This window comes from Pelobates fuscus, chromosome 5 (assembly GCF_036172605.1).
Source record: "Pelobates fuscus isolate aPelFus1 chromosome 5, aPelFus1.pri, whole genome shotgun sequence".
Classification (NCBI taxonomy): Eukaryota; Metazoa; Chordata; class Amphibia; order Anura; family Pelobatidae; genus Pelobates; species Pelobates fuscus.
Genome location: NC_086321.1, coordinates 85,092,862 through 85,164,950, shown reverse-complemented (window position 1 = coordinate 85,164,950; position 72,089 = coordinate 85,092,862). Strand labels below are relative to the sequence as shown.

Below are 72,089 nucleotides of genomic sequence, written 5' to 3'. Positions count from 1 at the left end.
GGCATGCCACAGTCCAGGTGCCACAGTCCAGTCCCCTTGAAACAACTTTTCCATCACTTTTGTGGCCAGAAAGAGTCCCTGTGGGTTTTAAAATTCGCCTGCCCATTGAAGTCAATGGCGGTTCGCCCGGTTCGCCGGTTCGCGAACGTTTGCGGAAGTTCCCGTTCGCGAACCGAAAATTTCGTGTTCGCGACATCACTACTTATCAAGTATTATAAATTCAACATGTACTTTCTTACATAAATGTTGTTTGAGCTATCTGGAGACAGTCAACAAATGAAGATCTGAAATTTCGAAGCATTTTATTTGCATTATTACAGTACACTTTGCCGACTAATTGTTCGATTAATGTAGTAAAACCCTGCCTGTAATCCAGTCTGCTGGGGCTGGCTCTGCTCCTGATCTGCCTCCTTGGCTGACATCATCAGAAGTGATGATCTCAGCCAATCACAATGCTTTCCAAAGTTGTTCTGGTGACTATAGTGTCCTTTTAACTTTTGAACAGATGGCTTCACATTTGACTCTAGAATACTTTGGTATACAGAGTAGGGATCGACCGATATTGATTTTTTTTAGAGCCCATACCGATACTGATACTCTGTAAACTTTCAGGCCCATAGCCGATAACTTACAGATATTCTGTACAGAGAGTATTTGTGAGAGTATTTGATTGGTGAATGCAGTGTTTGTGTAGTGTGTGTGTGTAGTGGATGCAGTGAGTGTGTGTTTGTGTAGTGTGTGTGTGTAGTGGATGCAGTTTGTGTTTGTGTAGTGTGTATATAATGAATGTGTGTTTGTGTAGTGTGTGTATATAATGAATGCACATATTTTGTGCTGAAAAACCCCAACTCGGCTTATACTCGAGTCAATGTCTGTATTATGTCAATTTACATTGCCATAATACAGACTGGGGGCTGGCAGCGAGCGCTTACCTCTCCTGCAGCTCCTGTCAGCTCCCTCCTCCTCCGCGCCGGTCCGTTCAGCACCTCTGTCAGCTCCCAGTGTAAGTCTCGTGAGAGCCGCGGGGTCATAGTGCGGCTCTCGCGAGACTTACAGTGTGAGCTGGCAGAGGGAGCTGACCGGACCGGCGCGGAGGAGAAGGGAGCTGCAGGAGAGGTAAGAGCTTCTTGCCAGCCCCCCTCCTACACAGTGCCCATCCACTGGACCACCAGGGAGTGAGAGCCCCCCTCCCTGCCATGTATCAAGCAGGGAGGGGGGATGCATTTTTTTTAATAATAATAAAATAAAATAAAAAATAATAATAATTAAATAAAATAAAAAAAATAATAAAAAATAATAAAAAAATTATTAAAATAATTAAAAAAAATAATAATAAAATTGCCCACCCCCCACCAAGGCTCTGCAACACACACACACACACACTGCATTCATACACACACTGCATTCATACACACACTGCATTCATACACACACACACTGCATTCATACACACGCACACACTGCATTCATACACACACACTGCATTCATTATATACACACACTGCACTCATACACACACTGCATTCATTATATACACACACTGTAAATAAATATTCAATTAATATAATTTTTTTAGGATCTAATTTTATTTAGAAATTTACCAGTAGCTGCTGCATTTCCCACCCTAGTCTTATACTCGAGTCAATAAGTTTTCCCAGTTTTTTGGGGTAAAATTAGGGGCCTCGGCTTATATTCGGGTCGGCTTATACTCGAGTATATACGGTACTTGTCTAGCTTTTGCATTGTTTGCTGGTTATTGCTCTCACTAGCAGTCAAGAACAATTAATCCAAACATATTTAGCTCCACTACGACTAATGGGGAGAGAACAACAAGCTATAAAAGTACTAAAAGCTTCTAGAACATGTTACTTGACACTTCAGAGCTATATCTATGCTTGAGATATATCCTTGTTATTACAATTGTATAGTTTGTGTGTTTTGCTTCTGTCACATTTGTTATTTTTAGATGCACATTATTTGTATGTTATTTTAAAATTTGAGATAAAAAACCAAGTGTGAACTAAATTTTTAACACTAAAACTAACACATTTTAAGATTTTGTCTTCCCCTAAAAAACTTTTTTTAGATAAAATTATCTGCAAAATCAAGTAAAATGTCTTTAGCACTTCTCTACTTGAAGTTGTTCTGCAATATGTAAAACCTCATAAATCTATGAGACTTTGACTGAAAAAGATAGAGATGCAAAATAAATAAATATAGTGCCGTAAATTTAATAATCATATGCAGTAAAAAAATATATAAAAAAACACTCACAAACAGGCAACACAAAATTTGCATAGAACAAAATGCCAGAAACCTCCAGCAAAAGTCCATCCTCAGTTTGTACACCTGGCTCACAAAGCTCTATTGAGAACTGGGGGTCCTGAAAACAGAAGCAACAAGGTCTTTTAGCTGGAATTCAAGTGAATGGATAGACCCACTCACAGTGGATACATCATTATATCTCCAGTGCTCTAATGCTGAACCTGTGAGAATGCTCCTTTTTGTGTTTGCAATACAATTGCTTGATTGAGACTGAAAAATACGTGTGTCAGATAAAATGGTGGAAACATGCCATGGAAGAGAAAAGAAGACGTAGTCTTGGTAGCATCACAACAGATGGAGATGATTCTTAATTTCTTAATTTCAGCCATATGACGGTTTGACGTGGACACATTTTGTCAATGAATACGATTCAGGAAAATTAGTCTGACACAAATCGGCCAATCATTCTACTTCAAAATAGATACGTAATGTGAATATTATGTATATTTTTTACAATACACTGGCCCATCTTTTCATCCTTTTGCTCCCTTTGAATTGTTTTCCTTGAGACGATTGCATGGATGAAACTAACCAAAACACAAGACAACCAATCAGAGCGCTCTCATGAGATTTCAAAGCATTGGAAAATACATTAAAAAAAATCACAATATTGGAAAATGTAAATATTTTTCATAATATTAAATCACTTTAACAATGTATCCAAAAAGGTTTGATTATTTGAAAAGCTTATCCAACGGTATTAAATCGAGGCCTAAATCAGGGATCTTAAACTCTGCCCCCATTTGTTGATGGCCTACAAGTCACAGAATTCTTTGAATGCAATAAAGGAACAGACAATCATGGGCGTTTTTGATACATCAACACCTGGGGGAGGGACAGAGTTTTACGTATCTGCACTAAATAGTGATGAACTCCTTTTTATGAGTGAATTTTTAATGCATTATGTATATTATGCATTTAAAGATAGGGTTGGTTTCTAACCCATAGCTTCCCTTTTACTAATGATTCTCAGTTCCTAGGACAGTACCCAAATCTCAGTCCCCATGTTTATTTCAGTGTATCCCCATTAATTGGGACTTGAAAACCATATTCTTCAATTTCTTACTGGAACAGGAAAGGCATTGATTTCATATTTTTGGATAAGCATTTTGAATGATTTTATATGTTTGGATAAACTTTTTAAATTATTTACAATTTTTTTTAATAATATGTATATATTTATTATATATTTTAATATTTAGAAAAAAAACATTATAAAAGCTTGTCTAAAAATATGAAAACATTTGAAAATTGTATCCAAAAATATTAAAATTGAGGTTTCATTCCTCTTAGAGTAATGGATCGGCAAGCTATGTCAGTGTATAAACACAACTAATTTTATTTAATCATGATTTCAACATTCTATGTTGGCCTTGCTTTAATAACTGACTGTTAATATGCTGGGTTTTATGCTTTCATTAATTCCATATGCAGTACTTATTCTTGGGATATGGGGACTTTAAGATTCTTATATACCATAGTTGTTTTAATTTAACCATCCATCTATAGAAATGAGAGGATATTCACAATCAGTGCTAGCTCTGTTTTATAGACAGATGGATAGCCAAATAGATACATGATATACGACTAATGAATGATCAATGATAATCATGTAGAGGTGAACGACAATCATGAACTAAAAAGTACACATTAGGAGATAAGGGGAATTATTATGTTTGTGATTGTCAAACAGAGCAACACACTTTTATATTACCAAACACAGCTCTTTATGTAGTATGACACCTTTATTTCGTGTAGAGCATGGAAATGGAGATCTCAGGTTAGTCTAACTGAATTCACACATGTTGATGTACAGAAGCATAATGTTAGAAAATGTGGTAGAAGAAACAGTTGCACACATTATGAACAATGCACTATCTGATGTATCCTGATCAATTGTTTACAGTCATAATGAAACTAAAATCCACACATTCACTTATCCGTAGCTATCAACAAATCCATGTTTTGGTGTGATACTTCTGTGTGTCTATTCTATTCATATTACAATGCCAGCAATGAACAACATGAGAAAGAGAAAACGATCCCATAGATATTTAAATAATTATATGGGATAGGTATCATGGGCACCATTGATTTACCACTGTAGTAGACCAATTTGAGACTATCTGGTGAAAACATTTGTACTCACATTGAGCTTTTGAATTATAATTAAATTTTGTATTCATAGTTTCATTTGAAGAAAGAGCTTCACAAAATATATAAAAACATAGTCTACCAGGAGGTGTGGTGAAGATTTACTGAGAGAGACCAGTATTCATTCTGCACGTTGGCATCCATTTATTTTTTTAATTAATTGCATAGCATTTGCGAAGCATTGTGTAATATTTGCATTACATAAGACGTACATTGAATAACTCAGACGAGTAAAACACATATTGCTTAGAAGCTGAAACTAACATAATGAATGACTAATAAGAGATTTGAACAATATATTAGGCAATTAATACAGTTTAATCAGCACAATGAATAATGTAATGTATACACTTGATATAATTTGTCAGCCTTGTGTACACTCCTGGAATATTAGGGTTACCACATCCAATACCAAAAGACACAATTCCTCTCAGTTTACCATCACAAATGAGAGGTCCTCCAGAATCACCCTAAAATAAAATATAAAATTAAAATCATGATGCATTTTTGTATAGAAGTCCTTTTTAGAATCAATATAAATCTACAGAAAGACAGACAAATAAGCAGACATTAATTTACATCAAACTCCTCTTTATATATAATTACAGGCATGGCCCCAATCAGGGCTTACAATCGGTACTCCTGAACCGTGGGTTCCACTAATGCAATGTGCTCCACTTGGGGAAATATAAAAATGTTCCCTTGTTGCCACTAGTGCTCCCCTGGCCCCCATTTATAAATGGGTGCTGTCCTAATATTATTAATAAAGGGGTGCTAATTGGTTATAAAACAACTGTCCCCTTCACACTAATAACAGTGGGTGACGAAATACACCTAAAACCAGCAAATAAATATTATACTTAACATACAAAGGTGGACAGTCAAGTATTGAGAGAAGTGACGAAACAGTAGTATACCCACTAACCACAAGCAATAAGTCTGCTAAATTGAAAATGGTCAAATAATCAAAGTGATGAAACAGTAGTATACCCACTAACCACAAGCAATAAGTCTGCTAAATTGAAAATGGTCAAATAATCAAAGTGATGAAACAGTAGTATACCCACTAACCACAAGCAATAAGTCTGCTAAATTGAAAATGGAAGTATTGAGAGAAGTCTCACTTTCTTTTTAACCTTTTCTTAAAAAAAAAACTTTTTCAATGTGATGGCTTGCTAGCAAGTGCTGGCCAAGTGCCACATTACCAAACCTTGGTATTTACCCAGTTGGCAAAAACATTTTTAAATTATCATTTTTGCAAAAAGCAGGTGCATAAAAATTTGAACACTTGCATCCTGCCAGATTAATTTGGTTTATCATCACCTGCCATGGGCTCGTTGGTAAATCTGATTCCTGTACATTAAATTGGTTCAGATTTGCATATTAGTCATCTTCCGAATGCTTCCAAAGAGTTTTAAAGAAGTGGTGGTCCAATTGAAACCTGACTGCATTTGGCCTTAGTAAGTCTGTGAATTGCCACTATGGCCATCATTTTGTTTATTCATTGGATTTTGTTTCGTGAATAACCCTCAAATGATGGCCCCATTTCTGTCACTCTACAGCAACCTTTGAAATGTTAAATTCACGTTTTTATTCTATCAGTCAGAATGAGAGATGAAGGGAGGAGATGAGTGTACACGCTTAGTACTGTATATGTTATCTTTGCAGGCTGTAACAATGCTTGGCTATTTCCTGTATTGTATAGATGCTTAGTGTTACTGTATTTACTATATGTGTGGATACATACTTCTTAAAAAAAAGAGAGAAATTATATAATTTAAAAATAAAATACTCGTTAGAAGGATACATTTCCATTTTTAAAAAATATTTGTCACATGTATACAGTTGCAAGAAAAAGTATGTGAACCCTTTGGAATGATATGGATTTCTGCACAAATTGGTCATAAAATGTGATCTGATCATCATCGAAGCCACAACAATACACAATCACAGTCTGCTTAAACTAATAACACACAAAGAATGAAATGTTGCCATGTTTTTATTGAACACACCATGTAAACATTCACAGTGCAGGTGGAAAAAGTATGTGAACCCTTGGATTTAATAACTGGTTGAACCTCCTTTGGCAGCAATAACTTCAACCAAACATTTCCTGTAGTTGCAGATCAGACATGCACAACAGTCAGGAGTAATTCTTGACCATTCCTCTTTACAGAACTGTTTTAGTTCAGCAATATTCTTGGGATATCTGGTATGAATCGCTTTCTTGAGGTCATGCCACAGCATCTCAATCGGGTTGAGGTCAGGCTCTGACTGGGCCACTTCAAAAGGCGTATTTTCTTCTGTTTAAGCCATTCTGTTGTTGATTTACTTCTATGCTTTGTGTCATTTTCCTGCAAAATGTCCTGATAAACTTGGGAATTAATTTTTCCTTCGATTATAGCAATCCGTCCAGGCCCTGACGCAGCAAAGCAGCCCCAAACCATCATGCCCCCACCACCATACTTCACAGTTGGGATGAGGTTTTGATGTTGGTGTGCTGTGCCTCTTTTTCGCCACACATAGTGTTGTGTGCTTCTTCTAAACAACTCAACTTTGGTTTCATCTGTCCACATAATATTTTGCCAGTACTGCTGTGGAACATCCAGGTGCTCTTGTGCAAACTGTAAATGTGCTGCAATGTTTTGTTTGGACAGCAGTTGCTTCCTCTGTGGTATCCTCCCATGAAATCCATTCTTGTTTAGTGTTTTTACGTATTGTAGATTCGCTAACAGGGATGTTAGCATTTGCCAGTGACTTTTGTAAGTCTTTAGCTGACACTCTAGGATTCTTCTTCACCTCATTGAGCAGTCTGCGCTGTGCTCTTGCAGTCATCTTTACAGGACGGCCACTCTTAGGGAGAGTAGCAGCAGTGCTGAACTTTCTCCATTTATAGACAATCTGTCTTACCGTAGACTGATGAACAGCAAGGATTTTGGAGATACTTTTATAACCCTTTCCAGCTTTATGCAAGTCAACAATTCTTAATTGTAGGTCTTCTGAGAGCTCTTTTGTGAGAGGCCTCATTTACATCAGGCAATGCTGCTTGTGAAAAGCAAACCCAGAACTGGTGTGTGTTTTTTATAGGGCAGGGCAGCTGTAACCAACACCTCCAATCTCATCTCATTGATTGGACTCCAGTTGGCTGACATCTCACTCCAATTAGCTCTTGGAGATGTCATTAGTCTAGGGGTTCACATACTTTTTCCACCTACACTGTGAATGTTTCATGGTGTGTTCAATAAAAACATGGCAACATTTTATTATTTGTGTGTTATTAGTTTAAGCAGACTGTGATTGTCTATTGTTGTGACTTAGATGATGATCAGATCACATTTTATGACCAATTTGTGCAAAAATCCATATAATTCCAAAGGGTTCACATACTTTTTCTTGCAACTGTAGTTAGGTCCAAAAATATTTGGATACTGACACAATTTGCATAATTTTGGCTCTGTATGCCACCACAATGAAGTTGAATTGAAACATCCAAGACACAATTGAAGTGAAGACTTTCAGCTTTAATTCAAGGGGCTGAACAAAAATATTGTATGAAATGTTTAGGAATTGCAACCATTTTTATACACAGTCCCCTTATTGTAGAGGCTCAAATTGGACAAATGAACACAATCATAAATAAAATGTAAATTTTTTATACTTTGTCGAGAATCCTTTGCAGGCAATGACTGCATGAAGTCTGTGACGCATGTACATGACCAAATGCTGTGTTTCCTCCTATATGATGCTTTGACAGGCCTTTACTGCAGCTGACTTCAGCTGTTGCTTGTTCATGGGTCTTTCTGCATTACGTTTTGTCTTTAGCAAGTTAAATGCATGTTTGATAGGGTTGAGATCAGCATATTAACTTGGCCATTGCAGCATTTTCCGCTTCTTTGCCTTAAAAAAACTCATGCCCATCTGTAAATTATAGTGCTGTCTAATCAACTTCGCTGCATTTGGCTGAATCTGAGCAGCAGTGGCGGATCCAGTGGTGGCAATTCTCCCCCCCCCGAGATTCTCCCCTGCCGGCTAATGCAGGGCTGGCATTGCCCAAGTGCCAGCCCTGCAATGTGCCGGCAGATGACAGGGGAGAGAGTGAGGACCCGGGAGCTCAGCCTTCAGCTCCTCCGGGTCCTCCTCTCACGAGATTGGCAGCGTTGCCGTGGTTACCACGGCAACGCTCCAAATCTCGCGAGAGTGAACTCTAGCCCTGGCGCGCGGACTAGAGTTCACTCCTACCACTGGAACCACCAATGAATCCCACTGGGACCACCAGGGAACAAAAGATGTCCCCCCTCCTCCCAGTAAAGGTAAGAAGGGAGAGGGGACATAAATATATTTATTTTAATTAAATTAAAAAAAAAACACACACATATTATAAAAAAGCCCCTATCCTTCTTATCATACACACACATTGCCCCTACCCCCCATACACACTGCCCCCATATACACACACATTGCTCCTGCCCCCCATATACACACACATTGCCCCTGCCCCCCATACACACACTGCCCCATATACACACACATTGCCCCTGCTGCCATACACGCACTGCCCCATATACACACACATTGCCCCTGCCCCCATACACACTCTGCCCCCATATACACACACATTGCCCCTGCCCCCATATACACACACATTGCCCCTGCCCCATATACACACACATTGCCCCTGCCCCCATATACACACACATTTCCCCTGCCCCCACACACACACACTGCCCCTGCCCCCATATACACACACATTTCCCCTGCCCCAACACACACACACTGCCCCATATACACACACATTTCCCCCATATACATACTGCCCCCATATACATACTGCCCCCATATACACAGCCCCCATATACACACACATTGTTACCCACACACACATACACTGCCCCCCATACACACACTGCCCCCACACACACATACACTGCCCCCCACACACATATACTGCCCCCCACACACACTGGCCCCCATACACATATTGCCCCCACACACATACACTGCCCCCCATACACACACACTGCCCCCCATACACACACATTGCCCCCACATACACACACTGCCCCCCATAAACACATTGCCCCCACACACATACACTGCCCCCCATACACATACATTGTCCCACACATACACTGCCCCCCCATACACACATACACTGCAATACACACACACACACTGTAACTGTCACACACACATACTAACCCCCACACACACTGCACCCCTGACATATACTGCCGCCCTCACTTACACACTGCAACCTTCACACACACTGCACCCCTGACATATACTGCCGCCCTCACTTACACACTGCAACCTTCACACACACACTGTTCTTAAACGGTTTGACTACTTACTCTGGGAATGGGACCGGGCATTATTGGCACAATAACCACTACACTGAGCTGTAGTGGTTATTTTGTCTGCATTATTTATTTAAATAATCTACAAGTGCCCCTCCCGAGATCTGGATCCGCCACTGCTGAGCAGACAATATACTCCTATACACTTTAGAATTCATCAGGATGCTTCCGTCTTCTGTCACCTCATCAATAATTACTAGTGACACAGTGGCATTGGAAGCCATACACGCCCATGGCTTCCAATGTGTTTTACAGTTGAATTGGTATGCTTCTGATCATGAGCCATTCAAAGCTTTATTTATAAATTTTTCTTCCGATCATTCTGATACAGGTTGATCTTATTTTCATGTGTCGAAAGAAATGGACTGGCTTTTTTAGAGTTTTTTTGGCACGGTCTAATCTGCCATTTCACAGACACACACATGCTCACTATAAACTCACTGACACGCACACTTGCTCACTTACAGACAAGCTCACTGTCACACACATGCTCCCTATAGACAAGCTCACTAACAGCCTTACAGTTGAATAGCCTTACAGTTGAAGTGGTAGAGGTTAACACAGTGAGGGGGTTTAAGCATTTAGAAAATTAGGCAGACTAGATGGGCCAAACGGTTCTTATCTGCCATCATATTCTATGTTTCTATATATGTTTCTATGTAAACGTGCCGTGGCATTCACCCTCTGGATACTTAACATGCTTTAGATCAATAGGAGAGGAAAGGTTGCCATCACACTGCTTCCACCATGTTTTACGGATAATGTGCTATGCTTCGGATCATCACCCGTTTCAAGCCTTCTCTGTACTTTTTCTTCCCATAATTCTGGTACAGGTTGATCTTTTATCTGCCCAAAGAATGCTGTTCCAGAACTGTGCTTGCTTTTTTGTATTTTTGCTTTTTGGCAAAGTCTTATGTGGCCTTATGAATAGTTTGCAGCTTGTGGTGAGACTTCTCTATTTGCTCTTGTGAAGTTTTGTCTATATGGTAGACTTGGATAATGATATATCTACCTCCTGTAGAGTGTTCTTAGCTTGGCTGGATGTTGTGAAGGGGTTTTTCTTCACCATGGAAAGGATCCTACAATCATCCTCAAAAGCTGCTTTCCGTGGATGTCCAGGCCTTTTTGTGTTGCAGAGCGTTCCTTTTTTTTTTTTAGAATGTACGAAACTGTTGATTTGGCCACTCTTTTTCCTGCTCTCTCATTGATGGATTTTTTGCAGGTTAAGTATGGCCTGTTTCACTTGCATCCTTTAACCGCATGTTGAGGGTTCACAGCAACAGCTTCCAAATTCCTATGCATATTTAAATGACTGGAGATTTTTTGTATTACTCCAATAGCCACTAGGTGTAAGTCCACCTGCCACGTCAAGGCAAACCTCTTGGGTGGGTCCTACACTAACAACACTGTTAGTTCAGTAAATTTGAAGGGAGAGGTGAGTGGCCAATTGCATTGCAGTTAGCTGATGATGACGCCTCACATATTAAATTGAAGAGCTGGATATCCAGAGTGTTGCAAATAGGAAAAATAAGCCCTCACTTGGAAGTCTTTTCTTACTAACTTGATGAACTAGTAATTTGAATAATTCCGCGATAGTTGCATCAATGGAAATAGAATATAAAACTAAATATTTAAAGCCAAAAAAAAAAGTATATTAGAGTGTTACTCACAATAATATCTCTATCAAATGTATGTTATATTTTCTACAGTCTACAGAAAGGTCCCTTTCCTATGCTTTATTATGGGATTGTCTCTATATGGAAACTCCTTATAAATCACTAAACATGACATTATTAACCTTTGAGTTGCCAATGAGTAACAGCCACTTCACTTTTAAGGGGCCCAGGCCACCTGAGGGCCCCATGAGACCGAGCCCCTTACAAACACACAGACCCAGTCATGGAGATCTTTTGATCTCCCTCCCCGGGTCTTTGCAGAGTTTGCGCAGGAGGAAGTGAAGGAGGCTCCCTGCCTCCACCTTCACGTGGAGTCTCGGCTTTCCAAGCATTGCCATGGTAACCACGGCAACGCTCAATTACATTTGGTGCCGGGACTCTCACACAAGAGCCTTCAGCCGGCAGAGGTGAAGGCAGAGAGCACCATCGGACCACCAGGGAATATGCTGCCCTCTCCCTGGATACTGGTAGGACACAGGGAGGGGGAGAGATATTAAATATAAATATATATTTTTAAATGATATCACAAAATAAGAATAAAAAAATGCCCCTATTCTACCCAGCAAATACGCTCTCTCACACACAAGCACACACTGCATCCCTACACACACACACACACACTGCATCCCTACACACACACTGCATACTTCACACAAACACTTCACACAAACACACACACACAATGCATCCCTACATACACACACACACCGAGTATCCCTACATACACACACATAGAAACATAGAATGTGACGGCAGTGGTTAAGAACCATTTGGTCTAGTCTGCCCAATTTTCGAAATACTTTTATGGTGATTAGACACAATTTTCGCCCTGGGGGCACAGTACTGCATACTGAATCTCTACACACACACACACACACACACACTGCATCCCTTCACACACACACACTGCATCCCTACACACACTGCATACTTTATCCCTACACTCACACAAACACACACACACAATGCATCCCTACACACAAACACAAACACACACAATGCATCCCTACATACACACACACACAGTGTAGCGGAGAGCTGATTTCTCACAGCTATTCTCCACTTTAGATCCAAGGAAGGCTCAGGAACAAGTCATTAGTAAATCCACAGCAGAGTTTCCAGCAGGTAAACAGGTACAGCAATATCCCCACAGCACTCCCAATAACTGGACGACACACAGTTTCAGGAGTAGAACTGACAATCGTTTATTCCAAGGTTTCTTATAAAGCCTGCTCCCATGCAAGGGAGGGAACTACAGTAATTATGACAGTAACCAATACAGTGCTTGTTACCTCCCACACATCTCCTCCCCTCAGAGTGAGTCATAATCCCCTTAACTGGTACAGTACTTTACCCCAAACTTGGATGTACCCCTAAACCATCACATATCCTTAATATTAGGGGACCGCTAGGTAGCCCTGATCTGGGTGAATATAATATCCAAAATTCACCCAGATCGGACCAGTGGTTCGGTAGTTACAGGAAGGTGAAGTTTGACCGACCGCACACGAGTTGGTATCCGAAAAGGGTTCCATGAAAATGGGCCCTGCGGTCGGTCTCCGTTCGGCAGTTAAAACAGACATTTATAATTGCCATCCATACTTTAATTCACCTAGATCGTGATTCCCTCATTCGGTACTTTGTTACTACCGAATGGGGATTCGTTAGGTCTCTCCGTTTGGCAGTTACGGAGCTCTGGAGGTCTCAGCGGTGTTTGGTTGTTTGAGTGTCCGATTTGAGTTCCAGACACTCGACGACCAAACACCGCTGAGATTTTCATGCGTAAGATGGCCGCCGCCACGTGTACGCAAGCCGAATGGCGGCCACCCAGATACAATGTTAATGAGCCGGTTAACTTGCGGTTTGGAAAGAATGTGAACCTTAATTGCTGGCACACTTCTCTCCGGGGTGGTCCCTCCATTCGGTAGTTTCCATAAGCATATAGTACGGATGGAAACTACCGAATAACATACAATTCACACTTTAAATAGACGAATAGTAATTCAACACAGGCAAAATTATAACGAATATAGTCACACAGGCATTTTGCAGGACAGGCTTACTGCGTTCCGCTACACTGCTCCCCCTTGCCCACAAGCCGGCATACACAGTCTGATCCCACACGGATCGGCTTGGGGATGACCGGGGTGCTCACGGATCATTTCTCCAGATCAGTTTGTCGTGACAATCCGTCGGCGTTTCCATTTTGCTTACCCGGGCGGTATTGAATGTTAAAGTCAAAGGGCTGCAGCGCCAAACTCCAGCGCAGCAGCCTGGCATTGTCCCCAGCCACCCGGTTCAGCCAGACTAACGGGTTGTGATCCGTGAGCAGAGAAAAAGCCTGTCCATACAAATAGGGTTGCAATTTCTTCAAGGCCCACACCACAGCCAGGCATTCCTTCTCGATGGCGGCGTAGCTTACTTCCCGGGGTAAAAGTTTGCGACTGATGTAAGCCACTGGATGTTCTCCGCCATCGGCCCCGACTTGGCTCAGTACTGCCCCCAATCCAAACATAGAAGCGTCTGGACCTCCGGCAGTGCGTTGTTGTGTTGGGTGCGGGCCTGTTGCCTGGTGACTACTGGGTGTGCTTCCTCAGTAGTTTGTGGTTCAAATGCGGAGGTGAGTTTGCCCAGATCATTCCCCAGGACCACCTCAGCAGGTAATTGCGGCATTAGTCCCACTTCCACATTCCCGAACCCCGCACCCCAATGCAAGTGTACCCTGGCTGTGTCTAGCCGATACACGGCTCCCCCTGCAACCCTGACAGCCACAGTCTTATTCAGTTTGGCCTTGTCAGAAACCAAATGACTTTGCACCAGGGTGATGGTGGCTCCCGAGTCTCTGAGCCCCTGCATAGGCTTCCCTTCCAGATACACGGTCTGCCTATGGTGCTGTCGATTATCCGCCTGTGCTTGTAAGGGGTTGGCCTCATGTAGCACTTCCCACTGTTCCACAGTCGTGACTGGAACGGCAGAGCTGTAGGGAAGTGGTACCTCGTCCTGGTAGTGATGCGCTGCTGCTCTCGGTGGTGGTGGTGGAGGCCCTGGTCGGATCCAGGTGGTGCGGTCTCTAGACTGCGGACAATCTCGCTGGAAATGTCCCCACTTCTGGCATCGGTGGCATTGCACAGAAGCAGGTGTGCGGTATCTCTGCTGCGCTGCTGCTGGTGCTGGTGGAGGAAGTTGTCTTGGTGGGGGTTGAGGGTTAGGAGAGAAGGAATTTCCCCCTAGTGGCCGCATGGCAGGTTTGGTACTCACTGCCTTGGTTTGTCTGCGAGCATCCATAAAATCATCTGCCTTTTTGGCAGCCTCGGTGAGGGTGGTGGGGTTACGATCCCTCACCCATTCCTGTAGTTCTGAGGATATCCCCTCATAAAACTGCTCCAACAGCAGCATTTGTAACAAGTCCTCCATGGACCGCGCTTTACTCGACTGCATCCACCCAAGAGCTGCCCTTTCTAGTCGGCAAGCCCACTCTGCGTGCAAATCTTTGTCCGCCTTTTTCAATTCCCTGAAGCGCCTCCGGTATGCCTCTGGTGTTATTGCATACTGGGCCAGGATAATCTCTTTTACCCGGCTATAGTTCCTAATTTCAACATCTGGTACAGTGCGGTAGGCTTCAGCTGCCCTTCCTGACAGCCGTCCTGCTAATATGGGTACCCACTCTTCCCTTGGTATGTTATGCAGCGTACACAGTCTCTCAAAGTCTTGGAGGAAGGCATCTATATCCTCCTCTGCTTCCACATACGTTTTAAAAGCTTGATAAGGAATTTTGGGCTTACCCTCTTGTGTCACAGCTCCTGCAGCACTTCTTTCTGGTGTTTGTGGTCTCCTGTTTCTCATCACAAACTCCTGCACCTCTGTCATTGTTTTAGAGATGATCTCTGTTGGTGGGTTTTCCCCATAAAAGGCCAGTCTGAATTGTAAATGCCTTTGGAACTCCTCCTGTTCTGTTTCAGGTCTTTGTTCCGTGGCCTGGACCTCTTCTGCTCTGTACTCTGCCATTACTTCGGTGATAAGCGTTGCTTTGGATTTGCTGCTGGCAGAAACACCTTTCGCTTCCAGAAGGTCTTTCAATGTGGTTCTCTTTAGCGTAGAAAGGTCAATCTCCATTAATCCTTGTTCCTCTGTGAGTCTGGATCCCAGCGCTGCCAACCAATGTAGCGGAGAGCTGATTTCTCACAGCTATTCTCCACTTTAGATCCAAGGAAGGCTCAGGAACAAGTCATTAGTAAATCCACAGCAGAGTTTCCAGCAGGTAAACAGGTACAGCAATATCCCCACAGCACTCCCAATAACTGGACGACACACAGTTTCAGGAGTAGAACTGACAATCGTTTATTCCAAGGTTTCTTATAAAGCCTGCTCCCATGCAAGGGAGGGAACTACAGTAATTATGACAGTAACCAATACAGTGCTTGTTACCTCCCACACATCTCCTCCCCTCAGAGTGAGTCATAATCCCCTTAACTGGTACAGTACTTTACCCCAAACTTGGATGTACCCCTAAACCATCACATATCCTTAATATTAGGGGACCGCTAGGTAGCCCTGATCTGGGTGAATATAATATCCAAAATTCACCCAGATCGGACCAGTGGTTCGGTAGTTACAGGAAGGTGAAGTTTGACCGACCGCACACGAGTTGGTATCCGAAAAGGGTTCCATGAGAATGGGCCCTGCGGTCGGTCTCCGTTCGGCAGTTAAAACAGACATTTATAATTGCCATCCATACTTTAATTCACCTAGATCGTGATTCCCTCATTCGGTACTTTGTTACTACCGAATGGGGATTCGTTAGGTCTCTCCGTTCGGCAGTTACGGAGCTCTGGAGGTCTCAGCGGTGTTTGGTTGTTTGAGGGTCCGATTTGAGTTCGAGACACTCGACGACCAAACACCGCTGAGATTTTCATGCGTAAGATGGCCGCCGCCACGTGTACGCAAGCCGAATGGCGGCCACCCAGATACAATGTTAATGAGCCGGTTAACTTGCGGTTTGGAAAGAATGTGAACCTTAATTGCTGGCACACTTCTCTCCGGGGTGGTCCCTCCATTCGGTAGTTTCCATAAGCATATAGTACGGATGGAAACTACCGAATAACATACAATTCACACTTTAAATAGACGAATTGTAATTCAACACAGGCAAAATTATAACGAATATAGTCACACAGGCATTTTGCAGGACAGGCTTACTGCGTTCCGCTACACACAGTGTATCCCTACATACACACACATAGAAACATAGAATGTGACGGCAGTGTTTAAGAACCATCTGCCTCTGGGTGACAGATAATCTTTTTATTTGCAATAAGCTTCTTATTTTCTTATTTACTAAGTTTACATATTATCTGTCAGAGAAGAACAAATCTCTGAGTGGTGCTCCTCTTCTCATATACAACATTTAATTACTAGACAATAGGTGCAGGTTAACCCAAATCTCCTATGTGGTAATAGCAGATATGTCAAAATACATCAATATCAATAGGGGAGGTAAAAAAAAGCCATTTAATAAATACACCCTAATAGTACTAGATTATGTAGTACAACTTGCTATTATATGTCTCTTGCTGTTCATTTCCAGCCTATTGCGATAGTTCTTAATTCACCTGCAATGCTATAGCAGTGCTAGCTAAACTGGGTCCGATATTACAGAAAATGCAAAGCTCTGTCTAGTGAACATGTCCCTGTATATCTGATCTATATGATCTCAAATGCTAACACTACTCAGAATGTTTAAGAGTCTATCTTGCTGAAACTCTATCTTGATCATCTTTAGCTTATTAGCTTTCCAACCACTATATTGGGATAAAAAGCTACCTATTCCATATCTTAATACAGACCTCTCAGAGAGACACACTAAACAGGAAATGTAAACAGAGAAGGGCTGGTGACATGGTTGGTGTGATAGAAAATGAAGAGATATGAAGTGGTAGCAATAAAGCCACATAAACAAATACAATATTTAGCATTGTGGAGCTCAGTGTTTTATTTTATCACCTGGCTTCACATTTATTAAGAAAAACATTGATGCCTATGATTAGTGGTATAAGTGCAGAAGAAGTGCTTGGCTCTTGCCTCTTGCTCTTCCTTTTCATGCTATGTAAACTTCTAGGGATCTCTGCACACAAGTAAAATGTGCGTGGGAGCTCTGTGGAGTGGGGTCCGCCACTCACCAGGAACAACATAAAAGTTAGGAGTCCACAGGCGTCACAACTTAGCGTGGAAACAAAGCAAATTATATTGTGGATCAAAAAAGGAAAAATGGATACAACGCCTTAGTCATGCAATATTCTTTGTCCTCCAGGGTTTGTACCTTCAGCATCTCTGCAGTACTGCATTACTAAGTGTAACTTTCTTGGTGTGGACAACACAGCTAGCTTCACAGCTTTACTAAGTAACAGACTACATTTCCTGAGTTACATACATTTTTCAATATAATTAACATATAATGCTTCATCCTATGCACAATTAATTATGTATATCCAGTTCTTTTTGACTATTTTCACAAGTGACTTGTGCATATCTATAATTTGTGTAGAGCTGTTTCTATCTCATTAACAAAAATCCTGTTAACCATAAACAATGAGTTCTAAGAAATCAGATACACCAGCATTGTCTTGACCAAAACATTTTATCATCTTTGTATTTTTACAAGGATCTATCAATATTTAAAATAGAAGCACACAAAATATGTCTAATTAATAATGTTATTTACCTGTACAAGTTGAATATCATTGATATCCTTTTGAAAATGATAATCAGGGTGTCGGATTGCTCTTATAATGCTAAAGGTTTTCTGTTCTATTTAATTTTTAAACCTGTTGTGAGCACCCAACCCAACTCTGAGTCCTGGAGTTGAGCACATGTTGTATATTACATTTGTATTCTAATTGTTATTTCTGTAAATACACAAGTTGAAATAATGTACATTTATAAAAATACAACGATATATCATGCAAATATATCAATTAATAAGTGTGTTAATTTTATGAATAAAAAAATAACACCCGATTGGGAATCTCATTAGACAACCCTGTGACGGCCACCAGGTAGAGGGTAGAAGTAGAGGGCTTTCGCCGCCAGAGATGTTCATTCCCCCTATTCAGAGTGATGCTATCATAATCCACAGCACAATAATGCAAGCATGGTATAGCAGTGTAGCTCTTACAAAAGCTGGTGATAATACACATGATTACATTGGCTCTCAGGTCCAGGTCACTCCCACGCAAAATAAGATAAACCCTCCCCTGTGCCTGGGAGATAATTACTTGAGTACACAACATATAATTAAATTATCTCTCAGTACAAGAAACATGCAATACAACAACACCCCAAAAGTACCCCTAAGGCACATGGAAACCACACAAAAGTCATATTCCCTGGTAACCCTGATCTGGGGGACCAACATATCCAAAAATCACCCAGATCGGTTCAGGGGCTCGGGACTTCCATGGAAGTCATAATTTTGACCGACCATGCATATGGTCCCATGCCCAAAACCGTTCCAGGGAATCGGGGCTAACGGTTGGTCTCTCTTTCTGGAGTACACAAGTACATAAATCACATGAGTTTTTAGAGGGCCCAAAGTCTTTTGGCAGGAGGCTGGCAAGCAGGCCCCTCCAAGAACACGTGGCAGAGGCATTTCTGCCACAAACCCTGATTAGTAAATTACATAAGGGTGAGAATAAACATAGAAACATAGAAACATAGAATGTGACGGCAGATAAGAACCATTCGGCCCATCTAGTCTGCCCAGTTTTCTAAATACTTTCATTAGTCCCTGGCCTTATCTTATAGTTAGGATAGCCTTATGCCTATCCCACGCATGCTTAAACTCCTTTACTGTGTTAACCTCTACCACTTCAGCTGGAAGGCTATTCCATGCATCCACTACCCTCTCAGTAAAGTAATACTTCCTGATATTATTTTTAAACCTTTGTCCCTCTAATTTAAGACTATGTCCTCTTGTTGTGGTAGTTTTTCTTCTTTTAAATATAGTCTCCTCCTTTACTGTGTTGATTCCCTTTATGTATTTAAATGTTTCTATCATATCCCCCCTGTCTCGTCTTTCCTCCATGCTATACATGTTAAGATCCTTTAACCTTTCCTGGTAAGTTTTATCCTGCAATCCATGAACCAGTTTAGTAGCCCTTCTTTGAACTCTCTCTAAGGTATCAATATCCTTCTGAAGATAGGGTCTCCAGTACTGTGTACAGTACTCCAAGTGAGGTCTCACCAGTGTTCTGTACAATGGCATGAGCACTTCCCTCTTTCTACTGCTAATACCTCTCCCTATACAACCAAGCATTCTGCTAGCATTTCCTGCTGCTCTATTACATTGTCTGCCTACCTTTAAGTCATCAGAAATAATCACCCCTAAATCCCTTTCCTCAGATGTTGAGGTTAGGACTCTATCAAATATTCTGTACTCTGCCCTTGGGTTTTTACGTCCAAGATGCATTATCTTGCACTTATCCACATTAAATGTCAGTTGCCACAACTCTGACCATTTTTCTAGTCTACCTAAATCATTTTCCATTTGGCTTATCCCTCCTGGAACATCAACCCTGTTACATATCTTAGTATCATCCGCAAAAAGACACACCTTACCATCAAGACCTTCTGCAATATCACTAATAAAAATATTAAAGAGAATGGGTCCAAGTACAGATCCCTGAGGTACCCCACTGGTGACAAGCCCAAGCTTCGAATATACTCCATTGACTACAACCCTCTGTTGCCTGTCACTCAGCCACTGCCTTACCCATTCAACAATATTGGAATCCAAACTCAAAGATTGTAGTTTGTTGATAAGCCTTCTATGTGCAACAGTGTCAAAAGCCTTACTGAAATCGAGGTAAGCAATGTCTACTGCACCACCCTGATCTATAATTTTAGTTACCCAATCAAAAAAATCAATAAGATTAGTTTGGCATGATCTCCCTGAAGTAAACCCATGTTGTCTCTGATCTTGAAATCCATGTGTTTTTAGATGTTCAACAATCCTATCCTTTAACATGGTTTCCATCACTTTCCCCACTACTGAAGTTAGGCTTACTGGCCTATAGTTGCCCGACTCCTCCCTATTACCTTTCTTGTGAATGGGCACAACATTCGCTAACTTCCAATCTTCTGGGACTACTCCTGTTATCAATGATTGGTTAAATAAATCTGTTAATGGTTTTGCTAGTACACCACTAAGCTCTTTTAATAGCTTTGGGTGTATTCCATCAGGTCCCATTGACTTATTTGTCTTTACTTTTGACAGTTGAAATAGAACCTCTTCCTCTGTAAACTCACGTGTAATAAATGACTCATTTATCCTTTTTCTTAACTGAGGTCCCTTTCCTTCATTTTCATCTGTAAATACCGAACAAAAATATTCATTGAGGCAGTCAGCTAGACCTTTATCCTCATCTACATACCTTCCTTCTTTTGTTTTTAATCTAACTAATCCTTGTTTTACTTTTCTTTTCTCATTTATGTATCTAAAAAAGGTTTTGTCCCCCTTTTTTACTGACTGTGCTATTTTCTCTTCTGTGTGTGATTTGGAAGCTCTTATAACTTGCTTAGCCTCTTTCTGCCTAATCTTATAGGTCATTCTGTCTTCCTCACTCTGGGTTTTTTTATAATTACTAAATGCTAACTTTTTGTTTTTTACTATTTTGGCTACATCTGTGGAGTACCACAGTGGTTTCTTGAATTTTTTGCTTTTACTGACAAGCCTAATGCAATTTTCTGTTGCCTTCAGTAGTGCAACTTTTAAATAATCCCATTTCTTTTGGACTCCATTTAAATTGCTCCAGTCTGATAATGACTCCTTTACACATATTCTAATTTTGGAAAAGTCTGTTTTTCTAAAGTCTAAAACTTTTGTTTTTGTGTGGTGTGACTCAGTCACTGTTCTTATATTAAACCACACTGACTGATGATCACTGGATCCTAAACTTTCACCTACAGTAATATCTGATACCAAATCTCCATTTGTTAACACTAAATCTAGTATGGCCTCTTTACGAGTTGGCTCCTCAACGACTTGTTTTAGAGACAATCCCAGTAGGGAGTTTAGAATATGTGTGCTCCTGGCACAAGTAGCTATTTTTGTTTTCCAATTTATATCAGGAAGATTAAAGTCACCCATGATGATAACTTCCCCCTTCATTGTCATTTTAGCTATTTCTTCAACTAGTAGATTATCTAACTCTTCAATTTGTCCTGGGGGCCTATAAATCACACCTACACGAGTTACTGTGTGATTACCAAATTCTAACGTAACCCAAACTGACTCTATGTTCGCCTCACTAACCTTTATTAGGCTAGATTTTATGCTATTCTTTACATACAGGGCCACCCCTCCCCCTTTCTTGCCTTCCCTGTCTTTTCTATATAAAGAGTACCCTGGTATTGCTATGTCCCAGTCATTTTTCTCATTATACCATGTCTCAGTAACAGCGACTAAATCTACACTATCAGTTGCCATTATTGCCACAAGTTCATGGATCTTATTCCCTAAACTGCGAGCATTTGTAGACATGACTCTAAGCTTATCATTTTTTAACACACTTGCTACAGGCACCTTCTGTCCTTGTTTTGGGGGACAATTGGATTGATGTTTTATCACCCTTTTGCCCCCCCCTCCTAGTTTAAATACATCCTAGCAAAACCTCTGAACTGCTCACTGAGAACATTTGTTCCCTTTTGAGAAAGATGCAAACCATCTTTTTTGTACAGTTTATTTCCATTCCAAATAGAGCTACCATGAGCAATAAAGCCAAATCCTTGCTCCCGACACCATTCACCAAGCCACAAGTTAAAGTCCCTAATACGCATCCGCCTGTCATTCTGAGTGTTATGCACAGGCAGAACTTCAGAGAATGACAATGTGGAAGCAACCTGCCGTATATCATTGGCAAAAACACTAAAAACTTCCTTAACCTCTGAAACCTCATTGCAAGCCAAGTCATTTGTCCCTAAATGGACAAGTACATCCAATTCCCCTTCCTGCTTTGCTTGCTTAACAATATTACCGATACGTCTCCTGTCTCTGTGAGCAGTAGCTCCGGGAAGACACCTCACATTGTCCATCTCCACACCTCTTATGATGGAATCCCCCACCAACAACTGCTTTCTATTAGGCCTCACCAAGCCTCTCTGCACAACACCACTAGCCTCAATGTCTCTCTTCACAACACCACTAGCCTCAGTGCCTCTCTTCACAACACCACTAGCCTCAGTGCCTCTCTGCACAACACCACTAGCCTCAGTGCCTCTCTGCACAACACCACTAGCCTCAGTGCCTCTCTGCACAACACCACTAGCCTCAGTGCCTCTCTGCACAACACCACTAGCCTCAGTGCCTCTCTGCACAACACCACTAGCCTCAGTGCCTCTCTGCACAACACCACTAGCCTCAGTGCCTCTCTGCACAACACCACTAGCCTCAGTGCCTCTCTGCACAACACCACTAGCCTCAGTGCCTCTCTGCACAACACCACTAGCCTCAGTGCCTCTCTGCACAACACCACTAGCCTCAGTGCCTCTCTCCACGACACCACTACACTCTGAAAGTGCAGAAAATGAATTATGTAGAGCAACAGACTGTGCAATATGCCTTTTATCCACAACTCCAAGTCTACCAGATCCTACAGTAATCCATCTGCCATTCCTAGTATGTCTCTGCGGCAGTGGCTTTGCAGCAGTTCCAGCCTGAGTTTGTTTACCAGATAATTTACAAATCTCAGACTTCAAAAATACAATCTCCTGCCGCAAAATAGAGAACTGTCTACAGATTAGACAACAACCAAACCTCCAAAAAGTGGAACGTGAAACAAATGCAAAGCAACTATTACACTGAACTAAGTCTGCCATTCCAATGAGGTGAATAATTTAAATCAAACAAACCTTAACTTTTTATTTATCCTCCTGAATACCTCAGATTACCTCCAGCTTATCTCCAGAATATCTCCAACCACACACACACTTAGAAGCAACACTTAGATGAAGCAACCAAGCTCTATTAGCCAAGCTAATGACAACTACCCTTATATACTCCTAAAATCACCTCCCACTAGGAATGTTTAACACCTGGGTAGGCCTCTGCTTATTAGCAAACAATAGCTAATTTAAATAGCAATCAATAGCAAGTAGCTACCTAATCCAATCAAATGCCTTATAATTACCAACAGGAAATCAAACCTTGTGCAGTCAGTAACCTTTTCCTACAGATGAATCTTACCTGTAACAGTAAAAAAGAACTCTTAGCACAGCTCTTAGACAGTTGAAGCTTCTGTAAAACTCTCCAGAATATCTCCAACCACACACACACTTAGAAGCAACACTTAGATGAAGCAACCAAGCTCTATAAAGACACTCTCTACTGACGATTTTTAGTAAGTCAATAATTGACTTTCGTAACCTTATTATATTCATTCTTTAGATTTTTTTTTCATTTGAGATATGTATAGATCTGTAAAGACTAATCAAAACATTTTTCTGTTCCAACATAGTTTGCCACGAGATACTGAGATATTATTGGGTCTCTACTTTCACGTTAGTTGCGAAATAGGGAAATTGTAGATAAAATATGTTGGGGTTTCCTATTAACGTTTATATTTCTGTGGTGGCTCTCTCTCAAATAGTAGGATTGTTTGACCAAAAAAAAAATACAATAATCTATTGCTTTAGGATTTCCCTGCCCTATCTTCTTGTCCTCTGATGTAATGTGATAGGCCTACGCTAAATATAAAAGGGACACGGGCTCAAGTCTTCTAGTTCTAGTTTCTCTGGCCTAATTTCTCACCCAGTTTTCCAAATAATCAGGACCAGAGACTGCTCAGTTTTCAGTCCTAGGTGAATCCTGTTCTCGAATAAGGATTTGATAATCTAGAGCTCTGTCAGATATAGGAATTTGCATGTATGCTAGACTACATTTGTTTTTTAGCGAATTGTGATTCGAGCTAATTTTGGGCGACTATCATTGTTCCAAATTCCCTAACTGTGTGGGTGTATCACAAAACAAATGAAACGGGCAATGGGTGAAACGTTTTGTTTGTTACGGGATTCAGAGTGCCATATGCAGCACCAAAAAAAAAAAAAGAGGTGATTGATGGGAAAAAAAGACAACTCATACTTAGATGACAGCCAGTAAATGTTGATTTTATTTGCACACAAAATGAGAACAACAAAGGGAAAAAGGAGAAACAGTAACAAAAATATATAGTTATAGTATTATTATTATTATTATTATTATTATTAATGTATTTATTTAACCCCTTCAGGACGGAGTCAATAGTGCACGTTCTCATCAAAACAAAACGTAAACAAAAACTGGAATTTGCGCTATATGTCTGTTCAACCGTAATTCACCGCTGTCACATTAAGTGCACCCACACTTATTATATATCATTTTGTTCAGGAGAAACAGGGCTTTAATTTATCATTAACTATTCATATATGGAACATAATTTATTATGAATAAAATAAAAAAAAAGTGAGAAAATAAGATTTTTTTTAAAATTTGTATATCCGTCTGACATTTTAGCTGTGAATGTCATAATACTGTTAAAAATGCACATATTTGTAATCAGCGATGTCTCGCGAGTACAACAGTACCCCCCATTAACAGGTTTTATGGTGTTTTGGAAAGTTACAGGGTCAACTATAGAACGTTCCAATTTCAAATTGAAATTTGCCAGATTAGTAATGTTACCTTTGAGACGGTGTGGTAGCCCAGGAATGAGAATTACCCCCATAATGGCATACCATTTGAAAAAGTAGACAACCCAAGGTATTGAAAGTGGGGTGTGTTTAGTCTTTTTTAGTAGCCACTTAGTCACAAACACTAAACTTTGGACTTTTATAATCCGTGAGTGCAGCTATCTACTTGGATGAATGGATAAAACAGCCGTCTTTTTGCTTGCACCCGGTCATTAAGGGACACTAAAGCGTGAGTGCAGGAGTAACTTTTATTTTTATTTAATATAAATATATTATATATATATAAATATATTTATTTTATTTTACACATGTTTTAATGATTTTTTTTATTACTTCCCACCAGCAGGGGGACTGTCTGATATTTTAGACAGTCCCCCTGCTGGCAGATCCACAGCCAGCTATAGGGGGCCATGTGATTGCTCTTTTCTTTTGCCGTTTGGGTGCTGCCTGGGCTGTGAGGGGTATAGTGACACAAAAGGTAAATATAATATATTATATTATATTTAAGTAGAAACCGTATCGGTTCCAGTGAGTATCCAAAATTCCAGTGAGTATCCAAGCAATGTATTCTAACCCCTTAACCCACACCAACAATAGAAAATGCAAATACAGACAAGGTGGAGTATCTTACATGCAAATCTTGGAGTAAATCTTTAGGAGATACAATCCTAAAATGAAAACAGAAGAAAACAAAAACCAGTGCAATAAACACTAGACAATATTGCGCTAGTGTTTGTTTTCTTCTGTTTTAATTTTAGGATTGTATCTCCCCCCACCCTTGTCAAGAAGGAATTATAAAACATGAAATATTATCTACATTTGAAAACAAAAATCTCATGTCAGGAAAAAGGGGGAGGGAAAAAGGCACATACAACCTGAACAATCAATAAATTCAACATAGCATGCACCAATAATGGGCACAGGGTGACCAAAACACAAGATGAATCTGGTGACCTATATATAATGTCTGTCTTCTGTCTGCAGTGATGGTGACTACCGTCACACTTGCCACTCAAAATGTTTTACTGAGTTAGTGGGTACAAAATTTAGTTCCAGTGGTAATAACTCTTCCATTGTATCTGTAATTTGACAAGTGGACAGCTTAAAAAACAGGGATAATTTCTTTGATATTGGGGGTTTTATTCCAATATCTATCTATGCAGTTTTTTTTTTTTTAAATCAATTTGAATATGATTTTTTTGCTAACCTATTATCAGGGCCGGTGCAAGGATTTTTGCTGCCCTAGGCAAAAGTAAAGTTTGCCGCCCCTCCCCCCCATGTGACATCACAATGCCCCACCCATATGATCTGCCATGTTAACTAACGCCAGTGCTGCAGTGCCGCCGTGTTTACTTTAAAAGGCCTGCAGGGACAGGCTATAGACACCAGAACCATTACATTAAGCTGCAGTGGTTCTGGGGACTATAGTGTTTCTTTAATGTGAGGTAAATTAGAGATTAGTGCCACAAATAATATACTAGATTGCCTACTTACAACCAGATGAGGATGATGATGGGCTCTAGCTGCAGTCTGGCTCCACTGGTCTGGTGTAGAACAGGCTCTCTGGAGGCTGTTTGTAACTGTGGTCACAAAAATCTATGTTCTGGGAGAACGGGAAGCAGCTCCCTTTTTTTGGGGCCCTTTACACAGCTCAGGGTTCACCTTCATGTTCCACCAATGAGTTTGTTCACAGGGGGTGGAGTATGTAGGGGATGTCCTGATATGTGTGTAAGGAATGCATTGTGTGAATCTGTGTTTGTATGTGTAAGGGCTGCAAGGTGTGTTTCTGTGTATGTACGGGGTGCAGTGTGTGCGTCTGTAAGGGGTGCATTGAGTGTGTGTAAGGAATGCATTGTGTGTTTCTGTGTGTGTAAGGGTTGCATGATTGTGTGTGTGATGGATGTCAATCTCTTTCTCCCCCTCCCTCCCTTGTCACTCTTTCTCCCCCTTCCCTCCCTTGTCACTCTCTTCCCCCCTCCCTTGTCACTCTCTTTCTCCCCCTCCCTCTCTTGTCACTCTCTTTCTCCCCCCCACCCTTGTCACTCTCTTTCCCCCCCTCCCTCCCTGGTCACTCTCTTTCCCCCCTCCCTCCCTTGTCATTCTCTTTCCCCCTCCCTCCCTTGTCATTCTCTCCCCCCATCCCTCCCTTGTCACTCTCTTTCTACCCCCTCCCTCCCTTGTCACTCTCTTTCTCCCCCCTCCCTCCCCTTGTCACTCTCTTTCTCCCCCTCCCTCCCCTTGTCACTCTCTTTCTCCCCCTCCCTCCCCTTGTCACTCTCTTCCTCCCCCTTCCCTCCCCACTCTCTTTCTCCCCCTCCCTTCCTCCCCACTCTCTTTCTCCCCCCTCCCCTTCTCCCCGCTCCCTGCCTCCCCACTCTCTTTCTCCCCCTCCCTCCCTTGTCACTCTCTTTCTCCCCCTCCCCCTCTCCACTCTCTTTCTCCCCCTCCCCACTCTCCACTCTCTTTCTCCCCCTCCCCACTCTCTTTCTCCCCCTCCCCACTCTCTACTCTCTTTCTCCCCCCTCCCCACTCTCTTTCTCCCCCTCCCCACTATTTCTCCCCCCTCCCTCCCTCCCCACTCCCCACTCTCTTTCTCCCCCCTCTCCACTCTCTTTCTCACTCAGTGTGCACTTCCTGTTAGTCCAGTCGGGTACAGGAGACAGATGCTCCCTGTACCCGTGGACCATACAGCGCTCGGCCACGCTACAGTGAGGGAGTGACAGGAGGGAGCGTTTTGTCAAAGTCACTCAGATCTTTTCGCTTGCTAATTTTTCCTGCTTCCAACACATGAAATTCAAGAACTGACTGTTCACTTGCTGCTTAATATATCCCACCTCTTGGCAGGTGCCATTGTAACAATATCATCAATGTTATTAACTTCATAACTGGAATTAATGTTATGGTTGATCAGTGTGAGAAGCAAATATAAGTGCAATGGGGAAAAGTATGAGATGAGTGGCAAACAAGGAAGGCAAGTCTTTGAAGGAATGGAAGCCGGATTGAAGAGAATGGAGAAGAGGGTGGAATAAAATAAATCAGGTGAGTATACACACCTTGTTTGAGGTAAAAGAGGAAGGGAAATAGGATGGAAATTAGAAAGAGAAGTTAGGTCAAGAGATAATGGGTTAAAACACAAGAAGAGAAAGATTGAGGATGTGAATTGTGGATGATATAAGGCAGGGGAGGTAGACCTAATGAAGGAATAGGATTGAGGTGACAGTTGAGTTCAATGAAGGAACCATCCTTCTTTACTTCTTCTTTTCTCTCTTTAAAAAAAAAAATGATTTAAACAGTTCACAACTGCTTGGGTAACCCAACAATAGCATATTATAGCAACATATTCATCCTATTAGACTGTGTCTGATAGAGGTATCCAGTTCTTTAAACATCACTTTCTTTGGAAACCATTTTTTTTCTTTCGGTTTCAAGGACAGCAATTTTCTCCTCTTTTCCAATATTCTTACTTTGTTTGTTATACGGTATCCACCACTAAAGTACAGATTTCTATATCTACATCTCCTACTACACCTCTCCGGTTAATATATATTCCAATAGTAAAATACACAGTCATCAGTAATGCACTCTATGAATTCTATCTGATTTTAGGAGAGAATACTAATTGTTTATATTGTCATTTTTACCAGAGGTAGTTGATGGTAACGACTCCAAAAAGAGATGAAACATTTAATGAGACTTTATTTGTGGCTAGAAAATTCCTGGCGGGACACGTGCGCCAAACAGTCTGATCGGAATTGCGGCCCTTAAAGTATTTGGAACGCTGCTCTCATAGTGAGCACTTTCTTAAGGGGGAAATGGGAACCTAACCTTGTGGTCAGCTCCCATTGGCCCACGTCATTCCGGCGCCCCCGTTCACACACGTTTTGGGGGCAGGCAGACGTGAATCAATCATATTAAAAATACAAGTACTTAAACTTACCTGGCCCTAGATTCTGTGCCCTATTGTGGTTTCTTGCGATATAATTTTGTATTCTGGTATTGACCATGGCTTTGTTTCCTGACTCTGAGTTTTCTCTTTAACAAGATGTTTGCACTTTTGATTTATACCGTGTACCTGACTCTGGCTAGTTCTCATTTTCGCTGTCTCTCTGTTACCCTGACCTTATATTTCGACAACACTTTTCTCTGTCTAATTTTTGGTCTGGCCACTCTAAGACCCATTAAGACATTTACATTTCTTTAGTTCGTTACTTGCTATCCTATACTCTGTGTGTTAGGGTTATACTCTGTGACAGTACTGAATTTGTGTGTATAGTGGTTCAGAATGTGTGTAGTGGATGCAAAGTGCGTGTGTAAAGTGGATGCGGTGTTTATAGTGGATGCAGATTGTATGTTTGTGTGCATTAGATGCAGAGTGTGTTTGTGTAGTGGATAGAGTGTAAGTATAGTGGGTGTAGTGCGTGTATAGTGAATGCATAGTATGTGTTTGTGTAGTGGATGTAGTGTGTGTGTATAGTGAATACAGTGTGTTTGTATAGTGGATGCAACGTTTCTGTGTATAGTGAATGCAGAGTGTGAAATAAATGCAAAGTGTGTGTTTGTGTAGTGGATGTAGGGTGTATATGGTGACTGCAGAGTGTGTGTAGTGGATGTAGTGTGTGTTTGTGTAGTAGATGCAGTTTGTGTGGTGTTGAATGCTGTGTGTGTGTTTGTGTGGTGGATGTAGTTTGTGTGTTTGTGTAGTGGATGCAGTTTGTATGTTTATGTGGTGGATGATGTGTGCGTTTGTTTAGTGGATGCTGTATGTATGTTTGTGTAGTGGATGATGTGTGTGTTTGTGTAGTGAATGCAGTTTGTGTTTTCATGTGGTGGATGATGTGTGTGTGTTTTTGTAGTGAATGCTGTGTGTGTGTTTGTGAAGTGGATGATGTGTGTGTAGTGGATCCAGTTTGTGTGTTTGTGTTGTGGATGGTGTGTGTTTGTGTAGTGGATGTTGTGTGTGTGTTTGTGTAGTGGATGCAGTTTGTGTGTTTATGTGGTGGATGATGTGTGTGTAGTGGATCCAGTTTGTGTGTTTGTGTAGTGTATGGTGTGTGTTTGTGTAGTGGATGCAGTGTGTGTGCTTATGTGGTGCATGATGTGTGTGTTTGTGTAGTGAATGCAGTTTGTGTGTTTATGTGGTGGATGATGTGTGTGTTTGTGTAGTGGATGCAGTCTGTGTGTTTGATGTGTGTGTGCATAATGGATGTGTCTTTATGTTGGACAAAGGCTGCTGGGGGGTAATTTTTTGTTGTGGAATTTTTATTTTTTATAATTTAAAAAAAAAAAATGTATCCCCCCTCCCTGCCGCTTACCTGTAGCAAGGGAGGGGGGACAATGGATTCCCTGGTGATCCGGTGGCTCAGCTAGTTGGGCCAGCAAGTGGCTCAGCTTTCTTCATCTCCCCCCTCCGGGCTCTACTTCTGTTCTGAGCCCGGCATGCATTGTCATGGCAACCTGCGGCAATGCTTTACAGCAGTGGTTTGCGAGAGTGCCGGAGGGTGAGCTCAATGTCCTGAGCCCCCTGTAGAAGCAAGCAGAGCCCGCAGAGGCATATATAGCGGTAATTGATATATATATATATATATATATATATATATATATATATGTGTGTGTGCACATTGGAGGGCAAGGGGCCCAGGCACACAGAGGATTACCAGTGCCCACCTGGGCCCATGACAACCATCAAGGTTGTCACCCCCTTAAGGCGGCCCTGGTTGCCGATACTCCTTTAGACAAAGTGAGCAGGAGGCCCACATATTGATTACCCTTTTAACTTTGGGGGCGCCCCCAAGCAAATACACTGAAACATAAAAAAATAAAAAAATATATAATTTTGTTTCTTTGTGAGATAGTCTGTCTTGTGTATCTTCTTATTGTGCGAAAACTAAATTTGCCCTCAATTTAATATTGCTGGATAAGCTTTTCATATGAATTAATATTTTTGGATAAACTTTGGATAAAAAAAATCTAAATATTAATATATCAAAAAATATCTCAATATATTTAAACATATCAAAATATTTACACCATTCCATGTTTTGTATAATATTAAATCATTTTAAAAGTTTATCCAAAAATATTGAATCATTTGATAAATGTACCAAACAATATAAAATGTTAAAAGACACGTGTTTTTTTTTTATTGCTTTTGTCCTTAACTGAGAGTTATAAAAATTAATTTCAAAATTGGTGCAATTAGCCTCACTATTAAGGTTTTTAAGCTCCTTAGTCAAATCTAATGTATCTTGATTAAATAATGCAACTAAATCATTTGCCTTGTGAACTTGCTTTTAAAGGAACACTATAGTCACCTAAATTACTTTGGCTTAATAAAGCAGTTTTAGTGTATAGATCATTCCCCTGCAATTTCGCTGCTCAATTCGCTGTCATTTAGGAGTTAAATCACTTTGTTTCTGTTTATGCAGCCCTAGCCAGACCTCCCCTGGCTATGATTGACAGAGCCTGCATGAAAAAAACTGGTTTAACTTTCAATTAGATGTAATTTACCTTAAATAATTGTATCTCAATCTCTAAATTGAACTTTAATCACATACAGGAGGCTCTTGCAGGGTCTAGCAAGCTATTAACATAGCAGGGGATAAGAAAATCTTAATTAAACAGAACTTGCAATAAAGAAAGCCTAAATAGGGCTCTCCTTACAGGAAGTGTTTATGGAAGGCCGTGCAAATCACATGCAGGGAGGTGTGACTAGGGTTCATAAACAAAGGGATTTAACTCCTAAATGGAGGATTGAGCAGTGAGGCTGCAGGGGCATGTTCTATACACCAAAACTGCTTCATTAAGCTAAAGTTGTTCAGGTGACTATAGTGTCCCTTTAACCCCTTAAGGACCAAACTTCTGGAATAAAAGGGAATCATGACATGGCACACATGTCATGTGTCCTTAAAGGGTTAAGTGTAAAGTATGCTTCAATTAAAACTGAATCATGATATCTGTATTATTCAGGATGACCACAAGATGGTGTATTGCCATCAATAATTCTATTTAATGTCTTCTGTGTATATAATTCTAGTACGTACATGACAAAATGTTTTCCTGCACATACTGATATTAAAACATGCTCTGTTGTATTATTATTATTATTATTATTTATAAAGCGGAAAAACAAATTCCGCTGTACAATGGGTGCACTAACAAACATGCATTTGTAACCATATGAATTGGCCGCACACGAACAGTGGGGTTTAAGGGCCCTGCTCAAATGAGCTTACATGCAAGAGGGAGTGGGGTATAGTGATAAAGATAGAGAAGTAGGTTGCTAGAATAGTATTCATGAGGGCTTAGTGTCTTTTTTTTTCTTCTTCTTTTTCTTTCTTATGATAGTTGCATGAGAGGAATCTAGGTTTGGTAAACACTCTTGATCTCATCTTCACCAAGCTTTGTACCACCTCTAATCTATCTAATGTTTCCTTTCCTCTACCTGACCACTATCTGTTGACCTTTGACATCAGAGTACCCACTACCCAAATAATACCACCATCGGCACCTCAGTCTTGCAGAAATCTCCTCTGTCTTGACCTACAGCAACTCTCCACCAATCTCCAAACTCTCTTTCATTATTATTCAAAATAAACGCTCACATGAATAAAAGCCTCTGTGTGTATAATTCTGTGACACACATATATAATTTAATGCTTCTGTTCAGTGCACCTCCTGGCTTGCTCTTGCTCCATGACAGCCATCTCTAGCCCTCAATGGCCAGAAGCACAGTTTACCAAGAGTAAGTGTTAGTGAATAGGCCCTACGTAAAGATATTTCTCAACTTCCCCATATCATCTTATTGATCTCCTAAGAGAAACCAATGAGAAGACATGCTTTTGCACGGTGCTTGGTACATGGAAAAATTAAATATAAGTGAGTTCAATATGTACTTTTCTGGATTATCATCTGATTATATTCTGGATTATTCACAGTTAAACACTGACCCATGGGATAAGAACCAAGTAACTTCTTTCAATATAACCACTTTAAAGAGATAAAAAAGGTTATAGTATTTAGAAGTGTCACAATAATGTCGCATAACAAGTTTATTTTCTTAAGGTTTCCTGGACTCCTCCATATGTCTTTCTCTTCATGGGGTGCTCTAGTGTGCAGTTAAAACTTGTGTTTTTAGGGTGGTCGCTTTTAAAAGTGATTAAATCATTGCCTTGTGGCTTGGTCTGAATGTATATCTCAGCAACGTATTGAGAGAGCCATGAAGGGGTAAATATGAATATTGTCAACAGGTAGGTTTCACATACTGTCCTACATACATTGGGTAGTGGATTTATTTTTTCTTTGATGTTATCATTCAGTCAATATGTAGTCTATTTAGATGATGGTTGGCGCATCCCAAGCACTGAAACATTCTTGGGTCTCATAAATGCTAAATTATTCTTTATTTGTTTGTATTTTTTCAGAGGAAGGTGCTTTGGAAGAGATAATGGTTGTCATAACTGCTGTTATCAGGAAGCAGATATGTTTATCTGATCTGTTTAGAGTCACTATCAGTCTCTCATGTTGACTCATAATATTACACCCTACTCTTGTTTGTAACTGATAAAATAACACACATAGAAGTAAATAAGAGTTATTTGACTAAGCCAAGCTGCAGACAATATGCAGTTTACTGAACTAGAAAAAAAAAAAGAAATTAAAAAAAGCAACAGAGATCCACAATGCTCAAACGCTTTATTACTGCTCAAATGAAAAAAAAACATAAAAAAAACCCAAAGAAAATAAAAATGTTGTCTGACAGTAAATGGTTGTTGAAATGGAACAATCAAAAGGCAATGTTGATTTATTTAGGCTATATGTGTGTGCTATAAATTCCTACATGTGTACCTGTATACTTGATATGAATATATTGCTATATATTTAAGGATTAATAGAAGCAAAACAAGAACTTTGCAATAATACAACATGCATATCTTTAGAGCAAATGGTTTGACTACTTACAATGGTGAGTCCTAAGGCATTCCTATCGCCATAACCAATACAGCATGCTGTACTGGTTATAATGCTTGGAGTGCTATTTTAAAGAACATATTAATCCTTTCGTCAAGTTTTGAAAGGAAATCGATTTTGCTTATATATGTAGTACATGTACAAAAATGAGAAAACTACTAACTTTAATACATAACAGAATCCTTCAGCCATATACATGCACCTTTTGTTGGACAGTGTTTGAAAACTGACAGCCAGTCTCTATGGTCTTTTATTTAGTAGTTCTAATCACCCTATGTAACAATTGGAACTGCTCTTTGGGCAAGTATCTCATAATCTGGTTATCTCATAATCGCCGATTGGACAGGGAATGAGATAAGACCAGGCCCTATAGACCAAGAACGATATGATTCTGATTCGAGCATCTCCTCCTGGTGAGAGAGGGGTCTGTCTGCCCCCTCTGACCAACCCACTAAGCAGTGTATCAAGGGACACTCTATAGGGTTGTCATTTTTGTACAAAAAATATATATATATATTTTAATTTTGACATCATTTTTAAATGTGCTATATATCTATAGTCATAAATCTTGACATATGCATTTCCTTTAACAAAGCTTGGAACAATCTGTAAATATTATTATTTGTATTTATATAGCGCCAACTAATTCTGCAGCGCTTTACAATATTATGAAAGTGGTGGAAATTTACAATAAATGAGACAATTACACAGTGACACAGGAACAATAGGTAGATGAGGACCCTGCTCAAACGAGCTTACAGTCTAGAGGAGGTGGGGTACTAATACACAAAAAGGCAGAAAGGGTGACAGCCACCAAACGAGGTGGAAAAGTAGCAGAACTGGAGGTGAGAGTGAAGTGTGATTCTTTAGGAGAACATGAGACAGATTTGGATAAAGTATAGATAAGTTACTCTGGGAGTCCATAAGCATTTCTGAACAGATGTGTTTTGAGGGACTTCTTAAACAATTAGAGACTACGTAAGAGTCTGATAGGGGTAGGCAGGCTGTTCCAAAGGAAGGGAGCCGCCCATGAGAAGTCTTGCTATTATATTTTCATGCCCACTGTAACCGTATCTAAGACATAAGCACATACGCACCATACTGCATGGTTTCAAGCACACACATAGTTTACAATGATACAGTGGTTAAAATTGGATTAAGGAATTCCTGTTCTGTTCTTAATCCATTGGACAATATCTTCAGTGAGACGAGTGTAAACATCAGCATCTCCAGGCAATCCACATGTAGGGGGACCAAAGCTAACAAGACCTCGGAAAGTTTCATCACAAATTAATGGGCCCCCAGCATCTCCCTGAAATGAGAACTTATTAGATGAAAACGTTGTTTTTGCAGAAACATTATTGTCTACTCCTACATAAAGTGATGTAAATTCAAAATGAAGCAAGGAATAACATTTTATATGAACCCTTTAAGTGTACAATGATTAACACATCATTCAACATTGTGACATCTCTCTAGAGTATTATCATTAAAAGGATCCAAAGCAAGGTGTGAGATTTTCTGAATTCTTTTTTTTCTTTCTTGAGGTAAAAATATGTTGAGGTGGTTTGTTTTAACAGAAGCTTAAACACACATATACACATGTACAAATAGATATACAACTTACACCTTATACAAATGTATTTTTATACATGTATGTTGATAATTACTGAACGATGTACCAAATAAACCCAATTTTCTATTATCTCAGATTTCCTGTATGTAATATTTGAACATACCATATCAAGTCTTCAGGATATCCCAATGTAAAGTCTCTTCAGGTATCTGCTCCTAAATATATTTTATTATAATTATTATGGTTTGAAGTAGGTGGATGTATATTATTAGGTGGCTGATCAGAGAAAAGACTCTTATAAGGTTCAGGTGTTTCAGCTTCACCCATTCAGGTGCATATAATCCAGCACATAGCTATGAGATTCACATAGACAAACATTGACAGTACAATGGGTCATGCTGAAGAGCTCAGTGACTTTAAATGCGTCATAGGATGCGACCTTTGCCACAAGCCAGTTTGGAATTTCCTGTTTGCTCTGACTGGGAGGAGATAGTAGAAAAAGGAAAGTATCTGGTGTAAAATGGATTTGTGTGTTCAGTATCATCTGGGTCATAGTATGGATTTTTTTCAGAATTTGTCTATTAGAGGACATTGCCATCATATGTGTGAAATGTGGGCATTATCTTCATCACATCTGCAGCACTTGTTCTGACTGGTGTTGTGTTTCTTGTGAATTTTAGCTGGTGTGTAATGCCACCTAGTGAGGCGTTTGCAATTGCTCTACTGTGCCGAGGTGGATGAAGACGCTTGATGCGTTCTCATAAATATTTTTTGCCATTGATCCCTGGATATGTCTACTGTTAGTTCTTCTGTCCATTTAAGGGTGTAAGGTGATTGTCTTGTGGTTGAACTTTTTGTAAATGGATTTACATTGTGGAGAGTAGTATCGTTTTTAATGGGTGGGATAGGCATCATTTTTCATAGTGTGTGGGTTCTTGTCCCCCCTCTGGCAGTAATTTCAAGGTCTGGATAAAGTGGACGAGCTGCGTATATTGCAAATGTTGTGTTCCTGTGGTTTTATTGGTAGGGTATATATCTGTTATTGGGATCAGTTTGTGAACCTTGGTCATATCTTGTAATTTTAGGTATATGTTGTTGTAACATTGCCTGAATGAGACTCCTGAGGTTCCCGTTGGGAAGAGTGGGTTATGTGTAAGTGGATATAGTGGGGAGGGCTAAGGTGGGAAATATTTGGTCTGTGTTATCCGTGCCCATACTCTAAGAGTTGCTGAAATAGTTGGGTGTTTGATGTGTTTTAGGAGTTTTGAGTCAGTTTTGTGCCATGGAATAGTTTGTATTGGAATTTCTAGAAAAGAGTCTTCTAGGGTGACCCATTGGTGAGTCGGTTGTTGTCTATTCGTACATTCTAATTGGGTGGCTTTGTGATATGTGTCTATGTCTGGTAAGCCTACTCCTCCCATTTCTCTGGATTTGGTTAGAATGGAATTCGCTAAGCGGGGCTGAGAGTTCAACCATACGAAAGTAGTTATCAGCATCCTTAGAGAGTCAAATAATTTTTTGGGGACATCTATGGTGAGTGTCTGGAGTGGGTAGAGTATGCACGTTAGTATATTAATTTTTATGATATTTACTCTGCAGAACCATCAGTGACATGGTTTATGCCATTGTTTGAGATCGTTAGTGATGGTTACCTGGAGAGGGAGGAAGTTCAGTTCATACAACTTTTCTAACCTGGTTGGTATATGTATGGCTAAGTATTTAATAGAGGTAGAAATGAAATATCTGGCGTAGGACAGTATCTGTTTCCTGTGTGGTATGGATAGGGAGTATTTCACATTTTGTTAAGCTAGCTTGGAAATTAGATACTTCACTATAGATGTTCATTTCATCTAGAATATGTGGAATGGTGTTTATCGGGTCTGATATTGTAAATAGAAGATTGTCCGCAAATGCAGAGATCTTATATTCTTTGTTCGTAATCGTAATGCCATTGATTTGAGAGTTGCCTATGAATCCTTGGAGACAGGGTTCAAGTACCAGTATGAATAGAAGGGGCAAGAGAGGGCATCCCTGCCTCGTGCCATTGTTTGTTATCACTGGGTCAGAGAGTTGATCGTTAATTTGCAGTCTAGCAGTGGGTGACGAGTAAATCGCATCCTGCCACTCCTGCCAACGTGTTCAGAAGCATAAGTATTGCATGGTTGTCAACATTAGAGTCCAATTCACCCTATTGAAGGCTTTTTCAGCATCTCTCCCTCCCCCCACTCTCTTCTGTACCTGATGCCCCCTTCCTCTCAATCCTCCCCGCCTCCTAAATCTCCTAACGCTTTATACGAGCATTGTATTGCAGAAGGTCTTGACCTTGCCACGCAATATCCCCATCTAAAGGAGCTCTATCTCATGCACAGAGACCGAGCCACTATAGCTAAGGGACAAAAGAGTAATTATACTAGATCATGGGTCGTCAACCTGGTCCCTACCGCCCACTAGTGGGCGTTTCAGGATTCCAGGTGGGCGGTAGGGATTTCCAGGTTGATCGGGCGGGCGGGCGTGAGCCGGCGGTACCCGTGCGACTGGGTACCGCCGTGACCATTTGCGGCCCCGGCCCGCGCGGCAAACCGCCGGGGCCGCCTTCCAAAGTGTCCATCGGGTGGCCCATGCTGTCAGGGCCACCCGATGGATGCGGATTGTAAGGGGGCCCGGTCAGCGCTGGGCGCTTTAACAGCGTGACCAGGCCCCCTGTGATGACATCAGAGCTGGGAGGAAGTGATTCCCCGGTCACTCCTCCCAGCTAAAATTGAGAGCCGCGTGGGAGGAAGCAGAGGGAGTCAGAGTGGGAACTCTGACTCCCATCCACCTGAGCCACCACTGGACCCCAGCAAAAGTCACCCTCCTGCACCTTAAAGGTAGGAAACAGGAGGGTGACTTAAATATAATGTGTGTATGTGTTTGTAGGTATGTCTTGTGTGTGTGTATGTCTTGTGTGTGTGTGTCTGTCTGTATGTGTCTTTGTATGTATGTCTTGTGTGTGCATGTGTCTGTCTGTATATATATGTCTGTGTGTGTCTGTATGTATGTATGTATGTATGTGTGTCTTGTCTTTGTATGTATGTGTCATTGTATGTGTGTCTTGTGTGTCTGCATGTGTGTGTGTCTATGTATGTCTTATCTGTGTGTCTGCGTGTGTGTGTGCATGTCTGTGTGTGTCTGTTTGTATGTGTGCCTGTCTGTTTGTATGTATGTGTCTTGTGTGTGTGTGTATGTGTGCCTGTCTGTGTCTTTGTGTGTCTTGTGTGTCTGTAGGTGTGTATGTGTGCCTGTCTGTGTCTGTATGTGTGTCGTGTGTGTGTCTTGTATGTCTGTGTGTGTCGTATGTGTGTCTGTCTGTATATATGTGTGTGTGTGTCTTGTCTTTGTATGTATGTGTCATTGTATGTGTGTCTTGTGTGTCTGCATGTGTGTCTTATGTGTGTGTTTGCATGTGTGTGTGCATGTCTGTTTGTGTCTGTTTGTATGTGTGCCTGTCTGTTTGTATGTATGTGTCGTGTATGTGTGCCTGTCTGTGTCTTTGTGTGTGTCTGTATGTGTGTCTTGTGTGTGTGTCTTGTGTGTGTGTGTGTGTGTGTCGTATGTGTGTCTGTATGTGTGTCTTGTGTGTATGTCTGTATGTGTGTCTTTGTGTGTGTGTCTTTGTGTGTGTGTCTTTGTGTGTGTGTCTTGTATGTGTGTCTTGTATGTGTGCCTGTCTGTTATAGTGGACTATAGTAAGTGGGCTACCTAGCTCAGCCTTCCTACTGGGCATTGCTATAAGGACGGTTAAAAAATAGAAAAAAGGGGAAAAAAAGGTGGGGAGGGGAATTGAGGAGGGAGACGAGATGAGCTGACGCACAAATGAGAAATCATATTATGCGCAAAGAGAGAAGTCGTCTGAATATCACTGAAAGAGACCTTTGTTTGTTCCTTACGAAAATCGAACCAGATATCAAATATTTAGTCTCGCAGCATCAACCTCAAGGATCTCATTAATCACTAGTAAAGGTAATTTCAATTTACTTTATTGTTTTCTCATTAAACTTTATAAAGTTAAAAACCTTATAAACCTGCATTAAGTAGAAATAAAAAGATAAATGTACGTACATTTTTTTTTTTTTTTAAACACCCTCCTTTCTTAAAAATATTCCGCATTTGCGCGAAAACTGGTGGGCGGTAAGGAAATTTTTTCAACCAAAAAGATGCATTAGTGGGCGGTAGGTAAAAAAAGGTTGACTACCACTGTACTAGATCCTTCAAATTCTAAGCCCCTAATCCCAAGAGACATACACAGTTACAGTTATATTAGCTACAGACTTAAAGCAGATACCTAATTCGATAGAACACCTATTTTCTCTATTCCTAACTAGAACAGAACTGAAAACTATCAAAAGTTAAAACATTTCGAAATTGTACTTATTGTTTACATTACTTTGTGTTAGAAACATTGTTTAAGCGTTAAGTTTACCTGTTGTAAATTGTAATATTCCCTAATTGTCACACAAAACGATAAATAGAGACTTCCTACTTCATTGAGCGTTTATAAATCTCCAGTTACATATCCAACCCACAGCTTAGTGTATGGCTACTGATTGTGTGGATGACTGCTTTGACTACATTTGGGGACAACACCAAGGAATCACAGTCATCCTGAGTTGTTGTTTATTTTTCAAATTTGTTTGAGGAAAATTGCGGTAAGAGGCCCACTATCAAATAACTGCAGATCAGTGACAGTTTTTATTCTAATAGTGTGTGCCTTTCCTGTCATAGTAACTGTTTTATTCATTAAACCTCAAATTTTAGTGAATCAAATAGAAATTAAATTTCTTCAACTCCGCTATAGTCACAGTTTTATCTATTTTATCCTCAATTTTGCAATTTAGATTTTATTTGCTAATTTTTGAACTTTAGAGAATAACACTGCAACATAAATTCGGGTACCAGGGAAGATTAGAGGAATGAACCCCCCTGAAAAGCTGGTATAGTATTTAAGATCATATATTTCATTCTTTAAAGGGAAACTATAGTGCCAGGAAAACAAACTCAGGAGCATCCTCATATAAATCTGCTTGAGATATATCATTCTTACTAAAATTTAATCATGTTTGTGTTTGGTTCAGTCACATGTGTTATCTTTAGGTGTACTGAGATAAACAACCAAGTGTGAACTGCATTTTCAACACTTTGATTATCACATTTATTTATTTTTTATAACGTATTCTTTATTGTTTTCAAATAGAATGGGGATACAGAAGGAAAGCGGGAAGGGGGATCAAAAAAGGTTTTGTTCATTTTGGCACACTTAACTTCGTTACATTGCATATTGACATACAGAGGGTTTGACATAGTACACGTTATACCTTGCTGTGAATATTAACTGTTCGTGCCGTACGAGAGTGTTCGAACATCAGATGTAGTATTCGGCTTATGGTAAGTTACTCTTAGGTGCATGATGTCGGACTAGTGTTTGCTCCCGTTATGTGTTAGTGTGCTGTTCGCCTTTCGGCTATGTCCCTTTGATAGAGGTATGTCAGTTCTAGTTACGTGGTGGTTTCATGTGTTTCAAGATCAGCGGGGTTCGAGGTGATCTATGTCTAAATGGCCTGATCCCTGGGAGATACCTGTATGTGGTAGCTCTCTCGTATTATATGCGTATGATGTTATGTAGAGGTCATGTGCGTGATGTCATGTTCCTTTTCAAGGCTCGTAGTCGAGGCTTGGGGGTTGGGGGGAGGGAAAGGGAGAATAAGGGAAAAGAAACCTGGTGAGGGTGTTGGTTGTGGCCCTGGTGAGGTCCATCTCTGTCGGGGTCGTCTGAGGGTGGGAATCTTGTCTAGGGTCATGTGCAGTCGTGTGTGCGTTGGTGTAACGTACTCTCCAGCTCTTAGTGGCAAAGGTTGCGTGAGACCTGACTTATGCTAGCCTCTCTTCGCATTAGGCTAGAGGGGTTGTGGAAGTGGCTTCTGTTTTGATAAGTAGGTACGCCACATCTCGGCAATGAGTGGGCTCAGCTTCCCTATTTTCAGATGGTTCCACATGTGGAGTTCATAGTCCACTGTCGTTGACAGCAAAGTTGTAATTTCCTGGATTGAGGGAAGAGTAGAGGTCTTCCAGTTTCTAGCTATTAGAGTGGAGACTGTGCTCAATATGAGATATATCATTTTTTTTAGCTGGTTTGGGGGTGGTATCAGGGAGTGATCGTAAGAGGATTGTTTTTGGTTCGTGAGGTAGGGTAAAGTCTGTAATTTCTTGAATCATTCGTTCCGTTGTTTTCCAAAGTTCGTTTACAGTGTTGTAGGTCCACCACACATGTAACATTGTGCCTCTGTGCGAGTTGAAGCGCCAACATTTGTCCGTCGTTTCGGGGTATATGGTGTGCAAGCGGTAGGGTACCATGCACCACCTATATAGCAGTTTGCGTGATGTTTCGAAGTGGGCCACGCAGGAGGACAGACCTTTATGAATTTCCATGTGTCGTCTGTTTTAGAGTTTGCTAGGCTGTCATAGCAGGTGGAGAGTACTTTTTTCGGGGGTGTTGCTGACATGCATTGCGTTTCGAACTTCGTCGCTGTGGTTCGTAATGTCTGTCTTCTGTTGTGGATCGAGTTGTCTTTCAGTAGGGCTTTTAATTGTAGATAAGCGAACGTGAAGTTCGACGGGAGCGTAAACTCGGATTGGAGGTCAGGGAAGTGTTTAAGGCCTTCAGACGTGTAGAGGTGATACATATGCGTGATGCCTCTTTCTTCCCATTTTTGGTGCTGGAACGTGCCATTACAGTGGTGTAGTGTTTTGATTGGGGGCAGCTAGTGCCCATGGGTGAGCTGAGCATAACTTTTCCCTGCAATTGTCCCATGTCGATAGTAAGAGTTTGGTGGTGGGCAACATGTCTATGGATCTCGGTCTTGCGTGTTTGGGAGTCCACAGAGTGGAAGATAGGTCATTGTTGGTGCAAAACTGGTTTTCTAATTCTACCCATTGTGGAGGTTGTTTCGTTGTGTGTGCGTTGATAACACCTGTGAGTAGGACTGCGTTGTAGTATGATTTTAGGTTAGGGAGTCCCATTCCCCTCTGTTTTATGTGTCTGAAGAGCAGGGCTTTAGGATCCACTCCAGCAGAAACGAAGGAGGATTGCTTGTAGGCTCATCAAGTAGCTCTGCGGGATCTTGATCTGCAGGGACCGGAAAAGATACAGGATTTTGGGGAGTATTGTCATTTTGATAGCAGCTATCCGTCCGACCCATGATAAGAATACATTTTTTAGTTGCTTCATTAAAGAATTGGGTGAGTGGAGGGGCTAGTTCGTGTTTGAATGTTTTGTAATATGTGTTGGTGTACTCATCTGGGCCTGGTGCTTTACCTCTGGGCATTGCATCCATATGGTGAAGCACTTCTTCTGTGGTGATTGGGGCATTGAGTTGTGCTGATTGGTGTGCGTTAATAGTAGGGAGTGCGAGTTTGTTGAGGTAAGTCCTTATGGATGTCGTAGGTCGGGGTGAATTTGGGTCGTCTTTCAGGTTATATAGAGAGCTGTAGTAACTGGCAAATTCATTACATATCTGCGTGGGCTGCATTACTTTTTGTCCGGTATGTGTGTTTAGGAATTGTGTTCTTGTTTGTGCTTGTTTGTCCCTAAGTCTTAGCGCCAATAGTTTCGGAGCCTTGTTGTCCATCGAGTAGGATGTGGCTTTTAGTTTTTTTAACGCTGTAGTTGTCTTGCGGAGATGTATGTCATTGATTTCGTTTTGTGTGCTTTGTAATTGTTGTTGGAGTGTCTTTGTGGGATTTGCTTGGTTCGACCTATGTAGGTCTTGAACTCTTTTGAGGAGTGTGAGCAATGTGGTGTTGTTAATCTTTTTAAGATATGCCGCTCTGCCTATCAGGATTCCTCGGATGACTGCCTTGTTGGCTAGCCACAGAGTGGCGGGGGTTGGGCCAGCAGGGCTATTGGTCGTGAAGTATAGAGTCATTTCGCTCTTCACTTTTTCTAGGAAAGAGGGTTCGTTAAGGAGGTGTTCGTTCAGCCTCCAGGGGGTTTGATTTTTGAATTGGTATGGGTTTGCGAGTACCAATGACACTGGATTATGGTCTGATATTGTGGATGTTTCTATGTTGCATGCCCTTATCTGCTGTAGGTGCGCGTTGCACAGGAGAAACCTGTCTATACGGGAGTAGGTATTGTGAACCTGGGAGTAATGGGTATATTCTCTGTCGTTAGGGTGTAGTGTTCTCCAGACATCATATAGTCCGTGTGCTGACAAAAGCTTGTTTATGGAATTGCAATGTCTAGAATGTGGTTAAAATCACCGCAGATGACCGTGGTGCCCATTTGGAGTGTCTCTACTTTGTCTAGTAGATAGGCCAGGTAGGTCTTCTGGTTGTCGTTCGGGGAGTAAGAGTTCACTATCGTGTATGTGGAGTTGTTCAAGGTGCATATTAAATGATATATCTACCCTTTGGGTCAGAGTCGATTGAGATTAGGTCAAAGGCTAGAGTGTGGCTCAGCAGTATCGACACACCTTTGCTTTTGTTCGGAGAGGTAGCGTGATACTGGTGTGGGAAGTTTTTGAGTCCTAGAATGGGGTTAGAGTCCTGTTGAAAGTGAGTCTCCTGCAAGCAGACAATGTCTGCGTGTGTGCTATTGAGTTCTTTGAGGAGGGTATGTCGCTTGTTGGGCGAGTTCAGTCCCCGGACGTTGTGAGTAATTATCTTCATTTTCCGTGGGTGGTGTATGCTGTGTTTGCGTCTTATATCTGTTAGTGGTATGGTGTGGATGCTTGTCGTAGTAGTAGGAGGGGAGGTGGTCTCGGTCCTGTTGGGTCGGTGGGCCTGTCAGTGTGTCTGGTGTGAATGTCTGTGTGGGTCTGTCAGTGGGTATCCGTGGTGTGGCAGGTGGTGGTTGCAACCAGGTGTACAATATAACTTTCAGAACACAATAAATCAGATTAAGAAAATTAAACAATCAAGCAATAATCAAAGAAAGTATCTTACAATGGTGACTTTAGAGGTATGTGCCTTAACTATGGCACTTCCTAAGTGGGGGTGTTGTGGTCGGTTCGGGGTGAGCGGAGGTCGCTGCGGGCCCAACATGAATCGGGTGCGCCCCACCCATATATGTAGTTAACATGCATTGGTTGGATCGATCAACACCTTCATGGGCAGTAAAGAGCCTGGTTTGTAGCGGTAGAGGTTAAGACCTTAGTAAGGGTTTTAGGCAAGGCTCTATAGGTTTTCGCACGTAATGCCGCTCCCGTCTCAAGAGGGAGGATCTCAGGGGCGTATTATAAGGGTACTAGTAAGCAATTATCAGTGCATTATCATCACATTATAACCTAATGTATAACAGGTAAGTAACAAAGTAAACATGTTTAGAACTTGCTGTATCTCACTGAGCATGTTCATTCCTCTCTTGGAGATGTGCGTCTCGTCTTCTGAGGGCGCCATTCTTCGGGAAGTGGTTTACCGGAGTTTCTGGGGTTCGGCTGCGTATTCCGGGACATACCCCATTGTTGCAGGAGGTCCATTCCTTCTGCTGGTGTAGTTGCCGAGATGAGTTTCCCTCCTTTCGATATGAGCAGCTTGGCCGGATAGCCCCAGCGGTATGGTACTTGATGATGTCTCAGCGTGTCTGCTATGTCCTTGAAGGATCGCCTCCGGCGTAGTGTCTCAGCAGATAAGAACATGAGAATGTATTTGAATTGAGTGGGTAAGTCCTTTTTGGTACGGTGTGTCCGTAGTATTTGGTCCTTGATGTGATAGTAGTCTCATGAGGACGTCTTTCGGGGTGGTAGGTGGCAGGTGTTGTGGCTTGGGGAGTCTATGGATGCGATCCAGGAGGAACATTTCTGCGGGGATATCAGGAAGTAAAGCTTGGAAGAATTCTATGGCGCAATATCTTCAGGTACTCCCCTTAACCGTACATTATTGCGGCATGACCTGTCTTCTGCATCAGCTAGTTTGGTCTCTTGCCTGTAAAGCTGTTCCTCAATTTTGCTGAGGCGTACGTCAGTTTCGTTGTGGGCCCCTGTGAGGCTTTCCACATTGCCCTCAAGGTGGGAGGTCCGTGCTTCCAGGGCCATTCAGGGCCTCTGTGACAGTAGTTTGCATTTTGGTAACTGCTGCATCGAGCATGGATTGTAGGAGACTCCGGGTCAGGGGGCAATCTTCTTGCCTACTCACTGTATAGTCACGCTCAGTGTCATATTCCGGATCTTGGGCCTGCGCATCGGCGGCTTTTGGCTGTGGCGTTCTAGCCGCAAAGAAGGTTGATTTGTCTTTTGCCTCTGTGTGTTTCTTTGTCCGGTGTTGGGACATCGCTCCAGCGTTTTGGGTCGGGAAATACCCCTGGAGAAGCTTGTTTTAGCCGTGTTGTGGAGCCTGTGCTAGCGGAGCTCACTTAATGTGCGTCCATCTCGTTCGATGTCCCTGATTATCACATTTTTATTTTTAACCTTCCACTAAAAAAAAAAGCTGTCTTTTTTGAGATAACATTATCTACAAAATAGAGTAATATGTCTTTATCGCTTATTTACTTATATTTATTCAGCAACATGTAAAACCTGATAAATCCATGAAACTGGGACAGAAAAAGAGAGATAAACAAAAGAGAAAAATATAGTGTGGTAAACCTAATAATTAAATGCCAGTAAATAAATATATAAATATATAAGAACTACTCACAAAAAGGTAGCATAATAATTATGCACAATATGCATAGGCCGAAAGTCCATCCATAGTGTTTACACCTGGCTCACAATGATATTTTACTGAGAACTAGGGGTCCTGAAAACAGAAGCAACAAGGTCTTCTATTTGGAGGAAACAGAGTGGACAGATGCCTTTCACAGTGCGGACATCGCCTTATCTTCAGTTTGCAGTAATGCTGATAATGATAAGATATTTTACATCAAGATTGATTTATATGAGGATTCTCCTATTTTGTGTTTGCAATAAAGTTGCTTGATTGGTTCTGGGATATGCATGTGTGTGTATAAAATGGTGGAAAAATGCCACAGATAACAAATTGTAGTGACATCACAGCAGATGGAGATAATTTTAGCTAATGAAAGGAGCTATAAATGAAGACATTGCACAGATGGAACTTACGGTTCCTTTGTAAGGCATATTAATCAGGGCTCAAGTCCTGCAGGAACAGCACTTTTTTCCACAGCAGATACACCGTTCCCGTTATTAGTCAGGACCTGCCCTTTGGGTTGGCGGTTCTCGCAAGAGATACATTCAGATAAGCAGATCACATCTTCGTGGGAGAGAGGACATGACCTGTCTGCGGCCCCAGGAAGTGACAGTATGGCCGCTAACAGCCCCCGGAGTCCTGCCAGAAGGGGTATTGTACGAGCTGGAAGTATCCAGCGGAGCTCAGCACCCCTCCCCTCAAAGAAACGCATCCGTCACCGACAACTTTTCCAATAGCAGCGGCTGTAGCAGACTTTATGCGTTCATCCAATCAATGCTCGCTTATAATTTAGAGGAGGGGCCTGACCTTGGCCATTGCAGCTGACTGGTGGCAGGTGTGAAGGTATGTGAGTTTAGTGGAAGGAAAGCACTCAATAAAAGCAGCACAAGAGAACATACATGTAATGTGTATTGCAGGGTTTGTGTGTTTAATGAGGGGGTGTGAAGTCTAGCCTTGCAGTAGATCTAGTCTGTGGTGTTACTGCAAGCTCTTCCCAGCACAGACTGTATCACAGCACATTGAATAGTGTTTGTAGGGCAGATGCCCGGGGTAATTAGTGGGTAATTAATAATTAGCTGCCTCTTCGCTTTAGCAGTAACAGGGCTGGGTGTATGACAACTACTGGGGAGGCGCCAGAATCCCATGTGAACTGCAAATCATCTCACAAATAAATAGTGCTAGCTAAATAGCAAGAGTAGGTATAGATTTGTTGATTTAATAATAAGAGAATACGTGCATTTAGTTATAGCGCGACAGGAGTGCTACACAGTATGTAGATTTCAATTTGGAAATTAAAGGGATATATGAGTGTATAAATGTAGAAGATCTAGTGTAGAAGATCTAGATGCACAACTACATATGAACTTTGGCTCGAGGTTTTGGTCCTGTTGGACAATATGATTTAGCCAGGGCCCCAGGTTTTTCAGCAACCAGACTGACTGGAAATCTCCTGCTTTAGTTACATTGGATGGTTGGATTATTGCATTAAAAACTAAGATTTTCAGAACCCCCCTGACCCAATAATTTTGGTGTAAAAAGTACCTGGGGCATGAGTGTCTTAACCCAAAAAAAGTTAATGGATTCTATTGTCTTTGGGTATCACTAAAGTTCAACATGAATAGGATAACAGCTTAAGTTTTTCCATTCATCCATTTATGGCACTGAAAAGACAAATCTATACCTGTTCAAGCACAATGTTAGTAAAGAAACATTTTAAAAAATATAAATGATTTGATGCATTTTATTCATGGTAATCTTTTGTTGCAGAATATGCAATACTTACATTACAGGTGCCTTCACCGTTACTCCCTACTTCTGTGCATAACATATTATTAGTAATTCCATTGAATATAGTTCCGCATGTTGTTCTGTTTAATATCATAACGGTAACCTCTATTAGTGCTTCTGAATCACTAGTTTTACTGTTATTGATTTGTCCCCACCCTGCAGTTTGGCAAGCAGTGCCAGGCGGAATGTCATCAAACGTCTGAGGTAGCTGTAGTACATTGACAGAACTTGTGGTGATAGCAGTATTATTCAACTGAAAAGAAAAAACATATACTTAATATTGTTACTATATAGATAATGATCACTAGTTTTATATTATTATCTGGAGCTGCAGTGATATTGCATGGTAGGGTTATTATTTCCCGTTGATAAGCAATTCTTAGTATTTCTGCAGTCTAAAGGCTGGATTCTCTTATCAAAGTAAGTTTATTTCTGTTTAGTTTCTCAACTAAAGTTAATGGTGAAATTTCCGTTCAGTAAGCAGAGCAAACCTTTAGAGGAGAATTTAGCAAATTAATATTTGATTGTTACAGCTTCTGTCTGCTATTTTGAAGAATTTAGAGGCTATAATTTATGTTGTATGATGTTTATTTTTATGTAGCTCAGCATGTGATAAGAAGGGGTTGATCGCGTCTTTTCAGGTTTGTTTAAAATAATAAATAAATCAATAAAAATAAGTTGGAGTGCTCAGGATACAAAAAACACCTTTAACTTAAGACCTGCAAGTGCATCCTATTGTGTAGAATACTCCCATGCTACCAAAACAGCTCATATTTTTCAAGACATTGACCACAAGACCTCTGAACGTGTCCTGTGACATTAGCAGCAGATTGTTTAAGTCCTGCAAGTTGCAAAGTGTGGTCTCCATGGATCTGATTTCTTGTTCCACCACAAACCACAGGTGCTCAACCCAATTGAGATCTGGGGAGTTTGGAGGCCAAGGCACCACTTGAGCTCCTTGTCATGTTATTCAAACCATTCCTGAGCAATGTTTATATCCTGCTGAAAGAGGCCACTGCGATCAGGGAACCCCATTGCCATGAAGGGCTGTATATGATCTGCAACAAACTCTAGGTAGGTGGCACATGTCAAAGTAACATCCACATGGATGTGAGTCCCCAAGAGCATAACACTGCTTCTGCCGTCCAGTCTTATTCCTTTAGTGCATCCTGCTGTCATCTCCTGCCCAGGTAAATGACACACGTGCACCAGCCATCAACCTGATCTAAAAGAAAATATGATTCATCAGATCAGGCAATTTGTTTCCATTGCTCCATAATCCACTTCTGATGCTCACATCCCATTTAAGGGTGCTTTTGGTTGTGAACAGCAATCATGTGCACCCTGCAGCTATGCAGCCTCACACAGAAGACTGCAATGCATTGTGTATGCTGACATCTTTTTTCATGGCCAGCATTCAATTTTGCAACAATTTGAGTTACATTAGCTCTTCTGTATGATCAGACCAGATGGGCTAGCGTTCATTTCCCACGAGCATCTATGAGCCTTGGGCACCTATAACCCTGACGTCAGTTCACTGATTGTCCTTCCTTGCACCACTTTTGGTTGGTCCTAACCACGTCATATTGGAAACACTTGCCGTTTTGAGTCTTTGACCCAGTTGTCCAGCCATCACTATTTGATCCTTGTCAATGTCATTTACATTTTTTCACTTGCCAATTGTTCCTGCTTCCAACACATGGAATTCAAAAACTGACTTTTAACTTCTGCCTGATACATCCCACCCCTTGACAGATGCCATTGTAACAACGTCATCACAGCTGTCAATGGTTTTATATATATTTACTTGAGTGTCAGACTGCTGAGTTTGGTTGGCTTCCAAGGTGAGATTCAACTCTTGAGAAGGCAAACCTTTATAAATGTACCCCTGGTCCCAAGTAAACAGCTTATACGCTGGAGACTAGGAGGTCCACCTGCCCCTGGCTAGTTTTACTATTGGCTAATACTTGCTTTGTCTAATAAGTATTACAGAAAGAGTAAAACATGGAAAGAACAATAACTAAACTTTGTCTTTATTTAGTGCATCGAAAAATTGAATAAATCCAATAGAACGCAAAACAACTTTTAGAATAAAATTAATAATAAAAAAACTAAAGAGTGTGGGCAAGAACGTTTTTAGTTAAGTATATTAAATGTTATATTCACTTTAACTCTAGCAAACATGTATAGTAGAAATATGACAGTTTGCTCAGCTACAAAAAAGGCCAAAATAACTATTAATGCTTTTAAAAACTATTAACGTTTTTTTGTAATAGTACAATTACGTTTTTAAAAGTTTAATTTGGACATTTTGTTATCAAATTACTATGCTACATTACCTTTAATATCTGTATGTCATATTCAAGATTGTTATTCCTGTTAAACAGTAAATGTCTTTCATTTTGTATAACTTTAAACACTTGCACTCCAGAGAAATTAGATAGTACCGAATGGAGACCCAGGTAAACTTTAGTTGCGCTATTACTAGGAAGACAAGAAATAGACATATCATTTGTAATTTGTAGGATTCAATATTCCATTGGAGTTTTACAATAAAAGTTCCGCTCCTTTTACCTCATCATACATATCATGAGTAAGGGGGTCAATACTAGCAGGTGGGTGGCCATGTCCATGGGATGGGGGATACTATTTAGTTTTTTTACATGTTTATTGAGTTGAAAAATGGAACATACAGAAGAAAAATTAAGGTACAGTAGTAGGACATGTAATGTACATTGAAGAATTGTCACAGTGCAATATGAAGGAAGTTGATGAATGTGGTCAATAAAATACACTGCCTTCTCATAGTCATTCATGAACATACTTGTTTCTACCCTTACTACCATCGGCCCATAGGTATCAAAACTCGTAGTATCTCATGGGTTAAAGGTTGCTCGGACTATGGACTATAGTCTTAAACACTCTCCTCCAATGAGAGGAAGAAGAACAGGAAGACAGGAAGCAAGAAAGAAAAAGAAGGAGGCAATCACCAACCAAAAGAGAACAGACAACAAAATGCTTTTTAAATATTATTATTATTAATAATTATTATTATGATGCTACCAAATATAAAATAATGCAGCTTTAGAGTTACTTACATATCACATTGGGCTGCTGTTAATACCCAGTTTGGGCTAATTAAAATCCCACCACAAGAGTCATAATCTTTTAATGGAGTTTCTATTAGAGCCATGTATGGTCTTGAGTGAGGTCTCACTTCATGCCCTGCTATTATTCCCACACATCGACCTGTTGAGAATAAAAAATAAAATACACATATATATATATATTAGAATGAATTAATTTTGTTTAGTTTTCAGAATATAATAAAACCCTACATTTAATAATCAGCACACCAACTGCTGTGATCAGAAGAATCCAGTAAATCTTCATAATAACGTACATCAGAAGTTCAAATCCTGTAAAAATAAAAACATATATGTTGTAGATATGGTGCAGCAGGTAAAAACATGATGCCAGATGTACCAATGACAAAATATAATTTTAATTACTTTATAACCTTACCATCTGCACAAAACACACTTTTAAACAATATGTTCTCCTATATAATACACCTTGCCCTTTTTACGTGAAACACAACTAAACAGTATATACTATCAGGGTTATTCATTAAAGAGAGAGAGTGAATTTCAAATTTAAGGACAACAAAGCCAAACTGAGAATTTTTTAAATTGTTTTTAATTTGGCTATTTCGCTAAATTATGAAATTCTCTTTATATTTGCCATGATTTCCGGGCAATTCTCACTCTAGTGGAATATGTTTGTTTTGTTTTGATGTTTAACCCTGATGTGGAATTATTAAAAATTACTATTGTACTTGTATTGAATTATTGTACTAACTCCATTTTAACTTTATACTGTGACTTCCTCCTCCATTTTGTCCCCCTAACCTGACTCTTTCAATCCTCCATTTTGTCCTCATGACTTGACTTGTTCATTTTAAAACTACGTTACGTGACTGAACTTCTCAACCCAATTAGTACAGTAGACAAAGACTGTGTTTTCCTACAAGGACAAATACCAGGAGGTGCTGGTTACTCCTTAAGACTTGCTGGCTACTCCTTAGAACTTGTGAGATAGTATAGTTTGAAGGCCACAGAACACAGTAGTAATGAAATGTTCTATTCATAAGAGACCTTGCACCTGGACATGAAGCCTGATATCATTGACCGTGTAAAATGACGCTTAGGACCCCCTTATCCCCACCCGTGTCCAGAATAATCCCACCTCTGATGGGTGGGCACGGGACTAACCTTTTTTTTATTTTTGAACCAATAGGTAAGACACTAACACCGACACTTAACAATTAATCCAATTGATGGTGTTTATTTGCTGATATTCTAATAATCAATGATGACGCAAAATGCCTCTTAAAAGGGCCTGCGCGCCCGCTTTTTCTTCACTTGCCAATAAACTTTCTCGAAGTTATTTTAACCTGAACCTTGTGTGTCAGACTTAATTACTTCAGCGTATATACGCAATTTAATTTTATTGATTTGGACAGGAACAGATAGACATTTGAACATTTTGGTTTACTTTCAAAAAGTACCATAACAACTTGGCGCCCAACGTGGGGCATCGGGCTATGTCCGGCCGGTGAGCCGTCCTAAGGAAGACAAGGGTGGACGGAGGAATCCGGGGGGAAGGAAAGGAGATTGATCACCTCCAGGTACACGGTAGAGACTTCTGCAGAGCCACCGGTATGTTCCGGCCCCTTTGATTGACCCGTCCACGTGTCTGTGACTGCTTCCCGGGAGGACATCAAAGACAGGTAATATCTTGCCCGGTGCCTCGTTACTCACTTGTTTACCTGCATTTTAGTCTATCTGTTGCCTGGGTGTGTCTGAATTGTTTGTCTGTTTCCCCATTTTGGGATAAAGGGGGGCGGACCTGAGGGGACTTGCCTGGATTTTCAGTATATCTGTCTATCTGTTTGTATTTTACCCCTTTTGGGATAAAGGGGGGTTGACCTGTGGATGTGTTCCTGGGGGTCTTCTGTTGCCTGTTTACTTCTTTTAGGAGCCTCGTGGCTGTGGCTGTATGGAAAAAGAAGTTTGTGGAACTGTGGGATCTGTGTAGAATCATAGTTTCCTGTGATCCAATTTTGTGTCACTTTGATAGCCTAGCTAGCTTCACTGTGCGCTTTCGGACCATCCAGCTCTAGTTGAGTTGGGGACGTCCTGACCCGGACCATCCAGCTCTAGTTGAGTTGGGGACGTCCTGACCCGGACCATCCAGCTCTAGTTGAGTTGGGGACGTCCTGACCCGGACCACCCAGCTCTAGTTGAGTTGGGGATGTCCTGACCCGGACCATCCAGCTCTAGTTGAGTTGGGGACGTCCTGACCCGGACCATCCAGCTCTAGTTGAGTTGGGGACGTCCTGACCCGGACCCTTCGGCTCTAGTTGAGTTGAAGGTCCACTGATTATTTAATTGTGATAGTGAGACTTGAGGAAGTCATTCTCCGAGCGGGGACACTACGAGGTTGAGGGAGGTGACTTTGGAGTAAGCACATGTAAAAGGAAAGGGATTATTGTTGATTTCATTTGTACTGTGATGCATGCACTGTATTTCAATTGTATTGTTGTCTTGTTTGTCTAATTAGGAGTCTCATGAACTCCTGTGTCTGTCTCTAAGGATTTTCCTTGCCTTTCATCTTTTCTATACTTCCTATATTATTATACTATCCACTCCCATTCCTCTTAAAAGAGAAGTGATTGGTCACACACTTCTCACCTCGCTCCAATCCGTGTCTACCACCCCGGGTAGGCGGATTCAGTGACTAGTCTACGTTTTGGGAAGACGCACCTGAGAAAGTCCTACGGTTCTCGGGTGGCAGTCGAGCATTGTAGACGTTCTTGTTCAGTTTTCTCTCTCTCTCTCTATATCTAGGACGCTGGTATAGGGGTAGGGGGATTATGGGGCAGGATTTGGGTAAGCCCAGTAAGGGCTGGTTAGCATGTGATTTGGTAGAAAACAGAGAGGGTGAGGAGATGGTTAAAGGTGTTGTAAAGATTGCAAAAGTATGTAAAATTACTGTACCAACGGGTGGAAGATTGCAACCAGAAAGTTGGCGTAAGTTACTGGCAGAAATGAAAGGCAAGCTTACAGATACTGGTTTATTAAAGACTGCTGAAGCATGGTACAGAGTAGCGAAGGCTATTCAGCTAGAAGGTTGGGTTGAGGAAGAAATAAATCACAAAGGTGTGAAATTGTTTGTGTATCATCAGAATTGTGTTGCTGGGGTCTACCCTCAGCCAGCGCCCCAAAGTGGCGCCCAGGGGACGTCTATCCCCAAGGTTCAGTCAGCAGTAGGTGATAGCCAGCTGACTATGTTCCCCACTCCCAATCCTCCTAACACCCATCCCGCCACCTCCCCTGTTTGCCCGGTCCTGAATTCTGATGGATCTTTCTTTTCCCCCTCCCCGTCCCTAACATTCCCATCATCCTCATCCATCCCTACGCTACCTGCTGTACCTCTCCCTAACATTTCATCTGCCATTCCTTCCCTACGCTCCCTCTCCGTTCATGATCCCCTCCCCTCCTCATCCGCCCAACTAACCACCTCTTCCACCCTCGCCCCGACTCCTCCCCCTCCACCCACCCCTACCAATCCCTCTCCGTCCCCTCCCATCTCCACCCCAGTCCAATACCCCACCTCCTTCCCCTCCCCAGCCTGGCCCTACCCCTTCCCGTATCCCATGACTCTGCCCTATCCCGGATATCCACTACCCCTTCCCCAAGCCACTCCCCAGGTCCCGGTCATGCCCAGTCCGACACAGTCTGCTCCGGATGTGCCCACATCCAACATGGCCGCCACTTCTTCCCTTAACCCTAATACAATACCCTTTCCGGCCACTAATATGGCGGCCCCCAGTACAGCCCTGATGCCGGTAATTCCCGGTGACTACCTATCCCCCGGTTATGACTCGCTAGCCACCCCCGCATCTGGGACCCCCGCTCATCCTCCGGTCCTGTCACCTTACCCGGGCCCTGCACGAAAGAAAGCTCAGATCATAGAATTAGATGAGAGAGATGAGGATAGTTCATCCCAGGACTCGTCGGAGGCTGCAGGAGCCGCTGCAGGAGCCTCAACTCATCGTTCCATCGATGATCCCTTTGGACACAAGGGCCGGGGTGAACGGACCCCTCCTAAATATGTTGCCTTTAACCCCACTCAAGCTAGCGCATTAATGAAATCGCTCCCCGACCCAGAAAAACAGCCTATGCCTTTTTACCGAGGGATAGTTCAAATTCAAAAGACCTATTCCGCCGCATGGCGTGATTTGCTGAGCATTTGTGCTATTAAAGCAGGGGATGCATACTGGCCGAGCATGGCCCGTCACCTCAGTACAGATCTACTTTCCAGTGATGTTGATTACCCCTCCGGGGTAACCTTTTGCACCCAATTAAGAGAATGGGCTAAAGACAAACTTGCGGATCAGGCTGCTGGCCTCACTGATGTTATTCAAGACAAAGGAGAATCAGTAGAAAGGTTCCATGCAAGACTGTATCAAATGTTTACAGATTTAGGATTTGATCTTACAGACAAAATTCATTCACAAATGCTGTCAGGTGCGTTTGTCCAAGGTGTTAAAGACTCTATACGCAAGGGAATCATTGCTGCACGCCCTGAATATAAGGTTGTTCCCCTGGATACCCTGCTTCTAGTTGCTAGAGGTTTGGAATCTGTTCAGACCCCAAGGAGATCCAATCCAGCTCCCCTCATGGTGGCCCGCGCTACCCCCATCACCTCTGGCACCAAGGGAGTCAAGTTAGAGGATGTAATTTGTTTTAATTGTGGAGCTCAGGGACACTACAGAAGTGACTGTCCGGAACCTAAAAGGGAACCAGGGGCACCCAAAAAGTTCTCCAAGCCTGCCCCAGGCCCCAAGACCGAGAAAAAGGTTCCAATTGTTGAAGAACCAGATGATTAGGAAGCTGGCAAGCCTGTGTCTGTAACCCCTGTAATGGCAGTGTCTACAGGGGATAAAGGGGGGCCACTTGCCACAGTGACTTTGCCCATTGAAGGCCACCCCACCACATTTCTTGTTGACACAGGTGCAGCCCGTAGTGTTCTGCGAGAACAAGACCTGCCAGACCCATCTTTTCTGTCAAATATTGATGTCTCTTGTGTTGGAGTGGATGGCCAGCCGAGACATAGCCCTTTAACAACTCCACTACGAGTTGGTTCTAGCCTGCTCGCTCGCTTTGTAGTATCCTCCACATGCCCAATTAACCTGTTAGGTGCTGATGTTCTCTCACGCCTGCAAGCATCCATCACCTTTACCCCGGATGGACAGATAGAAATGTTTACACCTCTATCTGTATCAGATACTTCAGCCCTGTGCTCCTTGCCTCTGATGCTGCATTTAGAAAAGCCCCGTGAGGAAGCAGCAGAATTAAGGTCTAATTTCCCAGAGGAATTAAAAACACAGGTGCCCGCCAAGTTATGGTCCTCAGGCCCAGAGGACATAGGTCACCTAAATGTTCCCCCTGTGGTGGTGAAGCTCATTCCAGGAGCTAAGCTACCAAGAAAACCACAATATCCCTTAAAACCAGCACAGTCTGCTGCCATTTCTATCCACATCAAGGCACTCTTAGAGAAGGGTGCCCTGGTAAAATGTAAATCTGAATGCAACACCCCACTATTTCCTGTGAAAAAGAAAACTCCAAAGGGTGAGCCAGAGAAGTACAGGATGGTCCAGGATCTCCGTGCTGTCAATGAAGCTACCGTCCTGGATACCCCTCTTGTACCAAATCCCCATACTCTGCTCTCTGGAGTCCCACCATCTGCAAAATTCTTCACAGTCATTGACCTGGCCAATGCCTTTTTCAGTGTCCCCCTGGACCCTTCCTGTCAATACCTATTTGCTTTCACTCATGAGATGCAACAGTATACCTGGACTGTCATGCCCCAAGGGGCACAAAATTCTCCAAGTCAATTTGCAAAGGCCATGGGTACCATCCTTGATCCATGGCAAGCCGAGCACCCAGAAGTTGTTCTGCTCCAGTATGTGGATGATTTGTTACTCTGTGGAGCTGATATACCCACTACTGAAAATTGCTCAATTAGTCTCCTTTGCTATTTGGCAGAACAAGGATGCAAAGCTTCGCTCATCAAGCTACAATTCTGTCAATCTTCAGTGATCTTCCTTGGACATTGCCTATCTCAAGGTACCAGACATCTTACTCGGGACCGGGTAAGAGCTGTTCTGGACATTCCACCTCCAAGGACTTCAAAGTCTCTTCATGCCTTCCTAGGCCTCATTTCCTACTGCAGAGCATGGATCCCAGAAGCCTCTCTGCTTATGCAACCTCTCTATGATGCTCTTAAGTCTGACCCGTTCTGTCTGACCAATGAAGCTCTGGACAATTTCGGTGCTTTAAAACGTGCCATTGCTTCTGCTCCTGCCTTGGGCCTACCTGACTACTCCAAACCCTTCAAATTATTTGTCTCTGAAAGACAAGGCCACGCAACAGGAGTTCTCACCCAAACGAATGACTTAAGAGGCCGCCAGAGGCCTATTGGATATTTCTCATGTCAACTAGACATTGTGGCCAGAGGGACTCCTTCCTGTCTCAGGGCTGTTTTTGCCGCAAGAGAGCTCATTGAAAGAACCTCGGACCTGGTCCTTGGCCACCCTCTGGTTGTTTTGGCCCCTCATGACATTTCTGCTATTATCAACCAAGTCCAGCTCAAGCACGTGTCTCCAGCCAGACACCTGCGCCTACAGTGTCATCTTCTTTTGCCTGACAACATTTCCATCCAAAGATGTCAAGTGCTTAATCCGTCCACTCTTCTTCCACTCCCTGAGGGGGGTATCTATTATGGATTTATCACAGATGAAACCTACATCTACCTGCTCTGTGGATGTATCAAGAAAGTCATGCATCCACATTTGTCATTTTATGAAGATGAGACACCTCTTTGTGAAGGCCCGGATTACGCCTTCTGTACCATGTGGTACAAGCCAAACATTACTCCCGAACCTTGCTATGAAGATGAGCTTTACCACTGGACCGATGTAAAGCTCACTGCACAAGACTTCTATTGTGACTCTGAAGGTAATAGCATGGTCTTGGTCCAGCTACCTCAACAACTTAACTACCTCTACCGCCATTGGGATACCGCTATCCCACATATTCCTGTTACCAAGTTGAAGACAAGGTCATGGAATGATCTTGGGCCCATGGCAAAACTATGGGCCACCATGAATGAAGAACAGCTACAGGAAAATGGTATTGCCAAATACCCAACAACTGACCTTCTGGAAGCATGGCCACGCCATTTCCTGGAAAAGGAATTTCAAGACCTGGTCATAAAGAATGATTATGACCCAGAAACACCTCATGACTGTTTTGAACAGATGAAAATGGAAACAGTACACTTACCAACTGTGCATGAGAATCCATTACCAGATCCGGATTTTACCCTGTTTGTGGACGGATCAAGATATGCCGATGAAGGAGGAACATATCACACAGGATATGCCGTAACCACAACAGACGAAGTCATCAAATCATCATCCTTACCGCCAGCAATGTCTGCGCAAGAAGCTGAATTACAGGCTCTGACTTCAGCATGCAAAATTTCCGAAGGAAAACGTGCCAACATCTATACAGATTCAAGATATGCTCTGGGTGTGGCACATGACTTCGGCCTAATTTGGAAGACACGAGGATTTCTTACCACCGCCGGTACACCAGTCAAACACAGCACTGCAATCAAGGAGCTAATGGATGCCCTCCTACTTCCCGAAGAAGTGGCCGTTTTGAAAGTCAAGGCCCATGGGAAATTGGATACAGATGAAGCAAAGGGCAACCATTTAGCTGATCAGGCTGCTAAGCTAGCGGCCAGGGATCTGCAGGAAGTGGATGAAGAAGTGTCCGGACAAGAAGAAGAAGAAGTCCCTATTTTTGCTCTGCAAACTCTTCCTACTGATTTGCAAATTTTACAAGAACAACAAGCTGCAGTCACTCCTGAAGAAATCCAGAAATGGAAAAAGAAAGGAGCTGTCCAAAAGGACGGAATATATTACAACAACTTCAAATTTTGTCTTCCCAGAAATTTGTATCCAGCAGTTGTCCAATGGGCACATGGGCCTGCACACCTGTCAAAAGAATTGATGGCCGCCCTCATACAGAAGTATTATGAAGCACCTGGAATCACAACATTGATCAATAGCTTCTGCAAGGCCTGTGTCATTTGTGCAAAATGCAATCCAGGAAGACCAGTTAAAGTACCTGCGAAACACCTGGCAAAGCCCATGTACCCCTTCCAGCGGATTCAAATTGACCACATCCAAATGCCCAAGAGTGGGCCCCATGAATATGCACTAGTAATAGTGGACATGTTCTCAGGCTGGCCAGAAGCCTACCCAGTGGCCAATATCACTGCAAAAACAACCGCAAGGCGCCTACTTACAGATATTGTATGTAGATTCGGACTCCCAGAAGTCATTGAGAGTGATCAAGGCCCAGCCTTTACAGCAACTGTGACTAAAGAAATTTGGACTGCCCTAGGGGTGACTCTAGCCTTCCATACCCCTTACCACCCACAAAGTAGTGGTAAAGTGGAGCGCATGAATGGCACTCTAAAAACCAGAATGTTAAAAATGTCACAAGAAACAAAGATGCCCTGGCCAGAAAGCCTACCAATAGCTTTATTTAGTGTTAGGCACACACCTAGAGGGAAGCATTCACTGTCCCCATATGAGGTTCTATTTGGGACAGCACCCAGGCTAGGTTGTTATTATCCGCAGCAGTTGCAACTCCAATCAGATGTTTTAGTAGACTATGTAACTGAACTTGCAAATGTCCTAAACAAAATACATGCCCAAGTTTTCTCTTCAATTCCAGATCCCGAATTGGATACAGGTTCCCATAACCTACTTCCCGGAGATTGGGTCCTGGTCAAGAAGTTTGTGCGGAAAAATACCCTGGAACCAAGATTTGACGGTCCATTCCAAGTTCTTCTGATTACCGCAACCTCCGTCAAATTGGCCGGTAGGCCAAATTGGATCCACGCTTCCCACTGCAAGAAATCTCCTGCCTCAGAGGAAGCGAATAGAATGGCCCTAGATATGATCTTAGCCGAAAAAGGAGGGGTTTGTAAAATTTTGCCCGACACCATGACATGTTGTACCTATATCCCAGAAAACACAGGCCCTAATGGTAAAGTTACATTAGCCATAGAAAAGTTAAACGACCTGTCTGAAGAATTAAAAAGGAATTCTGGGATAAAAGATCCCTGGGAAAGATGGTTTGGTTGGATGACAGGATGGCAAAAGGCTTTAATGCAGATTGGTATGGCTATACTAATTTTTCTTTTTATCTTTGCTCTTCTCTTTTGTTGTATCCTCCCATGTCTGAGAAAATCCCTCATGAAGACTGTTGACCAAGCGGCACCCACTTTCACCCATCTCGAAGTTGATGACCAAGAATCCCAAGACATCAATTCACCCTGTCTGCCGCTGCAAACATTCCCTTTTGTTGATAAAGTGCAGGAATTCTAGGAAGGGACTAGCTTAGGGATAGCATCTGTCAGTGAATGGTAAAGGCCCCGTGTGGAGAAGTGGTGGGTTAGCTGCCATGGGACACCCATGGGTGTGAAGTGTTCGAGAGCCATACTGATGGATGAGTTAGCCTATTATTAGGGTCAGCTCTAGGGACAGACTTGCACTTTGCATTAACACCTAACTAGCGGCCACGGGGTTTCTGTGCCTTTGGGTTAACACGTCTTCTGATACTAACATAATAAAGTTTTATCTCTTAGAATCTAACATTTCATAGGGGGGACTGATGTGGAATTATTAAAAATTACTATTGTACTTGTATTGAATTATTGTACTAACTCCATTTTAACTTTATACTGTGACTTCCTCCTCCATTTTGTCCCCCTAACCTGACTCTTTCAATCCTCCATTTTGTCCTCATGACTTGACTTGTTCATTTTAAAACTACGTTACGTGACTGAACTTCTCAACCCAATTAGTACAGTAGACAAAGACTGTGTTTTCCTACAAGGACAAATACCAGGAGGTGCTGGTTACTCCTTAAGACTTGCTGGCTACTCCTTAGAACTTGTGAGATAGTATAGTTTGAAGGCCACAGAACACAGTAGTAATGAAATGTTCTATTCATAAGAGACCTTGCACCTGGACATGAAGCCTGATATCATTGACCGTGTAAAATGACGCTTAGGACCCCCTTATCCCCACCCGTGTCCAGAATAATCCCACCTCTGATGGGTGGGCACGGGACTAACCTTTTTTTATTTTTGAACCAATAGGTAAGACACTAACACCGACACTTAACAATTAATCCAATTGATGGTGTTTATTTGCTGATATTCTAATAATCAATGATGACGCAAAATGCCTCTTAAAAGGGCCTGCGCGCCCGCTTTTTCTTCACTTGCCAATAAACTTTCTCGAAGTTATTTTAACCTGAACCTTGTGTGTCAGACTTAATTACTTCAGCGTATATACGCAATTTAATTTTATTGATTTGGACAGGAACAGATAGACATTTGAACATTTTGGTTTACTTTCAAAAAGTACCATAACAACCCCTTAAGGACACATGATATGTGTGACATGTCATGATTCCCTTTTATTCCAGAAGTTTGGTCCTTAAGGGGTTAATATATATATATATATTTTTTTTATCTTGATTTATAGCAGAATGTAGCAGACCAGATCTGGGGGTCCTGGAGAGCATTGAGATTGTGACCCAACAGCTCAATCAAAAACCCTTCATTGTGCTGGACTAACAAAGATATGTCAACTATCCCACCAGTAAATGAATAGAGAACAAATTCAGATTAATAATAAATACAGACCCAATGATACTGAGGGCATGGCAACACAGTGCAATGGCTGACCTGAAATCATTGAACAACATTGACACCAGGATTATTTAGGATTTCTCCTGCATCACCCTACAAGCACATAAAACCTTAAAGCCTATCACAGATGCCTTACAGCTGGGGATGCCATTTTGCTGTCATTGTGAACCACAGGAATAAAACCTACTTAATCGCTTCTGCAGTGGAGATACAAGCTTTTATCAAGGCACTTGAACGCCCTATGTGCTCCATTGAGGACTGGTATTCCATACACTCACCAACACATGGACTAACTCAACCACAATGCTCCAGATGGAAAGTAGTTTCGAGAAAATGAAAGGCAACAGGACCACTGAAGGCCAATTTATCTGCCTCCTATGCAGAACCAATGGAGGAAGAGTGATTGACCCTGCATCACCTTTGTGTAATTAATACACACCCCCTGGAGAATAAGCACTTGTTTGTAATACATCCAAAGTCCATCCCCTTAAAAGGGGCATATAAACACGTGTCTCATGGCCTGGTAATCTCCATTTAAAACGGTATCAAATCGGGGTTGTGCCACTCCATATTTGGCACGCTGTCTGCAAACTTGGAGCCAAGCTTATATGGGCTTCAAGTAAATTAGACTATACAGGTGATACTCTAAAAATTAGAATATCGTGCAAAAGTTCATTTATTTCAGTAATGCAACGTAAAAGGGGAAACTAATATATGAGATAGACGCATTACATGCAAAGCAAGATAGTTCAAGACGTGATTTGTCATAAGTGCGATGATTATGGCTTACAGCTCATGAAAACCCCAAATCCACAATCTCAGCAAATTAGAATATTGTGAAAAGGTGTAATATTCTAGGCTCACAGTGTCCCACTCTAATCAGCTAAGTAAGCCATAACACCTGCAAAGGGTTTCTGAGCCTTTAAATGGTTTCTCAGTCTGGTTCAGTAGGAATCACAATCATGGGGAAGACTGCTGACCTGACAGTTGTGCAGAAAACCATCATTGACACCCTCCATAAGGAGGGAAAGCCTCAAAAGGTAATTGCAAAGGAAGTTGGATGTTCTCAAAGTGCTGTATCAAAGCACATTAATAGAAAGTTATGTGGAAGGGAAAAGTGTGGAAGAAAAAGGTGCACAAACAGCAGGGATGACCGCAGCCTGGAGAGGATTGTCAGGAAAAGGCCATTCAAAAGTGTTGGGGACTTTCACAAGTAGTGGACTGAGGCTGGAGTCAGTGCATCAAGAGCCACCACACACAGACGGATCCTGGACATGGGCTTCAGATGTCGTATTCCTCTTTTTCAAGCCACTCCTGAACAACAAACAACGTCAGAAGCATTATATGGTTTATGGCAATATTGCACTAGATTGCTCTCCTTTTTTCTCCTGTTTATTTTATGCACTTTATTGGTGGAATCTGACTGGTTATCAGAAGAGGTCTTATTGCCACCAAAAAGGCAACAAGGCACTTACATTCAGAACCATATCGTACAAAAGAGAATTCTCAATGAGCAAACAAACTCAAGATGCCCTTACGGCAATGCTAAGACCTAGGGTAGTGGCTCTGACGCTGCAAGACCACATAAAATAAAATGAAACTTAATGGTCTACTATGATAGTCACTGAGTCCCGTTCCCTGGAAATAATGAAGAGAGTGATATTCGGACATCCCAGTGGTGACCAGGTCTGGGCCTCTGGGTCTCATGTGTTGATTCCTTGAGACTGAGATCCATCAAGAACATGGAGGCTTCGTCTGGTGATGTGATTCTGTATGTTTTCTCTGCTTTATGAGCCGTTAAAGCCCCTGGGGTGGACCACCGGTACGGGAAACGTGCCTCTTGTAACCTCTGGGTAATAGGATGCATGGTTTGTCCCCATTGCAGGGTGGAGTGGGTAAAGTCCTGATAGAAAGTCAGTTGGTGTGACTCAGTCCAGAGAAGTTTTATCCCTCAGAACATTCATGAATTTTTGCTTGTCGGCAAATTAATGAAACCAAAAATGATGTCTCTTGAAGAGGCCACAGGCGCTCTTGGTGACTTTACAATCTGGTACACACCATCCAGGACTATAGACTTTGCCAGTTTGGCAGGCGGAACTGTGGCTACGTCATACTTACCGATCGGCAAACTCCTTCGGAGACACTTCTGGGTTTCGCCGATCGACTGATGTTAGACGCAGCCGCATTATCGGGAAGCCGCGGCAACTTTGGAATTTGTTACTAAGCGAAGCAAAGGTGCCCTCTGAGCTCCCTACTTTGATTTAAGTGTACCGAACCTCTGCTAATTCCTAACTGACTGCTAATTTCTCTAACTATGATTCGGACCGGACTTTTGACAATTCTTCAGCCTGCTGTCTCAAGATGTTATCTGAACTATCAACTGCTAGTTCTTAAACATCCTCTAAGACTCTTAATTTTCCTTCTGGAACGATATAAACTACTTCTGCCAACAGTGGCGTACATACCAGGGTCGCAGGGGTCGCGGCTGCGACCGGGCCCGGCCCACCAGGGGGCCCGGCCGCCCTGCGACCCGGTATGTACCCACTGTGGCCAGCCTCTTCCCCTGGGGGGCCCAGGAGCCGGCCACCTCAGGGCCCCCAGAGGCTGGCCGTGGTATCACCGGGCTGGCGGGCGCGCGAGGGAGCACTCTCCCCTGAGTGCTCCCTCTTCAGCTCCCTCGCGCACCGCACTGATACCGGAGCCGAAAGATGACGTCATCTTCTGGCTCCGGTATCAGTACGCGGCGCGCGAGGGAGCTGAAGGAGAGAGTGCTCCCTCGCGCGTCCGCCAGCCAGATAACCCGCCCAGCAGCACCACCACCACCACTGGACCCCAGGGAATCCCCTCAGCACTTCTAAAGGTAGGGAGGCTGGGGGGATTAAATTTAAAAAAAAAAAGTGTGTGTATATACACAGGTTAGGCTTAGGGAAAAAACAAAAATGAAACAAAAGGGTTGGATTATTTTAGCATAAAAATATCATAAAAAAATGTCTTATACGGTATGTATATGATCAGCACTATGCTCTATTATAGTAATACAAATATGTATTCTCTGTAAGCCTGCAAAAACTAAATAACTGTGTGTGTGTGTGTGTGCGTGTGCGCGTGCGCGCGCAAGTGCAAATATAAAAAATGATTTGATCATAGCCCATGCTTTTTTTTTTTGCTTTTCTTATAAAAGTTAGGTTTAATGCAGGGTCATCGCTGAGGATATCTGCATAAATGCAGGGTGGAATCTTAATCACGATACTTGTCTGTGCTCATTTGCATTGGACTTTACAGTATATATATATATATATATATATATATATATATATATATACGCACTCACATGTATAAGTATCTTACCACCCTTATAGGACTGGGTTCCTGTGACCTCACTAAGGTAATTATTTAGGAAAGAGAAAGATTCCTATTAAATAGGTAAATTTCCTATTTTGCATAATTTCCTATTTTGCATAATGTGTGTGAGTGTTAGTGAGTGTGTCTGTGTGAGTGTTAGTGAGTGTGTGTGTGTGAGTGTTAGTGAGTGTGTGTGTGTTAGTGTTAGTGTGTCAGTGAGTGTGTTACTGTGTGTGTCTGTTAGTGAGTGTGTGTTTTGTAAGTGAGTGAGTGTGTATGTCTGTCACTCAGTGTGTGTGTCTGTTAACTAGTGTGTATGCGTCTGTTCATGAGTGTGTGCATGTCTTAAACACTTACCTTTCTCCAGCGCCGGACACCCTTGGCGCTGGGGATCTCTCCGTCACTCAGCTCCGAATGCGCATGCAAACCGCCCATAGGAAAGCATTACTCAATGCTTTCCTATGGACGTTCAGCGTCTTCTCACTGTGATTTTCACAGTGAGAATCGCAGAAGCTCCTCTAGCGGCTGTCAATGAGACAGCCACTAGAGGCTGGATTAACCCTCAGTGAAACATAGCAGTTTTTCTGAAACTGCTATGTTTTCAGCTGCAGGGTTAAAACTAGAGGGACCTGGCACCCAGACCACTTTATTGAGCTGATGTGTTCTGGGTGTCTGTAGTGGTCCTTTAAGTGTGTGTGCATCTGTATGCACTGGCGTACATACCGCGGTTGCAGGGGTCGCAGCCCTGCAACCCCTGCGACCAGGTGCCCGCCGCCATGTGTTGCGGCCCTGGCCCGCGCTGAGTAAGCGTGCGGGGGGGGGGGGGGTCCCACGGATACATTTTCGCACCGGGGCCCCATGGGTCATGTGTACGCCACTGTCTGCCAATCTATTTCAACTAATTGCTGTTTCTTGTCTAGTGTGCATAATTCTCATCCTGGAATTAATCCATTCACAACATTTACATATTCCATTAATCAAAATCTCTAAAACCATTTCTGCCTTAATTCTTAAATACTGACTTTTTTTTTTACCAAATTCTGCTTAACCTGCTCTGAAGAAAGGAAATTCTGCTATCTACTGGCTGATCAAGTTATCCATTTCTCTATCCCGGCTATTCAACAAGTAAGCTTTCTTTGACTTTTTCTCTTAAAGTGACATTACAATTTTTTTCCTGCAATTGTGTTCCAAAAAATCAGTTTCTAACTTTGGCTCTAACAGGCTAGTAACCTTTGTAGCAGGTGCGGAAGCTCCTTGGAGGTCACAGCATCTGACACCCCTCTAATCTTTAGGTTCTTTCTTTGACCTCTATCATTGAGGAAGTCTACTCGTGGGTTAGTTGTAACGTTTGAGGACTGCAGGGTATGCTCGATCATCTCTAAGGCTGAGAGGGCACATTTGAGGTCCAGCACATCCTCCTCTGTGACTTGTACCCTCTCCATGACAGCCTGCACCTATTCCTTCCCCAGAGCTATATCTGCTTCAGCTTTTGGATTTGATCATATAGATCGGCGATATCTTGTTTGGTGGAGGGTGCTGAGGTTGGTGCTTCCGCGGGTATGCTGGAGATTATTGGGATAGGCTTCGTAGGCCTTGTGTGGGGTTGACAGACCTCGTCATCTGGAGGCCTCCTTGTCAGGCGGATCAGGGGCTTTTGGTTGCAGAGTGCCTGTTAGTAACTTGCCGATGTCCCTTGTCCCATGGGATGCTGTTGTTTGAGGCTTCGGCCTGGTATGCCCCACCCCCAATGAGGGGTATGCAGTTTAAAGAGGAGGTGGATATAGGGCCCAATCAGCAAAGACCTCTGTGTGCTCTGCAGCAAGCAGCAGGTTGCTCGGCCTGAATGTTTGTTGGGTCTTGCGGGTTAATTTGGCATTCAAACCATAAATAAAGGGCATAGGTGTGTTCCCTGAGAGTTCCCCCAAGCAAAGCAGACACTTCTAGGGTCGGTGAAACTTGATATAGCAGATTTATGCTGGATTAAGATTTTTGGGCCTAGAGCTATTTGAAATGACATCCGCTCTTCATGGCTGCTTGGCCCCGCCCCAACACTGAACTTATTGAGGGGTGTGTATAAGGAAGAGGGAGGGAAGGTTTTTTTGTTTTGTTTTTGCACTTTGTATTGTGTCTTCAACTGAGAAACTGTCCCTGAGAAAGTCCCTAACTGGGATGAAACACGTAGGACTTATCCTGTGAATCTTCGGGGACAAGTTTCACCCGCCACTGTTTTCTTGTGAGTAAGTAAATAAATTCTGCATGGTGCACTTTATTTTTATGGTTATCTTATTTGGTTGCACTTTATCTTTTCTCTTCATGAACGATATTGACATTAATAAAGTCAAAGATTTGAGAAGATTGACATCAACTAATTTACAAAGGCTCTTTATTTGGCTCTAAAGTGTGAGTGGCCAATTGGCACTTAATATACACTATTATTTTGCTATAGAGTCTTGCACTATGTCGTGCTGTTTTTGTCTCCCCTAGCTGGACAAACCCTATATATTGCACTTGTATTGATTGAAGATTTGAATAGATCTGGAAGCCTTGGTGACAATTCTTGTCAACAACTCATAGGGGTAGATCCACAGACAAGGCGTAAAAAAATCATGTAGTAATACCAATCAAGACACGTAGTAATCATGTAGTAATACCAATCAAGTGAATTACAGGCAGGCCTTTTTGAACCCAAAAATCACATTATTATAGATAGATAAACATTGATGCTGGTTTTAATTATTTATGCTGCATTGCTTCTGTTTAACTTTTATATCATTATTTTCTGATTTTAATATTAATATTGTTTGGTTACAAATAATATCTTTTGTACAGGCACTAACTCATATAGTGAACCATCCACTTTTGCTACCTTATAAACCTGTTCCTCTCTCAAAACTCATATGTATGACTAAGCATAGTCTTTTTTGCATATATTCCTCTACAAATGCACTTTGTTGTGAATGCTAACTCGATGTGTAGCTATTCACGACTCCTTTTATTGTTTCTCTATGATATACTCATACCATGCAAAATGTATATTCCTTTTTTAAACAGATCTTAGTACAACTGTATATTTCTGAAAACATATAAAAACGTATAAATGATAATAATAATAAAAAAAGAAACACTGATTCAGTGGCAGACATTATCCCTTGAATCCAGTATAACACCCTATCCGTATTTGCCAATGTCCATGCCCAACACAATATTATTTCACTAATGGCATAATAACATATATATATGCATGTCGACATCCAATCCAAACCTTATTATACACCTACTTTTATGCCTTGATTTCTTGTCCTATTCCACCTGCAACCACGCTAATCATATTCTATCCCATGTTGGCAACTGTACACCAATAAAACTAATCAAATCCCTTTTTAAGAGCTTTATAACCCTAACACAATGACCAAAGAAGGTCTGTGCCATTGGCGGATGCAGGGGGGGGGGGGGCAATTGCCCCCCCCCCGAGAAAATATTGCTGCCCGAGGCTCTCCCCTGCCGGCCCATGCAAGGCTGGTGCTATCCAAGCACCAGCCCTGCTGATTGCCATCACGGACCGGAGGGGAGATCAGTGATCTTCCTCCCCGACCCACAGGCACATTGCTGGGCGGCCGGCAGGAGAGGGCGAGGTAGAGAGAACCTGGGGGAGATCTTCCCTGCAGCTCCGCCGGGTTCTCCTCTCGCGAGCACGGAGCGTTACCATGGCAACGCTCCGTTCTCGCGAGAGTGAACTCTAACCTGAGCTGCAGGTTAGAGTTCACTCTCTCCACTAGAACCACCAGGGACTGGAAGAGAGCAATGTCTCCCCCTCCCTCAGCAAAGGTAAGAAGGGAGGGGGGACGTTAGCTATAATTTGTTAGTTATTATTTAATAATAAAAAAATAATATCTTTAATCTGCCCCCTATCACCTCACACACTGCACCACACACAGCCCCCTCACATACACAGCCCCCCCGTACATACACAGTCCCCCTTACATACACAGCCCCCCTTACATGCACAGCCCCCCCTTACATACACAGCCCTCCCTTACATACACAGCCCCCCTTACATACACAGCCCCCCTTACATACACAGCCCCCCTTACATACACAGTCCCCCCTTACATACACAGTCCACCCCTTACATACACAGCCCCCCTTACATACACAGCCCCCCTTACATACATAGCCCCCCCTTACATACACAGCCCCCCCTCACATACACAGCACCCTTTACATACATAGCCCCCCCTTACATACACAGTCCCCCCTTACATACACAGTCCCCCCTTACATACACAGTCCCCCCTTACATACACAGCCCCCCTTACACACACAGCCCCCCTTACACACACAGCCCTCCCCTTACACACACAGCCCCAATACACAAACTGCCCCCTTATACACACTGCCCCGATACAAACACAGCCCCCCATACATACACACACACACAGCACCACTCACACACAAACACACTGCTCCCAATATACAAATTGCTACCCCATACATACACTGCACCCCTCTCACACACGCACTACCCCTCCATACACATACTGCGACCCTCACATACACTGCACCACTCACACACACACACACACACACACACACACACACTACAGCCACTATCCCAGCAGACCCTGGGTAAGTTATCAAACATTTTTTTTTAAACGGTTTGACTACTTACTCTGGGAGGGCACCACAGGAAATCCTGGCACCAAAACCAATACAGAGAGCTGTAGTGGTTATTGTGCCTGGATTGTTTCTTAAAATGATCTGCCAGTGCCCCTCCCGAGATTAGCTTCTGGATCCGCCACTGGTCTGTGCACTCCCATGGTCTGTAGTAGTATGAGAATGTTTTCTGTATTGTTACCTAATTTGCTGGTATTTGACGTCTAGGTTGTCTTGACTATTCTGAACTCTCCAATCCTGACCTTGGCTTATCTTGTTTTGTCATGTTTTTGTACTCCCTTCACCCTGACTTAACCTTTGAATATTCTCTTGCTTTATTACGCTAAGCCTAGACATTCTCAGGACCAGTAATATGTCATGTTTATTGTTCTATATTTGCATGTTGGGAACCTGTACTATTCTGACAATTAGATATATTTGTTCATGCCAGTAAGCTTTAGGTGTTAGTAAAATGTCGTGACAAGTAAGTCCTATATTGTCATATCAATTGACAGCTGATCTGTGACTGACAGCCTTAAAGGGATTAAATTAGAGAAGATTATGGTGCAACAATTTCTACTATTCTTGTGGCTTTTCTATCCCACATATTAAAAGAAGATATTACAATATATCCTCTTGCTATCCAAATATGTGTGTAGAATCCCTACACTGCACGAGTGCTCTGTATTCAAGTCCTCACCTGACCAACTATGTGAGGCAGTTTAAGCTCACAATGTACAGTACCCTTCACAATTTTGTGGTGTGACTGCAAACAGCGTATTCAGCAGATCTTTTCATCCTGCCTGAATAATGTAACTGGTACTGGAGGGCTTATATGATTAGTTTAGTCCCACAAAAACAGAATGGAAGACACCTGATTGGCCGAAGCCACTTCCTGGTTTGAGCAGAATCCATTGATGCCTGGAAAAGTTAAGTATCTATTTTCTTTGCATTATGTTTATAATGCATTTACAAATGTCCAGCCTGAAGTATTTTTTCTTTTTTTTTAAACAACAGTTTGCTTATCCCATAGATTTTAGGAAGAGAAGGTAGCATTTACAATAAGTAAGAAACTGTTTCGAAATGTATGTATATATGAAGGAAATTGTTACAATTAAAATGACATACAGTAATATTCCAACATAATATCAAGCTATTTATAAATAAATACAAAAGTGTTGACTGTGGTATATTTAAAGTAATAGTTCTCACCCGTCAGATGCCCCCTTATCCACTCTCACCAGCAAGTTTGAATGTACAGTAATGAGCACTTAGATTTTTCAAAATAACTTGTTTATTTATACATATCATGTGTTTTAAAACACACCTTTTTAGATCATAATATGTAATACCGTATCATAGAACCTAAATTATCTGATGAGAAAGCATTATCTGAACTTTACATATGTATTCTCTGTAACCATGTTATCTGTTGTATTGCAATAATTCTTCTTGTGAACAGTAAGAGTAGAAACACAAAGGCAATGTTCTTTTGATTTGACAATGTCTACAATGCTAAGCTAATCTACTTCTCTCACTCTCCATTTTGAATACAAGGTCAACTGTGACCAGAAAATCCAGAGGGTAATTTATTTCTCTTGTTAGAGTGGATCCTATATCCAGCTCCCGATTTAATTATTTTCATTTACTTCCTCTAGGACCTCAGAGACTAGAAGTGTAATTTCCTGATTACCTTCAACTACACCATCACCTAGATCATAGATTATCTCCAATCACATACTTTGGATGAGATTTGCATTCACAGGTTTTGTGGGCAAGTGGAAGTGGGGTTAAGTAGCTCTTGTCACGTCCTGCTCTGTTCTGTGGAGATGTCTGGCCTTGGCTTCTGGTATCCAGTACTCGTTACAATTCTTGTTTAGTTTTTCTTGGTCTTTTGGTTTTCTATTCTATGTCTGGTTTTCTTTATGCTGGGATTTCTGGGTTCATTCCTATAGTCCGTCCCTGGATTTCCCAGTCTCT

At 41.9% G+C, this 72,089-nt stretch overlaps 1 protein-coding gene across 1 annotated transcript; it reads right to left on the bottom strand.

Annotated features, from left to right (window-relative positions):
- Positions 1-34,857: 34,857 nt before the first annotated feature.
- LOC134612513 (granzyme A-like) lies at positions 34,858-71,369 on the bottom strand. Its single transcript, XM_063456894.1, has 6 exons — positions 71,322-71,369; positions 51,581-51,661; positions 51,341-51,491; positions 50,582-50,726; positions 48,238-48,495; positions 34,858-35,510 (listed from the first exon to the last, which is right to left on the bottom strand). The coding sequence occupies exons 2-6, from the start codon at positions 51,645-51,647 to the stop codon at positions 35,355-35,357; spliced, it is 777 nt and encodes a 258-aa protein (XP_063312964.1). The 5' UTR covers positions 51,648-51,661; positions 71,322-71,369; the 3' UTR covers positions 34,858-35,354.
- Between the last annotated feature and the right edge of the window lie 720 nt (positions 71,370-72,089).

Coding starts and splice junctions, on each gene's coding strand:
- LOC134612513 (XM_063456894.1), bottom strand. CDS start 51,647: ATGTACGTTATTATGAAGATTTACTGGATTCTTCTGATCACAGCAGTT. Junction 51,492..51,580: donor TGGTGTGCTGATTATTAAAT/GTAGGGTTTTAT, acceptor TATTCTCAACAG/GTCGATGTGTGGGAATAATA. Junction 48,496..50,581: donor ATGACATACAGATATTAAAG/GTAATGTAGCAT, acceptor TTTTCTTTTCAG/TTGAATAATACTGCTATCAC.